Source organism: Mytilus trossulus, chromosome 2 (genome assembly GCF_036588685.1).
Source record: "Mytilus trossulus isolate FHL-02 chromosome 2, PNRI_Mtr1.1.1.hap1, whole genome shotgun sequence".
Classification (NCBI taxonomy): Eukaryota; Metazoa; Mollusca; class Bivalvia; order Mytilida; family Mytilidae; genus Mytilus; species Mytilus trossulus.
In genome coordinates, this window is record NC_086374.1 from 79,565,636 (window position 1) to 79,637,724 (window position 72,089).

The following is a 72,089-nucleotide window of genomic DNA, read 5'->3' on the forward strand; positions in this document are numbered from 1 at the left end:
AATTTCATTAACACCTGTTATCATATTTTGGTTCATCCAGTCAGCCAAAAAGGTCATGACCCTTAAAATCATCCAATGATCTTCTAAGATCACCAGCAACCACACGTTGATTAAATTTTTTTATACAATGGGTTCGAAAAGGGATAAATTTCCATAGAATTAGAGAAAAAGATTTATATTCAATGGTAGATAGATTTACCGAGGTTATTGACAAACCAGATATCAAAACCGAATATGTTGCATGCGTCTACCGTAAAGCCTATATAATAGCCAAAAGCAGTACGTTTTGTTTTAATGAAATACGATCTAAAAACGTCTCATGGAAAATATTATGCTGAGTTCACACGTAATTCGAATTCGATTCGCATTTATAACTAATTCGAATTAGTTTTATTCGGCTTTCGAAACGTTTTCCGTCCTAACGTCAATTGTAATTCGAATTGCAATGCGCGTCATATTCGCTTTACTGTCCAAACGACGTTAACTTTTAATTCATATTAACAAATACGCATTTCTAATGCGATTTAGATAATGCGAATTAGCCAATTCGAATCAATTCGAATTAAAAAAAGAAGAGTGGACGCGATAAGAGAATTCGAATTCGAATTAAACGTACGTGTGAACGAGGCATAACACTCACCATTGTCGTAACAAGAAAATCCTGATTGCCATTATACATTTTATAGTCAATACTATATCTTACAAATCCTTAATGACATATATGAACACAATAAAGGGGTTTATTTTATAAGATCATTACTTTTATTAGAGACATTAAAGACATGAACTTTGTATACTTTTTTGTATATAATACTCGATCACACGGACATTTAATTCGAATCGAATGCGAATAAAATTCGCTTATCGCGTTCACACACTCTTCTTTTTTTTTTAATTGATTCGAATTAACTAATTCGAATTAGTCAACTCGCATTAGAAATACGTTTTTGTTAAAACTAATTAAATTTACGTCGTTTGGACAGTAAAGCGAATTTGACACGCATTGCAATTCGAATTGACGTTAGGACGTTATACGTTTCGAATGCGAATTATGCTGAGTTCACACGTAATTCGAATTCGATTCGCATTGACTAATTTGAATTTATTTAGTTCGCATTCGAAACGTTTAACGTCCTAGCGTCAATTTGAATTAGAATGCGCGTCAAATTCGCTATACTGTCCTAACGACGTTAACTTTTAATTCGGATTAACAAAAACGTATTTCTAATGTGAATTGGTTAATTCGAACTAGCCAATTCGAATCAAATCGAATTAAAAAAAACCAGAATGTGTAAACGCGATTAGCGAATTCGATTCGCATTCGATTCGAATTCATCTCGAATTAAAGGTACGTGTGAACCAGACATTAAACTAATCTAATTCGAATTAGTTAATGCGAATCGAATTCGAATTAAGTGTGAACTCAGCATAATGACCTTTCCTGCAGAAATGACTTAAAAGTGAAGTGAAAACTGGTGATCAAATCACTACAGACAACTTGACGAATTATGAAGTAATTTACTAAAGACCAGAAGAGATAGAGCATTATGTTTTAAATAATTTTGAGTTTTGAGCAATACTACTTAATAACATTGACACAACTAAGTGTTGGTAATATTCAAATGAGACAGAGCAACTCCTCAAAGAAAAATTTAAAAGGCACCCTGAGGGCAACATGATAAAAATATGTTTAATTGCTTTGATACTTTTTTTCCTTCCGAATAAGTGTTTTCCCTTTAGCCATGCACTTACTCCTTCGTTTACAGCTGACGCAATGTTTATAGTTATAAGTACTTTTTACATGAATATTTTTAAAATCCAATTTGTATTCTTTACTTCTGAAAAAATACATACTAGTTATATACTCCAATATAACACAAGACACAAATGAGATAACCATTGTCATTTGGTTGTGAGAAGACCAAATAAATTACAGTTTCCCACTTAGAAGGCATGCTACGAATAATTCCGACAATAGACTATTTTGTAGATAATTTAATATAGATTTGCGACACAAAATGATTAATTTGGATAGACAACGGTGAATTGAAGAATCAAAATATAAGGTAAGTCCTCGATAGGGGTAATTTCTCAAAAATACATTTTTTGTACCTTTTAAAGTATTAAAGTACAATTTGTTAGAGACAAGTGCCTGTGCTTTACTTTCAAGTTATCAACCAAAAAAGAATAAAAGTAAAAGAAGTACATTGCAAGAAAATACCGTGAACTGTATATAAATGATTGATTCCACCATGAGGGCAATTTGATTAGCATAAGTATAACCTATGATGATTGTTTATGTATTCCCCCCTCGTTTTAAACAATTCAATTTTACACAATTTATCATACAAAATCGTATCGTCAATTAATCGTACTAGATCCTACAAGTACTTCAGCAATCGCATATTCTTCAGTTGAAGGAAAACCAATACTTCGGTTTATGTTCTCGATATCATTCAACAAAATACTGTTCATTAGTGGTAAAACAATGAAAGTAAAAAACAACGTAAGCATACAATTCATCACTGTTACATTCGATCATCTTTGTATTTAGTGATTTTATTTTTGATAAATTTGTACTTTTCTAAAGAGGAAGTATTTACTCATAACAAAAATCAATGTCATTGGTAAATTTCCAGTTCAATAGTTTTGAAACAAGGAAGTGCGACGAAATTTGGAATTTAAAAAGCATTTCATACAATTTTATAATAATATTCTTACGTTGTATTCATTTTTAAAATAATTATTGTAAGTAAAGTTTAGAAATGAAATTGTATGGTTAGTTTATTTAGTTACGTCATTCAATTGTAATATTTTATACGTTTAGTACCAACAAATACTGTGAGCAGTGCCTTTTCATACACTCAAAGTAATTAATTGTCAATTAAAAAGAGAATAATAAGAAAAGATATATTTCGAGTGTAAGCGATTGCTGTTAATGTACTATATGATTTAAATTTTTCAATATTGTAGACCTAATATTCCTATACTTAAAATATAATATGAAAGGCTGCACGATAGGGTACACCAGAACACAATTGTTACATTTCGGGAAGGAATTTTTGAGGTATTCTGTATTTTCTTTTTTTTGGGGTATAAAATGGAACTGAAATAAATCCTTTTATCAAACTCTTTAAAGTATTCTAAAACCGCCTAGAAAAGAGACAGAAATGTTTTATAGAAATTGAAGAAAAAAGGCAGCATTCACATTGGATATAACTATTCTGGTCAGTTTGCCATATCATTTTGATTCCTTATTTACTGTCTGTAAATAATCGTATTCCTGTTATAAAATTTTCTTTAAAAAACAGAACTATATAGTGCTTGAATTTTAAATTGTATTTTGAAACCTTGACAAAATGTACAGGACCATCTCATTGATATGACATACTGAGCAAAGGTCATCTATTCCTGAGGTAGAACAGCCTTTGTATTTCATAAATTAAAAGTTTTGTAAACAATTTATTTATAATTATGACCATATCAATGATAATTCCTGTCAACACAAGTGCACAATGAAGTTTAGTATGGAGTAGTCGATGTTTTTATGTAAATTAAGGCGAAAGTAGTTTACTGATGTTCTCATCTCGTTAATCGATGTGGTAGCGACAAATCAAAGTAACAAACAAAAACTAATGGAAATGACATCCAACTATGAAAAATCTTGATATAAACTATGCGACAATTCATGCCATAAGTTTGAATTTTGCTATTATATCAGAAACCATCGTTCCTGTTCTACTTCTTATTTTTGCCTTTGTATGCTTTCCACGTCTTAGATTGAGGTTAACCATTTTCGTCGCCTTGTCTTTAAAGTACTGAACGTGACTTATTTCTCAGTATGGCTGTTTGCTGCATGAGCGTAAATTCGCATAGCTTTAAACCGTGTCTTTGTATTTGTTTATCCAGCAGTCATGTATTTAGTTACAAAGTTTTATTGTAATTCTGATCGATTATTGTTTTGAATCTCATCGTTTGTAATTGTGATTCGTCATAGACGACTTTTGATTAAAGTGGAATGGAAATAAATAAAATGTTTCATTAAAAAATTTTCAAAAATTTTACAAATTTCTGAATAGTTGATACCTTTAAAATTTTCAACAGGTCAATTTTTTGAAACAAATTTAAAATTGTCAATTACTTTCTTCAATAAGGTTTCTTGGACACAATAAGATATTTCAACGTTGAACTGTTTGAAGCTTGCCATTTGTTTTATACATTTTTTTTCGTGTTATGATAATGTAGTATCTTAATATTATGGGATATTTAAAAAATTAAATTGAAAGATAGTCTGAGAGACTATTTTTCCTTTATAAGAACTACTTCAGAATTTTGGAATTTGATTTGAAATAACTACAAGAAGACAACGAAGATTTAATTGAGTCTGTACACCCTGCTTGCTGCTGTCAGAATTGTATCTCGGCTTCGAAACATCTAGACAGAAGGTATACTAAAACAAATTAAATATTTTAGCATCTTATGCTAATATGTTTATTAATATTTGATCATCTATAGATGTTTATGTTAACATAATCATGAAAATAACGGAGTATTTTTACGACGACTTTGTACTTGTATTACAAAAAAGGGGTAATAATTCTTATATTATAAATGTTCGACCTGCTAGTTAAATGCTTTTTTTTAATATATATTTTTACCTTTTTGGTCGTTTGGGAAATGTTGTTTGTGCTGTGTTTATAGACCCCTCCACCTTCTTTTGCATGCACACGATTTTTTGTATCTAACGCAATCATAGGTTTTAAATACGTTGATTTGAATTTAGACTTGTATATACATTTAAGACGAATTAAATAATAAGTTTAGACGAATTATATCTACAGAATGTGTGTTTCAGCCTTGTACCACCTTGCCTTGTGATCCAATGGATAACATCTGTCGTAGGGTTGTCACTCGTTCAAACTCATTTATAAGACGAATTATTTATATACATGTTATATTATAAGAAAAACTTTGTCTTTGGTGAGATTAGTTTGTGAATTTGGATAATATGACCTATCTGTGTTCATTTATTTATTTACTTTTAATTTTTAAGTAATTTGAAAGTTGACATTCTATTGAAAGTAGTGGTCACTGATAATCATATTTTTATTTTGTAAATTTGGCTGAACTATTATGAACATAAATTCTTTTTTGTTATGCATCCGAATAAGAATAAAAATTCTGTATTTTTTTTCAATTGCATTTTGTCAGACAATAAAATCGGAAGAGCGTTTGCAAATAGTTTCCGACGTGGTATCTATGACGAGTTTATTTATAAACATGAGGATTTACTTAAAAGGTATATTGTAACATCCATTAATATGTACTCCGAGTCTGCGCTAAGTATAGATATATCGAGAATTTTATCACGGTGTTATTAACAAGGCGACAAAAGCACGTCATATTAGAATCATTGTTATTCTGTGGTTAAAATATCGAAATGTACTATTATATAGTTTATTGATGTATTTCTCTGTCTTTGGTGTTGTTGCATTTAAATGTACTGTATTCCCGTCATGAAATGTTGTCATTTTAGCAGTATATTCAACATAATATGTTTAACAATCCATTATTTTTCAAAATCTTCATATAATAATTGGAGTGGTACTTGATTATATTAGATTCTTTATGTTCTTTTAACCTAGTGTATTCAAAATAAAATCTGTATACTATAAAAAGACATAAGTTTTGTAGGTACAATTATATCTATTTGTAGCGTATTAGTAATGGGACTTCCAACATTACAAGGAATTGATTTTGAATTCAGCAGAAGTCTATCATCAATATGTTGACACAAGTTAAATGAATATTTTGAGTTCAGTCAAATGAACAAATACTTCCTTGTATTTTGACGATGTGATCGGTAGCATTTAAACACACAAAGGGTACAGGGACCAAAAGTTGCTAACTCAACGTCATTTGGTTTAATGTTGGAGAGTTGTATCATTAGCAATCATATTTGATCGTCTTATATTTTTTTTTATAAAGGTAAGTTATCTATAAAATATTTCGCGTGTAACTTGCATCTTTAGAATAAAGAAAAAGTCACGGGAAAAAAATAAACATATGTATAATGATTATTTGGAGAGTACAAAAATAATATATATATAAAATGTCTGTTTAATTTTGTTTTCTTTAAATTGTTGTAGACGACCTTTGATAAAAGTGAAATAGAAATTAATAAATTGCTCCAATACAAGTTTTCAAAAGTTTTAAAAGTTTCAGACTAATTGATAACTTTTAAATTTTCAACAGGTATATTTTTTGAAACATATTTAAAAATATCAGTTACTTACTTCAATAAAAGAGGGACGAAAGATACCAAAGGGACAGTCAATGGCTAAAAATGAAAAAGACAAACAGACAAACAATAGTACTTACTTCAATAAAGTTTCTTGGACATAATTAGAGTTTCTAACGTTGAACTGTTTTAGGCTTTTTATTTGTTTTGTACATTTTTTTCCTTTTACTATAATGTAGATGTCTTTATTTTATGATAAACTTAAAAAATAAAATTGATAGATAGTCTTTAAAGAGTCTATATTGCCTTTATTAGTCTTTAGTTTTCTATGTTTTTTTTGTGTTATCATTTGTCTGTTTGTCTCTTTCATATTTAGCCATGTCGTTGTCTGTTGAGTTTATTTTCGATTTATGAGTTTGATTGTTTCTCTGGTATTTTTCGCCCCTCTTATAGAACTACTTTTGAATATGGAAATATATACAATTTAAAACATTTACAAAAATAGGCGAAGAAGATTTAGTTCAGTCTGTACAACTAGCTACTGTCAGAATTGTATCTGGGCTTCGAAACACCTACATAGAAATGGTACGGGAAAAAAAAATTCCAAATGATTTTAGCATCTTATGCATATATGTTTATCAATATCTGATCTTATCTATAGATATTTATGTTATTAAAAATCATGATATTAACGGATTTTGTAATACGTTGGTAAACTGTTTGACTTTGTACTTTTATTACAAAATAAGGGCCAATAATTCTTATATAATCATGTTCGACCTGCTAGTCAAATGCGTTTTGCTAAAATATACTTTTCACATTTTTGGTCTTTTGGGAATAAACTCATCATAGATACCAGAATTATAATTTTATGTTTACGCCATTTGCGCGTTTCGTCTACAAAAGACTCATCAGTGACGCTCGAATCAAAAAATGTTTTAAAAGGCCAAATTAAGTACGAAGTCGAGGAGCATTGAGGGTCAAAATTCCTAAACGTTTTGCCAAATACAGCTAAGGTAATCAATCTATTCCTGAGGTAGAAATGCCTGAGTTTTCCAAAATTCAAAGTGTTGTTACCAGTTAATTTATAATTATGAACATATCAATGATCACTCAAGTCAACATATAGTTTGTGCTGTATTTAGACTTTTAAGGACTTTGTTGTGCAAACACACGTTTTAAATTGCGGTTTTTATCCAACGAAATCATAGGTTCATACGACGTTATCAATTAAGACTTGTATATGTATAAGACGAATGATATATTATATACTATAATAACAACTTTGTCTTTGTTGCAGTAAGTTTGTGAATTTGGGATATCAATTTTATGTGATTTGAAAGCTGACATTCTTATTAAAAGTAGTGCTCACTGAGAACCATTTATCATATCTGCCTATTACACCAACAACAAAAAATAACTGGGTTCCTAACTCACTGTAATAAGAATGATCTATGAACAATCAGAAATATATTATTTACTATTAAATTCTTAAATCCATTTTGCATGGAAAATGATATTTATAGGCTTTTGAGTGCTTTTTGGTCGGATGGTTGTTTCTTTGACATATTCTCCTTCCCTATTCTCCATTTTATGTCTATTTGCATTTGTAAACGGAATTAACATAACGTGAACGCGAACTACGATGGGGACCCCATGTTGAATTTTGACGTACACAGTAATTTGAATAGAACTATTCGCTCACAGTAGAAGCAGAATACAAGGAGTATATAAACGTAAACAACACGTTTATAATACGTTCTTTCTATATAGCCATGATAGTAGAAAGGTCAATTACAGGTTAAAATATAAACAAAAACGGTACTATACTTTTAATAATAGTTTAAATCAATAACATAGTGATTATTCTTTGTTTATATAATTTTATTCTGGTACCACCTAAGATGAACAAAGGTAAACAGAACAAAACATATTAAATAACATTACATTCCATTGTGAATTTGTTGAGGAAGCATACAATTAATAGAGAAATACTGAACACTACTAAATTTTCAACACTTTAATTGTTTTCTCATTTTTTTGTAGGCATGATCTTTAGTTTAGAAAAAAAATGCTGTACTCAATTACTTTATTAGTCTTGGTCATATTGTCGTATACAAAAGGAGATCTTTTAAAAGATGCTGTAAGTATTTTTGCCATATAAAAGTAAAACTTGATGATTTTGAGCACGTCACGGGTTTTCGGAATAAAGCATTAACACATGAAAAGATCGTAACACAATTGAAAGGATTCAAACAGGGAATCCAAGGAATATGATGAATAATGAACCAAAAGTTTATCTTTATCAAAAATACAATATTACCGTTGTCTTTAAGTAGCTGGAATAAAAACCTTCATAAAGCTGTCAGGCCTATAATTTTATACACCAGAGTGAGACACTTTTTGTTTATAAAAGAGTCATCAGTTGGAAAGTATTGTTTACGTAAATTTATGAAATGTTTAACCAAATACGATACACCTAAAATAATCTATCCCTGTGGTGGAACATCTTTAGTTTTTCTAACCATTAATTTTTTTAATTTATTTATTTATGAATATGAAGATATTACTGATCCGTCATATAAAAATACCAAACTCAGGTTAAATTACATTAAGGGGGAGTACATACAAACTGACAAAACTTATCAACTTTGTCACGAGTGAACTGATATATTCAAGACATGGTTCAATGTACATGTATTTCACACAGAAAATGGTGGATTAAACATGGTTTCATACAAGTGAAAGGTTTAGCTAGCTATAAACCAGTTTAATTTACCATTTCCTACATTAGGATATGCCATTACTAACTCAGGAATATGACAGTTATTTGAGTTTTTGATTCAGGTATTTCATTAAGGACTTTCCGTTTTGAATTTCCCTTGTAGTTCTGTATTTTTGTTATTTTATTTTCCAATGCTAGCGTAACCTCTCATTTGTCAGCGAGCAGTAGCATCAACCCAATGGTTGAAAAACTCTCATTCAATATACCAGGTCTATAATTTACACTACAAATAACTCGCAGTATTGCCTTTCAGTATCTCGACTAATATGAGTATGACCAGTCACCACTGTCGTGATTTAAAATTGTCTTTTTGAATCTTGACTTAAACAATGAGGTATCGTTTTCCTTTCATAAATCAACTGATGATCACAGTTTTCCTTCTGTATCGTGTTAACTGTTGTCTTGTGTGGAGACAAAGTGTTTTCTTAGTTTTCGGATCTGCTTGAAATAAGCTTTTTCGTGGTTTAATATAAAAACATACAGCACTACCAAAAATGTTTAGGGGATTATATATAATATATACGAATGTATTTCCTGAATACCTTTTTTGCATCAGAATAACAACATTTTAAAAATGTATGCTGATGTATTTATTTTACATTATTTCATATCTAATTTATGGGAGATTATATTGCCAAACTGCAACTAGAAATACAGGCAACAGTAGTATACTGGTGTTCACGATTCACCAATAGAACTCTTCCTGCTGTTTTTATCTACCAAATATAGTAAGAAAGTGATATTTGTACAATGTCGATTCCATGACCGTCACATTTCTTTACAATCTGGGCTTTATTTACGATAAAATGATATTTATTTCTCATCAAATTTTCATGAATATAATTGTATCACTTTTTAGCTGCAGCAGTATTTGAACAATACGAATTTCTGGCTTGATGATAGATATATAGGCTTGACGCAAAAATTTGAAAAAAAAATAAAACCTTTTATATTTACCAATGTTCAAAGATAACAGTATGCTTTGTTTTATCCATAAAAGATTATATTGTTTTTTTACTTGAAATAACACTCATTCAATATCTTTATAGGTAAATAAGATTAGTAAAAAAGCTAATGAAGAATGTAAAATACAAATTGAAGATCGACAGCTCGTTGGATGTGATATTGATTCAGTTAATGATACTGTTCCATCTGGAGCTTTGTGTACCTACATAAGTGATGGTAGGATCCAATCTGATAATCCTGTAGAAACATTTGTATGTGAACAGGGATATTTCATCTACTTACATCACAAAAGTACAGGCTAGTATTTACCATGCTGGTGAAGTGTATGATATATGAGTTTTTCTAACATCAATATTGTCTGATATATTGTATCCTGCTAATTGTGGGCTTATCTAATAAAAAACACATCCCCTTCGTTTACCACAGCAAGGGGCGCCCTCCATCGGACACATTTTAACATTTAAGTGTATCCTTTAAACAGTATTGTATTAGATAATACTATGTTGAGTATAACGCATTTACATTTACGAAAATGACTGTTTTTTATCCAAGACATTCTGTGTAGAAAAAAGTAAAAACACAATAATACTGAACTGCGAGGAAAATTCAAAAAGGAAAGTCCAAAATCAAAAGGCAAAATCAAAAAACTAAACGCATCAAACGAATGGATAACAACTGTCATATTCCTGACTTGGTACAGGCATTTTCTAATGTAGAAAATGGTGGATTGAACCCGGTTTTATAGCTAGCTAAACCTCTCACTTGTAAGACAGTCGCATCAAATTCCATTACATTGTCAACGATGCATGAACAAAACAAACATACTCAAAGAGTTGACATGTCAAAAATAGGGGCACATCAGTCAATATTGTGTTATCATTTACCTATCTTCACAGGTACAGCAAATGGACACGTGATATCGAAACGATGGTTTGGGGTTGCTGCTGCTGCATTTGTTGGAGGGGCTATACTGTGTGCTGTATTTTGTAGTGGAGGTGGAGGTGGAGGCATACGTAAGGGATATTATCAAATATAATTGGTCTTTTGACTATTGTTCATGTAAACTCAAATTATAAAGACGCCCGTCTATTTACTAGAAGTTGATATTAACATGTTCATTTTTTTATTGTCAACGTCATAGAACAATCTTTTATTTCTTTTTGTTGGATTTCAAAACGATAAATTATTGAGTTAATTTATTGTTAATAAGTTAAATCAGAAAAATGCATGAAAGGAATAACAAAACTGTACTATATAAGATCCACTACTGATCTGATTGAAGGATCTGTGTTTGCTATTAAACATTTATATAAATAGCATTCAACATATATTTACAAATAATATATATCATGTGCAAGTACTTGTTTGTGAATTTTCAATTTTTCATTTGTGTCAATTATCGAGTTGAAAAAAACATGAGCGCAGAATATATATGCATATCATTCCAAGATAACATTGCATTGTTTTTGTTATTTGCATTGTACGCATGTATTATTTTCTATCCACTATATTTGATGATATTTTGAACGAATTTTGAACATTTCCATTTAGTTTATATCATGAGACCTTTGATTTATCCACTTACAGAGTATGTTGTTAATAAACCACCTACAATTACATGTCCATCTGTAGATGGTCCGTTCTATCCGGACAAAGGAATGGATACTGTGGTTGTGACATGGGACGTGCCTATTGCAACTGACCCCGAAGGAAAACTCGATAGGTTTGTAAAATATTTACTTCATAGGTCAACATTCAAATTAGCATTTTATTGTAAGTTGTTGTTGGTGACTTGATATTACTGAGCGAATATTAGTGATCATAGTTCTCTAGAAAATACACCTACACGTTTGAATACATATTGCAATTCTACATTGGGAGAACAATTACATATATATATATTTTTAAAAACAAGTGATCACGTAGCTCATATAGAGGTTAAACAGACAGACTTGTACGGATATGTGTACGTGTGACTGGGAAATCCCCGTTTTATAAATATAGATTATAACATGAAATTGTTCATTTCTGACCCCTTATCAGGCCGACAGCTGAGAAAATTGGCCCATAAGGGTTCTGATGTAAAAAATGACTTGTTATGTACTTTTTTCATTTATTTCAGCGGAAGCTATACAGTCAAGACAACTATTTAAAACTTTATAGTTGTCGAACAAGATGTAGAACTTTAAACTTAATTGCTTAATCTCTCTATAAACAAAGTCAACAAAATGAGAACACAGCACATCGTTTATGCTTAAAACAATTATGAAAGTTAATGTTGGAAAGCTATTAAACTAAGAGTTCCAAATGGTTAAGTTGAACTCATCCCTTCGTAAATTTTACGGACGCCATCACGAGTTAGTTTACCGTTATAAAATAACCGTTTCACAAATGATATCAGATATGTTCCTTACGTCGTAACTAGAACCCCTTCCCTTTCATGAATGTGATCTACCGAATTAGACTATTTACCGGATTTGTTATCACATAAGCAACACGACGGGTGCCACATTGTTTATTCTTTAGTTTTCTATGATGTGTCATGTTAACTATTGTGTCTTTGTCATTTTTAGCCATGGCGTTGTCAATTTGTTTTAGATTTTCGAGTTTGACTGTCCCTGACTGTTGTTCAATGAAATAATCCCAAGAGCAAAAGTGCAAGCTTAAATGCACAACCGCCTTTTGAGAATAATCCAGTGATTCACAACAATAAATGATGCAAATTATATGTATATCATAAATTATTAATTTCATCACGTTTGACTTGAATGCGATCTGAAACATGATTTTTATATAAACTGTATTATAAATACATGATATATCATGCATTAGACCAAATTATAAGAAAATAAAGTGAGCAAAATAAATTACCCTTGATATAACTTGTTGGCTATATTGTTTAAGTTATATTATCCTTTTTAAGAACTGATTTGGATGGAGCTCCACCCAATTCAAAGTTTGCAGATGGTAGTCATACGATTCTTTATACTGCTAGAGATGATATTGGAAACACTGCTACTTGTACCATTAGATTTCAGGTCAAAGGTGAGTTTTACTTGTGATGTCAAGATCAGGTTTGTTATAATGCATTAGGTTTTACTGTCCGTCTGATAAATATAAAGATAAAGTTTTGTAATTAGCAAGCGCTAAAAGATAAGAAACAAAAAGAACCATCAAAAACTTAAAACATACACATCAGTAGAATTGAAAACAAATATCTTATTCCTTACTTGAGTGAAAGAAGAGTCTCATATCTGGTAGACTGGTCTTGAAACGTCGGACTCCAAAATTATAATTAAAATTTGTGTCAGAATGTTTTTATATAGTTATTTGGTCAATAGAATTTCCGTAATTTCATCTTAAATGGAAATTTGAAAAATGGCGTTTAACCATCAAATAATTCTAAATACTTATGGAGGTCAACGAAATAAGATACGCAAGTAATTAAATGGAACAAAAATATAAGAGTGTATTGAGAACAACACAACATGTGTATGCTACAACAAATGGAAGTGTTTAACGACCTTGACTGGCTATACAGCCCTTGTACGGTCGGCCCTGGCTTGCGCCTTTTTGGGCATTAAATAATTTATATTTTACCAAGTGGTAATTGACATAATTTAGAATGATAAGAAAGTTAATAAAACAAAGATTTAAAAAGCAAAAGTTTAAATAAATAAATGAATAAAATAAAATAAAAAAAAATTAAGATTAAGTAAATAAGAAAATAAAATAAAAAATAAAAGAGTATAAAAATAAATTTAAGAAAATAATATAAAAATAATTTTGTATAAAAATGAAAATAAAATAAAATAAATAAATAATTTGTATGCTTTCAGGTAAAGGCATTTATTATACCTTTACCTTACCAAATAACCCTGTATTATGATACTTGAAACCCCTCAAACAGTATAACCAAATTGTTTTGAAGGAGTGTTTGATATTTTCTCCGTTATGCTAGCAGCCGCGATACGCAAATATAGTGTTGGTTGACATGTCTTACAGACCACTAACTACATTTCACGTTAAGAAATGACGAGTATATTCATTGTGAAATATTAATGTTAAAGTTATCCTTAAATCCAGTAAATATAAAGTTTGAAAGAGTGATTAGTATATACCCCTTTCTCAAGGTTATTGATTTCATAAGGAATAAGTAATTCAGAAAGTTTATGTCATATATCAATAGTCACACTAATATTTTTAACTAACTCTTTTCAGTTATATATTGTTATTTCGGTGGTAGTTTGTATGCAGAGCATGGAAGAGCTATATGTCATACACCTGCTTTGTATGGAAACACATGTGAATTTGCTTGTAATACGGGGTACCAGCTTGCAGTATCTAGTCTAACAACAAAAACATGTGAAAAAAGTGGGTCAATTGGAGAATGGCAACCTTTAAATAATTTTGTGTGCGAAAGTAAGTATGTACAAAAATCAAAAAAATAACTAAAACGTTAAAACCAAAGAAAGGGATGCTATAGTTTTTTGGTAATCTACGAAAATTCGTTCAAATTGAATGAATTGACTTTGTGTCAGATTATAAAGAAACAAATATCATTTTGGCTTATCATTTTATTATCAGATTGTTGACGAGGAATTATAACAAAACGGAAAAAGAAAATGAGATTTTGAGATTTGAGTCACCGAAATTTTGGCGGGAAATGGTTCTCTCTCTACTTTTTATACATTGACCATTGACATCTTTGTTTATCCATAACTATGGCGTCTATAAGTTCCACAAATGGCTTTTCAAACTATATGTAATAAAATGATGAAATGACAAGTAGAGGTAAGAGAACAAAATTTATAATGACACTTCATGAATAAAACTAGTGCATTGTGAATATTAAACAAAAAGATAAAAAACAAAAGAAGCTAAAATCTTTCAATTTAGATTTCCTTTAAATTTTGAGATATTCTAAGATGAGTCTTATGAAGACGAAACGCGCGTCTGGCGTATAAAATTATAATCCTGGTAATTTTGATAACTAAGAGAACGTTTCAAGAGAATTAAACACCTTTTCTTTCAGAAAAGAAGTGCAGCGATCCACCTGAGTATTGTAACGGACAGTTGCTATGTTCTGATGGAAACAATTTCGATTCTGTTTGTTACCCAACATGCGCTGACGGATATTCCACAGATATGACAAAGAATTTAAGATGTGATGGCGATGAATGGATAGGTGTTGACATTATACAACCATGTCTGGGTAAGTAAAATATGTGCCACTGTCAATTGGTGATCAGTTATCATTATTTTATAACACCAAAATAGATTTGCCGTTTTTTGTTTGTTTTTTTGTTGTTGGTAAAATAACGTCTAACTGAGCGTGATAAAGTTCAGTTGGTTCTTGGTATTATCATATCTTTTTTTACAAGCTTATACCTTTCACAAAAATTCATTCATATAGAAAGATTCAGATTTTCTAGTGTGACGGGTTCTTTTTATTTGTAGGCTTTCTGAAAATGCTTTTACCATCCCCAAGAATCAAACAAAAAAATCATCTAAGCAAGGATTATAAAAAAAGTTTTGATCATGATGCAATTTAATTGAACACTTATTAGAACTGACACACTATTTCACTGTTTAATGAGAACACCAATATAAAGCGAAAATGTTGTTGATGTAGCTTGTAAATACTATAGACCGTACCTATGTTTATAATTTTGTTAACTCAAATACATAAAGGAGAAATGTTATATGTAACTATTAAGAATATTGCCTATTGCTATTTTATATAATCTGTTTTGTTACTTCTTTATTTAACATTTGCTTTGGCAATTTTAACTCGTTTTATTATAAACTAAACATAATATTTTTTTCTGTTAAGAACAAATAAGAACTCATTTTAGTCTACTTGCAATTCGTTTTCGCAATCTGTGTGTCATGCACAACGATTTTTATGTGTGACGTCACAGTTTTAAATATTGACCGTCAATATACGTATAAATTAGTGTTGTCAAATCGTACACTTTTGCCTAACCGGTTACTCGGATAATCGTTCGACCGATTAACCGGTTAACCGGTAGTTTTAAGTTGTCGTTTGAAAGCCTTTTCAATAGTACCATACATGTACACATAGTTATTAGATGTGGTATGAGTGTCAATTTGACAACCTTTCATCCAAGTCATAATACTATGATTAAAGAATTGAACTTTGTTCTTTGGCATTATAAGGCTTGTCTGTGAGGATTCCTGGAGAAGTTTGGTTTTTAATAAACAAATACACCGTATCAACAATAGCATTTGTACCAACTTCAGATTGAAAAATATAAAAAAAAAAAAACGTCTTGATCTCGTAGAATTGAATTTGTCTGAAACCGATCATTGTTTAATTTTCTCTTGTTGTCTTCGAAAATAATGTAGAGTGTTTCAATTTGAAGTGATTAATTATAAAAAAAGAAAGAAGATATGGTATGATTGCCACAACTCTCCACAAGACTACTTTGTTTGCTTGTTTCTTTAAGCATGTTACTCGTACTATCACGTATACCTTGAGTTCATTCACATAAGTTTGCATTTCACAATTTTTAAGGTACCATTTCGTTTAAAGAAAGACTAAACCTTGCACTACGGAGGATACACATTTAGATGTTGGTTTACACAATATAAGAACAAAAACGAAATAATGAACTAATTGGTAAAATTTAATCGCATCTCTGATTTAAAGTTATTGTTAAAAAAACATGTTTACCAATCATGTTTCTCTAAGGTGCTGCCCCGAGCTGTAATTAATCTATGTATTTACGATCAACAATAGCAATCAATATACTGGACAATTGATCTGTCAAATTAATAACCACGACGACAGTTTTTAAATAAAACATAACTATTTAATGATTTCCATGCAAATTTATATCAAAAGTATCAAAATTGAAAAAAAGTCCGGTTAACCGGTTAGCGTTTTTGGTATTCGGTATTCGGTCGTTCGACCGGTTAACCGGTTAACCGGTTAACCGTTGACAACACTAGTATAAATAGAAACATAGCGTCAATATACTTAAAAATAGAAACGAGGCTTCAGATACATAAAATATCATTTGAAACACGTGATCGTAATATCTATGAAAACACCACACTTACAGGATCTACAACGTACGTCACGAGTCACGTGATATTTGTAAGTTTCCAGCCGCCATTTCTGGAATTTCGACCCGAAAAAAGGTAAGAAATCTATGATTAACTTACCATGAAAGCATGTATAGGTAAAACTATATAGACAAGCACATAACAGGGGTCAATACTGACATGGTTTAGCATAACCGTTTCATGTAAAACGTCCTAACTTTACAAACACTCTCAAAAAACCGTGAGGGGATCATATATCTCAGTTTGCACAGTGTAAACACAGTGTGGAACATTCTTTCATTTCCTCTGAGACAGAATGATAAATGATAGTATAGACCATATATACCATTTAGACCAACAGGTGTCACGGAATAGAAGTTCCTTCATAATATTAGTACCAAAAGGAAAATATATTCTGGAATATTGTTTCCAGAGGAATTAATATTACAGTATATGTTCCTAACGGAATAAATGGTATAGAAAATTTGTTCCATTAGGAATAGATATTATGACAATGTTTATAACAAAGTTTCCATTGGAACTTCTGCATGTTCTGTTAGGCAGAACACATATACGTTGACACTTTAACAATAGGCGGATCCAGGGAGGGAGCGCCCCTCCCTTTCGTAGGAAATATTTGCTAGATTATATATTATATGGCATCACCATAGCATGACTGGAGCCCCCTCTCTTATGTCAGTCAGCCCCCCCCCCCCACCTTTATGAAAGGTCTTGATCCGCCATTGCAGTGGCGAAGCCAGGGGCAGAGTTTCGGGAGTTGGAACTTCCATTTTTTTGGACGATAAATGCATTTGAATGGGGACATATAGTTGGATCCCCTCCTTTTTTTCCGGGGTTTTGAACACCATTTTTAAAATGGCTGGATCCGCCTCTGCACTGATAACGTTGTATCATTCACATCTTATCTTGGTCGGGTCGAAATTCCAGAAATGGCGGTTGGAAACTTACAAATATCACGTGACTCGTGACGTACGTTGTAGATTCTGACTTAACATTAGTAAATATCAAATATTTCTTATTTGTATAATAACAATTATTACAATGTGATAAATGTTTATTCACTTATGTCGCATATCAATATTTGTATGCACCAAAACATTAATAATAATTTTTTTTTTATTATTGTTAATGAAATAAAACAAACAAACCCATTGAATTGGTGGCCTTCATGTGTTTTCTGCTCTTTAGTCCGGTTGTTGTTTCTTTGACATTTTTCAAATTTCCATTGCCATTTTTATGTTTAAAATTGTTCATTGTACATATGAACATTGGTCGTCTTTGTAAGATTAACGCTTGATGAATCATCCAATAATATTCATTAATGTCGTAACAGATAATAAATTCATATATTGTTTTTTTGGCGACAGATGTTCAGCCTCCCGAGTTTACGTTGTGTCCAGAGTCAGTTCATGCATTTTCTGATGAAAATGGTTTTGCAATTGTTGATTGGCCAATACCAGAAGCATTTGACAATTCGAAAAATGCAGACGATTGCGGAGGTAGCACTGGAATAACTGTATCCCAATTACTTGGAAAAGCTCCAAGATCAAACTTTGAAATAGGTTACCATGACATAACTTACACTGCAACAGACAATAACAATAATGGTGGATTGTGTAAATTTACAGTAATAGTTGAAGGTACGATGGATATATTTCCCCCCTGTTTAGATATAAAAACAAGCTGGTTCAGAACTTCAACGCAAAGGTGTTTTCAGTTTTTTTTCTGAATTATATTTCAACATTTTGAAAAACTAATAGATATATTTTAATTATCTTAATGTTTTAACCATCCGTTAAACATGTTAGATTCTGTTTTTTTCATTATACCATAAAATGCAGGCATACATATAAACGGTAGCAATTGTATAAATGTATTATATAATTATTATTAATTTTTACAGAGCTTTCTTGTAATCCGCTTGTTGTTAAAGATCAGTTTTTACTAGTTCAGTGTCCAAATGGTTATTCCCTAGGATCAACATGTGAATTTGCCTGTTTTTTAAGCTACGAGCTAAGTGGCAGCATGAATGTAACATGTCGAAAACATCCAAATTTTGAAAACAAAGCATTTTGGGATTGGCAAAATGGGAACGAATCTTACTGTGAAAAGTTGAGTAAGTGTTATTATGTGTTTTTTTGGCTTCTATAGTACGTATATATATATATTTCTCTAATTCTATGGAAATTTATCCCTTTTCGAACCCATTGTATAAAAAAATTTAATCAACGTGTGGTTGCTGGTGATCTCAGAAGATCATTGGATGGTTTTAAGGGTCATGACCTTTTTGGCTGACTGGATGAACCAAAATATGATAACAGGTGTTAATGAAATTGACAACTTCGTGCAATGTGAAAGGCACTCGAAGGGGATTTTCGGTAAACAAAAAAAGAAAGTCTTTTTAATCATAAGAGAAACAGATTCTTACATAGTTACTCGTGGATTATCGGATTTATCCAATCTCGATAGTTAAAGGCGAGGCGGCTCGAACTTTAAAATTGATAATTTAACTATCTCGATTGGATAAATCCGATAATCCACTGGTATCAATGTAAGAATCTGTATATATATATACAACTCGTCTAAACATCAACCCAACAATGTTAGATCTGTAAATTTGCTTTCGCAAATGTTTGGCTCTTCCCTCGCCGGGATTCGAACCCATGCTATTGTGATATCGTGACACCAAATCGCATGCACTGCAGCCGTCCCGCTAGACCACACCACCACCTGGGCTCTAAAAAAAAAAGAGCTTTCGCTGGCCATGTGTTACCTTTCCACGTTAGTGTTAATCTAGCGGCGTACTACAGTACATGATATATAAGGCATGAAGATGTTATTGTTACAGATCAGCTAAATTATCTATAGTAATGGATCCTACAAATTAATGTAAGAAACAGTCACAGAAAATAATTATATTCATAAGTACGTCTGAGTCAGTGACAACCCTACAACAGATGTATCCATCGGATCGCCATCAATGATGGTGATACATGGCTGTGTACATAATGTATATACAACTCGTCTAAACATCAACAAAACAATGTTAGATCTGTCGAAAGCAAATTTTTGGTTCTTCCCTCGCCGGGATTCGAACCCATACTACTGTGATATCGTGACACCAAATCGCCTGCACTGCAGCCGTCCCGCTAGACCACACGACCACCTGGGCTCTCAAAAAAAGAGCTTTCGCTGGCCATGTGTTACCTTTCCACGTCAGTGTTAATCTAGCGGCGTACTACAGTACATGATATATAAGGCATGAAGATGTTATTGTTACAGATCAGCTAAATTATCTATAGTAAAGGATCCTACAAATTAATGTAAGATACAGTCACAGAAAATAATTATATTCATAAGTACGTCTGAGTCAGTGAAAACCCTACAACAGATGTATCCATCGGATCGCCATCAATGATGGTGATACATGGCTGTGTACATAATGTATATACAACTTGTCTAAACATCAACCCAACAATGTTAGATCTGTAAATTTGCTTTCGCAAATTTTTGGTTCTTCCCTCGCCGGGATTCGAACCCATGCTACTGTGATATCGTGACACCAAGTCGCCTGCACTGCAGCCATCCCGCTAGACCACACAACCACATGGGCTCTCAAAAAAGAGCTTTCGCTGGCCATGTGTTACCTTTCCACGTCAGTGTTAATCTAGCGGCGTACTACAGTACATGATATATAAGGCATGAAGATGTTATTGTTACAGATCAGCTAAATTATCTATAGTAAAGGATCCTACAAATTAATGTAAGATACAGTCACAGAAAATAATTATATTCATAAGTACGTCTGAGTCAGTGACAACCCTACAACAGATGTATCCATCGGATCGCCATCAATGATGGTGATACATGGCTGTGTACATAATGTATATACAACTCGTCTAAACATCAACCCAACAATGTTAGATCTGTAAATTTGCTTTCGCAAATTTTTGGTTCTTCCCTCGCCGGGATTCGAACCCATGCTACTGTGATATCGTGACACCAAATCGCCTGCACTGCAGCCATCCCGCTAGACCACACAACCACATGGGCTCTCAAAAAAGAGATTTCGCTGGCCATGTGTTACCTTTCCACGTCAGTGTTAATCTAGCGGCGTACTACAGTACATGATATATAAGGCATGAAGATGTTATTGTTACAGATCAGCTAAATTATCTATAGTAATTATAAAGGATCCTACAAATTAATGTAAAATACAGTCACAGAAAATAATTATATTCATAAGTACGTCTGAGTCAGTGACAACCCTACAACAGATGTATCCATCGGATCGCCATCAATGATGGTGATACATGGCTGTGTACATAATGTATATACAACTCGTCTAAACATCAACAAAACAATGTTAGATCTGTCGAAAGCAAATTTTTGGTTCTTCCCTCGCCGGGATTCGAACCCATGCTACTGTGATATCGTGACACCAAATCGCCTGCACTGCAGCCGTCCCGCTAGACCACACGACCACCTGGGCTCTCAAAAAAAGAGCTTTCGCTGGCCATGTGTTACCTTTCCGCGTCAGTGTTAATCTAGCGGCGTACTACAGTACATGATATATAAGGCATGAAGATGTTATTGTTACAGATCAGCTAAATTATCTATAGTAAAGGATCCTACAAATTAATGTAAGATACAGTCACAGAAAATAATTATATTCATAAGTACGTCTGAGTCAGTGACAACCCTACAACAGATGTATCCATCGGATCGCCATCAATGATGGTGATACATGGCTGTGTACATAATGTATATACAACTCGTCTAAACATCAACCCAACAATGTTAGATCTGTAAATTTGCTTTCGCAAATTTTTGGTTCTTCCCTCGCCGGGATTCGAACCCATGCTACTGTGATATCGTGACACCAAATCGCATGCACAGAAGCCGTCCCGCTAGACCACACGACCACCTGGGCTCTCAAAAAAAGAGCTTTCGCTGGCCATGTGTTACCTTTCCACGTCAGTGTTAATCTAGCGGCGTACTACAGTACATGATATATAAGGCATGAAGATGTTATTGTTACAGATCAGCTAAATTATCTATAGTAATGGATCATACAAATTAATGTAAGATACAGTCACAGAAAATAATTATATTCATAAGTACGTCTGAGTCAGTGACAACCCTACAACAGATGTATCCATCGGATCGCCATCAATGATGGTGATACATGGCTGTGTACATAATGTATATACAACTCGTCTAAACATCAACCCAACAATGTTAGATCTGTAAATTTGCTTTCGCAAATTTTTGGTTCTTCCATCGCCGGGATTCGAACCCATGCTACTGTGATATCGTGACACCAAATCGCCTGCACTGCAGCCGCCCCGCTAGACCACACAACCACCTGGGCTCTCAAAAAAGAGCTTTCGCTGGCCATGTGTTACCTTTCCACGTCAGTGTTAATCTAGCGGCGTACTACAGTACATGATATATAAGGCATGAAGATGTTATTGTTACAGATCAGCTAAATTATATATATATACAAAGTAAACTATCATTACCGGTCAACACTCCCCCCTATATACAGAGGGAAACAAACTTAAATGCAAAACATCGCTGTATACGCACTGATCACCAGTTTTTCGATAAGGTAAATCAAGAAAAACGGTTCGAAAGCACAAATCTAATAAAGTGTTATTCGTTATCAATTAAACTCTTAATAAAGAAAAGCGGTTCTAATTTTTGCTGACGGACTGCTAGTCTATAAAGATAAAACAAGCTCTTCAGTAAATGTTTCGGTTCGTTAATGATTTGCAACTTGTTTCCATCTTTGTTACTTTTCTGTTGATAAATCAGGGAATTATTTATTAGTTAGTGTCCAAACACCCTCAGACAAAGTTGTCTGTCTTGACTTTATATTCATTTTGGAATTCTGTCGATGTCCTTCGGTTTCGTATCGCTCATTATGTATTGACGTTCTAATACTTACATTGCTTTCGAATTTGGGAGTGTTGATGAGGTATGTCAATCCATTGAAGAGCTGTGAACGTACTATATTCTACAGTTCTTACTCAATTTGTACCAAAAAAAAAACATACTTTAAGCTGGAATTCTATTTAAACAATTACTTATAATTGAATAAAAAAAAAACTAAATTGCATCTTAATTAAGTTATCATCGGTAAACATCGAAAAATCTTATTGTCCACCTTTTCAGAACTATTTCCTCTGTTCATATACATTGTGACCGTTTGTGTATACTTTAATATGCGTAGCTATGTTGAAAGACGTGAATAATGTCAAACTATAAAAATACAAATTGTATAGTCTCGATGAAAACCTTGTAAGATTTTAGCTTCTTGTGTTTCAAACTGAGTTCGATTTGGGTACTCGATGAAGACTGTAAACTCTGACATCACGCACAAAAGTTTTACCATCGATCGGAACAGTTCGTTTCATTTCTATCATAATTTTGAATAATAATCCAATATTTGAATTGTCTTTGATTCGAAACAAATCGGACAAAATAACAAATGAAGATCTCATCAGATGTCAAGTTGACAACATCATAATAAAAGAAAATTAAATTAGTCGAAAGCTAAATAAAAAAATGTATAAAGTAATGGATTCCAAGTTAAAAAAGAAATTGCTGTATATCAACATTTGATTCTTTTTCCAAAAAGAAATGTACATTTATCGGAATTCATGACAGATAAGGGTGTTTCATCCATTTGAGAAATTTGAAATAGAAGAATTTTGGTCTAGATACAATGTTATTTACTAAAACATAATTAGATGATTAACAAACAACCGAACCCTTAGGTAAATTCAAAACGGCGAACGACCATATAACATGACAAAAAAATAACATAAAAGTAAATGATTTCCATGAAGAAGTTTTCATGTATGCTTTTGGAATATATTAAAAAATATAGGCTTGCAATTCAAAACATTCTAATGCATTGTGTAAGGACAACACTGACATGAAGAAAGACAAATTTGAATTTCAAGTAGAAAAACCTTTTTTTTTTAATGTTTTTACAGCATGTCCTGATTTACCACCACCCGCTGGAGGTGCTTTGGCATGTTCCACGGCTCTGGGTAACGAAATCTGTACAATGTCATGTTCTGATAAATACCAAGTAGCTAAAGGAACATCTATATTATATGTTTGTAGTGATGAGCAATTCTGGCTGCAAGGAATTCCTCCGAATTGTACAGGTATGTCTATCATTTTGGAGAACTTTAATATTTGAAGGAAAAGATACCATTTATTGTAATCATATTAAGATAATCTTTACATATACAAACGAAAATTTGATTCGGCGGCATGGTAATAAACATTATCATCCTGACGACTGACAAAATATCTGAATTGAAAAAAAATGTTTGAAAGGTATACCATATAGTTGCCACTATACATCATGTTCTGTATATATGTGACAATCATAGATAAAGTCATCGAGGAAAGATATTACATCGACCACTGGGAGCTTACAATGAATGTTGTACCAGGTGTATGTATAAAATAGCTTTGAATCAAGATATTATTTAATCTTGCAATTTCCCCAAACATCTGCCTTTTTATGAGCTCGAAACCCGAATGAAAAAAAGAAATGTTGCACCTGGCAACTGAAAATTTTATGTATGAGTGTATAAACCAGGAAAATACAAGCCGAATAAGGTTTAATTTATACTTACTTATTACCAATGTTATTTCAACTGATCGGGCGGAGCTTACGTTTTAATTTGCAGAAGGACAGTCTATGTGAAGATGTGTGTGATAAGGATGATTGCCGTTATAACTATAACTGATTTCTAATCACCTAACAGTGTCATCAAAGGAATTTACAAAAGAATGACTGGACACTTCATTTTATTCTAAAATACCTATCTATAGATGGACTGGTTTATTATGAGCGAACCGGTTAAACTCCGCCCAGTCAAGTGAAATAAATTGAGTAATACCTTGTTTACTATAAATGTAGTGTTCTACATGTAGGATTCTTCCGAACACTCTAGGAGAATCATTAACTATAGTACGTATTAGCAAAACAGCATGCACTTTGAATTTATGTATAAATGCATTAGTGACATGATGTGATGACTGCTGTACCCATATATTATGACTTTTCTACCTATCATGTCTGCTTAGTTTACGCATCGTTTTAAATATAATGGAATTTGATACGACTGTCATACAAGTGAGAGGTGTAGCGCTATAAAATCGGGATCAATCCACCATTTTCTACATTTGAAAATTCCTGTAACAAGTCAGGAATATGACAGTTGTTGTCCATTCGTTTGATGTGTTTTATCATATGATTTTGCCATTAGATTAGGGACTTTCCGTTTTGAATTTCCTCGGTTTTCAGTATGTTTGTGATTTTTTTGATACACGAAATACATCGTTTTATGTTTTTTTTAATCAGACAGAGTTCATCCAGCGAATGTAATATTGCCCGGTGAATTATTTTACTACTACTCAGGGGATTGTTCTGACTCTACCGTTCAAGACAGTATAAAGAATAATTTTGTAGACGTGATGAAAAATCTTGAGGGTACTGATGGATGGGATAATATTTGTCCAGATTACTGCACTGTGGAAGGGGTGACTGTTACATGCGGTCCTTTGAATGGTCGACGCCGACGGAGCATTTTCACACGGTCAACAGATAAAGAAATTGTAGTTGATTTTAAAGTTTCATCACAATGGGAGACCACCAAAACCCTATGGCAAAATGAAGACACACTAAACGCCTTGGGAAACTTAATAAAACTTGAAGTGTCAAATGGAGCAGTTGGCGTCAATGGAACTACTACTGGAAGTATGACATTTGGTTGGATAGAATTCCCATGTGAAATTGGTCAAGAACCAGTTTATGAAACTGATGCTAGATGTGGTGATTTAACCAATTGCAATCTGATGACTCAATCAACATATATACACAAACAAAATGTCAATTGTTTGCCCAAAATTTATCTATTTGATGTTAATTGTATATTGGTCTACCTAAAGTTCAATTTGAAGTTAATTGTATATTGGTCTGCTTATAGCTCAATTTGATGTTAATTGCATATTGGTCTACATATAGCTCAATTTGATGTTAATTGTATATTGGTCTACCTAAAGGTCTATTTGATGTTAATTGCATATTGGTCTACATATAGCTCAATTTGATGTTAATTGCATATTAGTCTAACATATAGCTCAATTTGATGTTAATTGCATATTGGTCTACATATAGTTCAATTTGATGTTAATTGTATATTGGTCTACCTAAAGTTCTATTTGATGTTAATTGTATATTGGTCTACCTATGCAGTTTGTATCTGTGGTTATGTTATAAACAAATTTAATATTATTTGGTATATACACGTGAGTAATGTCCAGATGAAAGCTTAATGGTAGTCTAATATTTTTAGCTGGTCAATATCAATATGTCATGACGATTTTTATCATTTTTGCATCATATTATCATTGAAATCTGTGATATTTCATCTACTTAATTTGGATATCATCAATTTTGAGATGAAGATGTTGATATAACGAATTAATTGACAATTTATTAACATAGGCACGCTGTGAATTCTGCAAAGTTAACTAGTATTCAAAGCTAAATTTGCACTCCTATTCAAAAGTATGAGTGGCTCTGGTTGTGCAGAAAGACTACTGTGAGACTTAAAATGGTCATAGTTCTAGCCCCCAGTCGATTATTTGTATAATTTTCTAACTAATGTGTAAATATAGAAAAAATACTGGATTTTTATGTGTTTCGTTTATCACATTACATGGCGTTAATAATATGTCAATTTCTTAGGAAAATGCCGGAATTAGTTCACGAATATGACAGTTGTTGTTTGTTTTTTAGTAGGACACTGCGTACACCGCTTTATTTTCTTTTGGTGTAAAAAAAAAGATAAACCTTTTTGAGTAATATCACGAATATGTATTCATGGTTTTCAATTATGTATCATCTGGTCCTAGCTTATTATCCCCAGACTGCTAATTTAGTGTTTTTTTCCGTATAAATAGGATATTTTCAAGAGAATTGTCACCTTGGAAAAACATTGTTGTCTTGAAGGTAATTAAATGACAAGCAACAACCCTAATACACATTGACTTATCAATGCTTTCAGTCGGTTGTCCCCCTGGCAAATATTTGCAAGACGGCAACTGTATTGATTGTGACAAAGGCTACTTTCAAGAGAAAGAATATCAAATAAACTGCACAAAATGCCCAACCGGAAAATCTACAGCAGATAATGGGTCAAAAAGTGAAAAGAATTGTAAAGGTAAATGATTAACTCTCATATTTCACTTTAATATAGATGTAACAATTCAGCATGTAACATATTGTTTATTTGTTTTGTTTAAGGATGTTTGCTACTCTATTTAAAAATAACAAGCTTTTTAAAAGACTGTTATGAATTAATAGTATATAAATAAAGAAATTAAAAAAGTAGAAAAAATGGGGGGTTCGTGTGCTCGTTTTCGAGATATAAGCCATTGAAAATTTGGCGGGAAATAATTCTCTCTAGATTTTTCATATATTTAACATTGGCACCTTATCTGCTTCAAAAACTATAAAAAAAAATAACAAGAATAACAAAATGCAAGCAATCGATTTAAAAGAAGAAGACAAGACAAACATAATTATATATCACATGGCTACGTGATACTGATTAAAAAAAGTAAAACATGAAAACTACAAATTAAGAGTAAAGATAGAATGAATTATCATTACTTCAGAATGTTATACTATGCAAATAAATATAATTTTTGTAGACATAATAGTGAATCTTTTTCTGCAAACGTTTTTTTGCTTTGGGAAGAAGGAAACAAGATAGTACATTTCATACAAAGGAATTGATGCACAAATGCTTACATGGGAACACATTTAATTTTTCTAAAAATTTATACAGCTACGTTCATTTTGATACATTTCAGATATGTGTCCTCCTGGAACTTATTCTAGCACAGGTGTTGAACCATGTTCACCTTGCGCTCTTGGACAATACCAGTCTATGTATGAATCTACATCATGTTTGTTGTGTGATTCATTAGAGTTTACTAATTCAACAGGATCTAAAAGTAAAGAGGATTGTCAAGGTATGTGTAAATGATGTTCTAACCTATATCATCAATATGAATTAAATTTAGAACATGCACTATGTACAAGTTTGCTGCTAAACTATTATTCATATTCTACATGCTTATACATTTATCTAATAGTAATCTTAATCGAATACATACTCTTTTTTTAAGAGCCAGTCTTGGATAAAACCATGCAAAATGGTCCAAATCCAAAATATTCCAATCAGGCTGATATTTTGTATTTTAGATACCTTATATGTAATAACTATTTGTGCAAAATATTTTGAAAAAATATTCAGCCATTATTTGTGTATGCCGAACATTCGAAAATTGTCTATTTTTGTACTGACAAATGGCCATTTTAAGCCCATTTTAGGGTATTTTGACCTAATTTACAGAAATTTGTTTAGCTTAACGATAACAATTATCTTAAATAACAACTTGAAATGAAAGGAAATTATGATAATTCAAAAAGTTGTGAGATTTCTCAATACCCCTACTGACAGGTTGAAATTGCATGGTTTTGAAGAAGGGCAGATTCAGCAAAATTTGTATATTTTTAAAGGCTTGAATCTTGTAAGATCATGTTTTATTTTCAATAAAATGTAATATTTCATGAAGCTTATATATTCATCTACAAAATGCTAGAAAATGGTGCTCGGCAAATGATACCTTATTACGATAAAATAATAATTAAAGATAGGCGTGATGACCATTTTGCCGATTTTTTGATTTTTTTATCTGTTTCAATAGAAACTTTTCAAAAGTATGTGATAGTCTAAATATTAGAAAAATAATGACTGAACTAATGTTAACTGGTTATATTAATTGAATAAACCAAGTTCAACTATTTTTATATAAGAAAATATCCTAAAGGAGTAAACCCGGGGAGACCGCTTTTTTGCATTTTGTTCCCCTAATCTGAGCATTTTTACAATATGTTTAAAATATTAACCTATTCAAAAGAAAAAAAACTTTAGTAACTTAAAAATGGGCTGTTTAATTTACAATACTATGCACACTCATCAGGTAATATCACCATGAGTTCTTCACAAATTTAGCATTTTATAATAATCTAGTTTTTAGACGCTTTTTGTCTAAATCAAAGTGGCCTCAATTGAGTTCAGTCCTAAATTTTTAAAACATGTTGTATTTGATAATGATTCATAAATTTGAAAGCCTTGTACATTCATGTAATCTATTCCCAGAAAAGAGAAAGATTTAATAGTTTTGTGAATTTTATAGAATTGTGCCTCTTACCTAGAAAGTGCTATATTTTCTATATTATGATACAGCTTTATGCCAAATATAAAGAGACTACTCCTTGAAGTTCCTGATAAAACTGCAACTGAAATTTTGAGACGCTGACATGAACCAGTTAGTTATTATCAATTTTGGGAGAACAGTGGACATAACAGTAATGTTAAGTTTCCTCCTAGAATGTAATCTCTAGCAATTTGAGGCTTGGGAATAAGACATGCAAAATATAGTTGGCCTATTACTAACAGCTGAGACAAACACAAATATTTAAAATTGCAATAAAATTTATTTCATAACCACATGTAATAACCAGATACTCCACAGGGCGCAGCTTTATACGACAGCAGAAATTGAACCCTGAACATTTGGGGCAAGTATGGACAGAACATTTAAGCTTGATATAGCTCTGAATTTGGATTGGGATTAAATATTTGACACAACACAATGAGTGTGGTCTAAGAACTAAAACTTAAAAACTTTAAAAAAATTAATTTAACATTTACCTATTATGGTCCAATATCCAAAATCTAAATGCATGGTTATATTCAGCATATCATAGAACCCCAAGAATTCAATTGTTTGATGCATATGAAATCAAATAATTTTCAATTTTAGACCCTTAAGACCTCAATTTGGACCAATTTGATAACCGGTCCCAAATATTTAAAAACTAAATACATGGTTAGATTCATCATATTGAAGAACCCTATATATTCAATTTTGTTGAAATCAAACAAAATTTAATTTTGGACCCCGATTTGGACAAACTTGAAAACTGGGCCCATAATAAAAAATCTTAGTACATTTTTAGATTCAGCATATCAAAGAACCCAAGAATTACATTTTTGTTAAAATCAAACTAAGTTTAATTTTGGACCCTTTGGACCCAATTTGAAAACAGGACCAAAAAATAAGAATCTAAATTCACTGTTAGATTTGGCATATCAAAGAACCCCAATAATTTATTTTTTTATGAAAGCAAACAGTTTAATTTTGGACCCTTTTTGGCCCCTTATTCCTAAACTGTTGGGACCAAAACTCCCAAAATCAATCCCAACCTTTCTTTTATGGTCATAAACCTTGTATTGAAATTTCATAGATTTCTTATTTCTTATTTATTTCTTATTCCAGACATAGATTACCTTAGCCGTATTTGGCACAATTTTTTGGAATTTTGGATCCTCAATGCTCTTCTCAACTTTTTACTGGTTTGGCTTTATAAGTATTTTGATATGAGCGTCACTGATGAGTCTTATATAGACGAAACGCGCGTCTGGCGTACTGAATTATAATCCTGGTACCTTTGATAACTATTTACACCACTGGGTCGATGCCACTGCTGGTGGACGTTTCGTCCCCGAGGGTATCACCAGCCCAGTAGTCAACACGTCGGTGTTGACATGAATATCAATAATGTGGTCAATTTTATAAATTTCCTGTTTACTAAACTTTGAATTTTTCGAAAAACTAAGGATTTTCTTAATCCAGGCATAGATTACCTTAGCCGTATTTGGCACAATTTTTTGGAATTTTGGATCCTCAATGCTCTTCTCAACTTTTTACTGGTTTGGCTTTATAAATATTTTGATATGAGCGTCACTGATGAGTCTTATATAGACGAAACGCGCGTCTGGCGTACTAAATTATAGTCCTGGTACCTTTGATAACTATCTATTTACTTATACTAAAGTTATAGTGCGAAAACCAAATGTATTTGGATGACGACGACGATGACAACGACAACGTCATACTAATATAGGACCATTTTTTTTCAATTTTGCGGTTGTATAAAAACAAATATACACAGATAAATGGTTAAACTGTTGAGCAGACATACAATTACCCTACCACGTCCACTTGTATTTTTGTCCATCGGATGAGCTAAGCCATTTTCAACTGATTTGTATAGTTCGTTCTTATGATTTACTGTTATACCACTGTCCCTGGTTAGGGGAATGGTTTGGATCTCGCTTACATGTTTAACCCCGCCACATTATTTATGTATGTGCTTGTCCCAAGTCAGGATCCTGTTATTCAGTGGAAGTCGTTTTTTTATGTGTAACATATTTGTTTTTCGTTAATTTTTTATAAACTAAAGGCCTTTAGTTTTCTCATTTGAATGTTTTACATTTTCCTATCTGGGCCTTTTATAGCCGACTATGCGGTATGGGCTTTCCTCATTGTTGAAGGCCGTACAGTAACCTATAGTTGTTAATGTCTGTGTCATTTTGGTCTCTTAATTGTAGACAGTTGTCTCATTGGCAATCATACAACATCATCTTTTTTATATTGTCATTTAAATGGTAAGATTTTACTGTTCATATACATGTAATATTATTGTGGTCTACATTAAAGAAAAACGTGCAAAATGGTCTAAATACAAGTTTTTAGTCATGAATGAACATGATGAAGGTATTAGCAAAATAGAGTAATAGTATGATAGATCTAAAAAAACGTTTCACATAATAAAGTCATCAATATCTATTTTAACTAAATATTAAACAATTTTGCAGCATCAGAGTTGAACATTGTTTGATAAAAACATGCATTCTGCGAGTAATACATGGCAATACAAAGTCCCCAACCCGTTACAAATCATGGTAATGGAATTTGATCTATAATTTGTCATAATGTAAACTACATAAAAATATCGAGACAAAATCTTCCAGAAAAACGTAAAAACTTGTTGAATTCTGATTATCTCAGTGAATTTTCTATGTCCAAAGACAACAACTCTGCACACAGTTATCAGACTGGAACAAAATTGAATCACTAAATACCAAAGAAAAGAAAAAACATTCAAAATGTCATTTTGTCTTTAAAAAAATGAGTTATTTTCGTTTAAACAAAAGTCTTCTAATGAATAAGTATTTCATCAAAAAATTAATTCTAGAGAAAGCGCTTTAACTGAACAAAGAGAAAAGCTTAAAGCGTGAATAATGAATTTGACCTGTAACTTATCATAATAAATCATATCAAAATCTACAAGCACAAAAAAGTCTGATTTGCCAAACTGACAGATATACAGACTGACAGACACGCAGTGCAAACCTAAGTCCACTTAGACGTTAGCCGTTAGGGGACTAAAAATCAAAATCTTAAAGTATCAACAAACACGAAAGAGATGCTCTTTGGAGAGGGAACATTCAAGATAATTTTGGGAAAGCTTTCGAATTTTGAAGAAGTACTAGGTTTACCTCAAATGTCTTTCTTTTATCGTGAATTAATCTGAGATATAAATCAAAAACTTTTATATGGCACATTATATATGCAAACATAATCTTTTTTCGTAGATAAAAAAAAATGTGGCTTTTTTACATACGCTCTAATAGACACAACTTTCTTATCAAGACACTCAATGAGTGATTGGCCTATAATTGGTTGCATTCCAATCAAAAGCTTCAAAGAGGAGGATTTTTTGAAGTACAAGTATGTTCACTTCTCTGTTTCATATAACAAGTTTTTTAAAAGACTTTCATCAATTGAATGAACGTGAAAACCAGCAGGGCGCAGATTTATACAACCGCAGTGGTTGGACTCTGAACACTTGGGGCAAATTAAATATGGTCACAATGTTCAAGTGTGATGCTGTCTGAATTTGGATTGTAATTGAATGTTTGACAACAAAAAAAAGGTTTTTGTTACAAAATACTGTGCAATTCAAAATTTGAAAAATCTGAAATTTGAAAAATTAAAAAAAAATAATTAAAAAATCCCTTAATTTTTTTTACCCCCCCCCAAAAAAAAACCTTATTGAAACCCCCCTTTCAGCAATAACCTTTAAAAACAATACCATCCCTTTCTTTTTAGTATAGAACCTTGTAGTACAATTACAGAGAGATCCATATACATGTACTTAAACCCAAGTTATTGTTTGGAAACTAGAAATGTGCTTCTTTTCGGCCCTTTTTTGGCCCCTTATTCCTTCATATTTAGGGCAATTAATCCAAAACTAAATCTCAGCCTCCCCTTTGTTATATGGAGCATTGTGGTACAGTTTGAAAGAGATCCTTACAATAACACACAGGTTATCGTCTTGAAATACGAAAAATGCTTGTTTTGGGCTCCTTTTTGGCCCTTTATTCCGAACTTTGATTCCATGACCCATTTAAAGGAATCCAAACCTTCTACTTGTGGTTTTAAACATTATGATACAATATCAGTGCAATTGAAATACTTATACACAAGTTATTATCCTTAAACTATAAAATGCTTGTTTTGGGCCCCTTTGGGGCCCTTAATTCCTAAACGGTAGGGACCATCATCCCCAAAATCGTTCAAAAGCTTCCTTTTGTGGTATTGAAATCATAAAGATCTATACACTTAAACTAAAGTTATTGTCCAAAATATAAGTCTACTTTGCTCAGCTTTAGTTAAAATGTTAAGGGCCAAACATATTACAATAGTGCATTTTATAGATATTTGGGGGCATTTTTCATTATATGCCAGGCTGAAAATTTTTACTTGTCTTAGAACTGATATGCACCTTTGAAAAAATCCTGAAAGTTTAAAAAAATAAATATTATCTTGAGAGAAAACACCTACTGAGTACATGTACTACATGCAAGTTTTCTAATACATCTGTTGCACGAATCTCTCTGGCAACCTGCCAAAAGGTAAAAAGTATGTCAAAATGTATTTTTTCTTTTCTTTTATAATGTTCTTTGCAAAATATAACAAGATAATGCCATATTTAAAAGATATATCAATTATTCAGACCTTTAAAAAGTACCTAAATTTTGGTGATTTTTTTGCATTATTTTTTAATAATTCACAAATATGCAAATAAGGCTGTTGGAAAAATGGAAAATAGTGTGAATTAACCAAAAAAAAAAATGTTTATCTTAACTCCTAAATACCCAAAGATTTTAAAAATATATATAAAGTTGCAAAGTTATTACTACCAATTTGGACGAAATTTAAGATTTTGCATGGTTTTATGGCAGGCTGGCTCTTAATTCTATTGGAACTTGGTTGAGGACGGCTTATCGCAATTGTCACTATGTGGTATGCTTGCAAATAAGACAACTCCCATCACGAGACAAAATGCAACAGAAATAAACAACTAAAGGTTATGTTGCGGCCTTTAACAATAAGAAAAGACCATACTGAATAGTTAGCTATAAAAGAGCCCAAAATAACAAATGTTAAACAATTAAAACAAGAAAACTATCGGCCGAATTTATGAACAAAATAATAAACGAAAAAAAATGTCATTAAAAAACAAACATAATAGGAATCAACCCCTTTTATACGTGATGTCGATTTCAACATTAAAAGCGGGTGCATTATGAATATTTACTAACAGTTACTTGTGACAGACACGTTTTGTAAAACAAAAGACAACATAAACGAATTTGATAAATCCTATGTTTACATCTAGAAATTGACAATGAAGTCGGTTGGAAACAAAACTTTACGACAAAAGAGATGATTTCAGCTTTCCAATTGTGAACTTTCCATTTTTAAGTAGCAACATTCCAGCAGCACCTGCATACGGGGTATATATCTCCCAATTGATACGATATTCCTGTGCATGCATTTCCTATCATGATTTTTTTGATAGAGGGTTGCTGCTCACAAGGAAGCTATTAAACCAAGAGTTCCAAATGGTGAAGTTGAAATCATCCCTTCGTAAATTTTACTGCCGCCATCACGAGTTGGTTGACCGTTATGAAATAACCGTTTCACAAATGGTATCAGATATGTTCCTAAAGTCATAAGTACAATCCCCTTCCCTTTCATGAATGTGACCTACCGAATTATACTAATTACCAGTTTGTTATCACATAAGCAACACGACGGGTGCCACATGTGAAGCAGGATCTGCGTACCCTTCCGGAGCACATGAGATCACTCCTAGTTTTTGGAAGGGTTCGTGTTGCGTATTCTTTAGTTTTCTATGTAGTGTCGTGTGTACTATTGTTTGTCTGTTTGTCTTGTTCATTTTAAGCCATGGCGTTGTCAGTTTATTTTCGATTTGTGGTATATTTCGTCCCTCTTTATAAATACATACAGTTTTTAGACAAATCTTATCCGGAGTTTAAACGAACCAAACCTTAAAAGTACGTACGAAGACGTGTCTATCCGGATATACATCACATGACTCTTTAGTCTGACTTTTTTCTTTGACCTTAATTCACAGTACATAGCGAAAGGCAGCTTATACAAATGTTACGGTCCCTTGTTTAAAATAGTAGCGGATCGAGCCCAATAATTCTCCAATTCGTTGCAAACCTGCTTCCATGTGACCATCAATGATGTATATCTCACATGTAAATGTCTAAATGAAAGGAAACAGATGTTAAACAATGTTCATGACTTTTAAATAAATTTCGAATAAAATAATCACGTGAAAAACCTTAAGGTAATTGTATAAAATCAAACAAAGCTTGATCCAAGTTAACGTCTCTTGCTACGAATAGGTCGCCCGTCATTTGAATTCCAACTCTATATAAAAGAATTCACATTACATATGATACAATCTATAAATTTTAGATCAGATGAACGTTTTGTATCGATGTCGATTTATTGCGGTCCTTGTTTAGAAATTTGTTTAATTTTTGTTATATTTCTGTTGTTGTTTCTTTTTAAAAGTTTTACAACGTTTCATTACAGGGGTAGATTTAACTTTCATGGATGATGAAGCTTCAGTAAAGCTTGGATCATTACTTAGTAGTTTAGACAGCTTTAGTATTGGACTATTCATGAAATGTCCAAATACAACCAACTCGACACTTCTGTTTTCGATGGCGAATTTTAAGTTTTCAGTTGGAACTGTAGCAGTCTTTACTGTAGCAGAGTAAGTACTTTCTGAACGAAATATTCAAACAAAGTGTAAAATAAATTCAATATTTTATTTAGATTTTTAACACCCTACACACTGATCAGCACAAAGTTTTTGACTCTTTCCTTCAAAACTGCACCCAGATAATTTATTTAATAAGTTTCATTGTGCTGTTTAATCATTGGGAGAAAGTCCTTAAATATTAAAGCATGTTAATGATGATGAAGATAATGAAAAACAACACCAACAACAACGGTTATATAAATCAAATATTAATAAATATATTTCTGAATATTTCTAGACACTCTTTTCACCATGATGCGTCTAATGAGGTAAATTTAAGAAAATGGTCACATATAACTTTAACATGGGACAAAAACTTAAAGGAAGTTAAGATGTATGGGAATAGTGCTAAATTGACTTCTTTCGTGTTAGATGCTGTAACACTCCAGGAAGCTGCTATCCCAATTGGAAGTTTTCTTGAAATAATGTCAACTAAGCCTGGTGAGTATTTTCTTTTTCGTTCTATGTCAGTATGAGTATTTGATGACCAAAAAGTTTTCATTGAAGATTTGACGCCATTTAATAAATATCGTCTTTTTATTTATTCAATAATATTGGAAGCGCTCATTTTATATGTGATTTCATATGCACTAGTTTGAGAATGTACTGCTTTCTGAACAGTTGTGTACATTGGTAAAACTGAAATGGACCAGGTACTTAATATGAAATATAAGATACATACGTTTGACCAACTGATTTAACAATCCATATGATCGTCTGTGTACTTGTTTTATGATCGAAATGTTTTATCATGCAGCGAATGGTAAAATATATGCCGCAATATCCATACAATGTATGTATGAATTAGTCTTTTGGTGCGTCCTGAACAAATATAAACATTTATTGATAAATATCACTGAACGACCATTTTCTCTATCATTTTTGTATTGATTATTTGTTTGTACCTACATGTTTTACCATACCCTCATTTTGAGTAGACAGTCTTAATTAATATGTATGAAAACAGGTTACAAATAGATATATGGGATGCGTTAGTATAGTTATCTAAGTTTAATTGATCATGTCATATGAATTCATAAAAAAAGACATATGTTCCTACAGCATGACACTTTTAAACATACATAAATGAATAAAATACGAGAACTGACAATAAATAAACTCGTCATAGATACCAGGATTAAATTTTGTATTTTTGCCAAGACGTGCGTGTCGCATTGGAATTAAAACTCCAATAGCAGTGGCATCGACTAAGTGGTTGTAAATAATCTCATCATAGATACCAGGATTGAAATTTTATATTCACGCTGGACTCGCGTTTCGTCTACAAAAGACTCATCAGTGACGCTCGAATTAAAAATTGTTAAAAGGCCAAATAAAGTATGAAGTTGAAGAGCATTGAGGACCAAAATTCCGCAATTTTTGCCAAATACATGCAAGGTTATCTATTCCTGAGGTAGAAAAGCCGTAGTATTTCAAAAATTCAAAAATTTTAAGACAGCCTAGTCTTACTTTAAATAACACACCAACATGCGTTTTGACATTATTCAAATGTTATGCAAAATGTGTTTTTGTTTTGTTTACTCTTTTACACAATAGTATAAATAATTTAGTTAGAAAGACAATGTATAAACCTTGTTTGCTAAAACAATGTGATAACCAACATAAATTTATTTGGCTTACAAAACAAGTTATCATGACGGTGACTGCGCTCATGAAAAAAACAAAAGCCATTATTCAATATATCATTAATGAAGCAATTGTTATCAACATAAACTGTGATGCATTCACCTCGTCTTGAGTTAGGCAACGTCGTTATATCTTTTAGAGTAATTAAATCAAGTCAATATCATTTCTAAACTTCTATGTAATATATAAACACTTTCTCTCATTTAATACGTAATATATGAACCTGTCATGAACTGTATCTATGATCAATATTATCTGAAAAGGTTCATGTCCACGTCAAAGCCCTTAATTCATAAATATTCCATTTGAGTCTTAAAATAATTGTTTTCAGGGTGTGCGATCAGTGGTCTATTTCTAGTAGCAAGGGTGCTACCAGAAAACGAAATTAGTGCGCTCAAAGATTCATGTGTAGCATCAGTATCAAATTCTGTTTATTCCATGAATGATGTATTTACCTCAGATAGGACCGGAACTGAATTATCACCCTCAGGATGTGATGGTATTATATAATATTAGTTGAATTTCATCTTTCATCTTATGTTTCTTTGAATAAAAAAGTCATAACGATATGAATGTGTGTCTATTTGTAAAGATATTTGCTGAACACCATACTTTCGTTATGTTGAAAGGATTAAATCAATCCAATTGAGATCTGCTCAAGCGAAAAAAAAAATTGTGCGAGTTAAGATTGGCAATCTTTTGCTCAGGCAAAATCAGACCGAAAATACCAAAGGGATAACAAAAATTATAGTCGAAAAGAAATCGAAAAAACAATGGCAAAATATGAACATTATTTCATGAATTTGTGGTGCATTGCAATGGAAATCATACGTTCATACATGTATTCTTTAAAAAAATTCTTATATGCACCCATTCGATGACAGCTCAAGCAAAACATCGGAAATGTAAAAACAAAATGTCAGAATAACACGTAAATAAACTAACCTCTGCATAAATCTGTCTATATAAGTATTTCAAAATTAGAGTTTACTCTTTTTGTTTTTTTGTAGTTCATATATCTAATAATGAGTGTATATAAATTGTAGCAATAGACGAATGCGAAAGCAGTCCATGCGGCAATGGCAACGTGAGTATAAATAAGAAAAGTGGTTACGAGTGTCAATGTTATGGTGGCTACACAGGAATAATTTGTCAAATTCCACCAGATTTTTGTGCTTCAAATGACTGCACTAATGGTGCATCATGTCAATCTCATTTTACAAACTACTCTTGCCTATGTCCAGCGGATTTCACGGGATTGTTGTGTGAAACAAAAATAGGTAATTACAATATAACTGGTCTACAACACTGTTAACCAACTTATTTTCGCTGATACCTTTTTCCTTTCTAAATGAATATGCGGCGATTTTTTTTTGCAAGCTTCTTATATCCGTGGTGTATTTATTTAAAGGAAGATATAAGTTTTACATATTAGCGTAATATTTTTATAGTAAAAACACTTTCACTTATATCTAATGTTTTTTTCATTTTTTTTTCCATTCTTAAAATGTATGATACTATGTATGTGCGGTTACAATATGATATCGCAAACCAATAATATTGCATTGTTTTTATTTTTTTTAACTTTAACATTTGAATCACTTCACCGTAATTGTTATGCTTAAATATCATATCATTGTTGTAATTCAAAAGACATTTAAGTAACTACGGCTTTGAATAATCACGGAAGAATAATTTGATACTTGATTGTTAGTTAAAAAATGTCTTTGAAACTATACAGAAATAATCATGAACGGATAAATCCAAGTTAACTTTCATTTTGTAGCAGTCAAATCGGTTAACATACTTTTTGGAATTGCTTCTATTCCGCCATGGTTATACGCCATTCGCTGATCACTCATGATAAAAAAGACTGCTCCTAACCAGACCTTTGAACATTTTGCTTTGAAATCAGGTCATTGGATGGGTCCAACTCGGACAAGACTTCCGAATTCGTTTTAAATTTGCCGGTATTTTATGCTGGTCCTCTAGATCTCGTAAATGGGTCTTAGATTAAATCTGCTTTATAACTTGTAATATTCTTCATAATATTATTTCTTTGTATTCATGCCAATTTATGTTATTTTTTAAAGTTTAAAGTTTAAAAAGTGATCTGAATTAAGATGATTAGATAAAAGTAAATAAAAAAAATGAAAACAACAAGTTAATAATATTCCTTCGTCCGACGCATTTTTCTGGATTTAACTTCACCAAGAACGCTCAAAGCCAAATATTTGAAAAGCAAGGATGTTTTAGATCCGACAATATCGTGAAGCTTTATAACCGAAAAGAATATGAAATAGCCAAATCCATCTAAATAAATTGAAAGTCCTACATGTTAATCCCATTTTTATAAGAAACAATTAGTAAATATTTCTTTTAAATCTGTAGTGCATGGAAACTGGGGTTCTTGGATTAATTCATCTGATTGCTCGGTTTCTTGCGGCGGAGGATCACGTACAATGACTCGTTACTGTAATGACCCTAGCCCTGGTGTGTATGGTTTGGACTGTGTAGGAAGCAACACGTCACAGAGTATATGCAATACTGATGACTGTCCAGGTAATATGAATTAATTTTTTTTTAAACAATATACTTTTTCACATTTAACTGATAGCGACCTGTTACTTTTAGATCGGCGTATCAAATAATCAGTAATTTATTTAATCGTTTGATCTGTTTGAGCTTTTGATTTTGCCATTTGATTAGGAACTAGGGTTAGAGGAGGGAAAAAGGTATCCAGGTTCCCGGTACTACGTTCCAGGTAATAGCAAATTGCCATACTCTCTCATGTAACATACTGAATATTGCGATCGGGAACCAGTCTAGGAAATAAAGCGTCTGCGCAATGCTAGACGATGTCATAGAAGTATGAAATATCCAGCCCCGCTCGGGTAGGAGGTAAAGAATCAGATCTACTGTTACATTGTTAGGTGGATTTTTATGCACATTATAGATATATATAACAAATAATTTTGAAAAGTAAGATGAATTTTGCATCTCGGTTCAAAACCGATATTCGTGTCTGCAGCGACATTTAAAAAAATAAAGGATTTGGAAGTTTGTGAAACCCAAAACAACATTAGAGAAATTCATTGATTGAAATACATTGTGTATACCTCAAACCAATAGATAGGACATGTTATTCATTCAAGTAAGCATGCATAATAATATATAAATATATAAACTGTTCGTGAAAAATATATTCCACTATGTTTCAGTATGTCCACCGTATTACACAGTCATGGAGTACAAAAATAGTTTCAACTGCTCTACAGATGCTGATCTAATATCATGTGTTGTTAACTGTAAGGATGGCTATACCTTTGTAAAAGATTATTATCCACTTGATAAATATGAATGTGGGCCTCAGACAGGTCACAATTGGACAGCAAGACCTCCGCCGTGTGCTTGTATGTATTATTTTGCAAGGAATATATTATTTGGAAAACACTGCTTAAAAACGCTGCCCAATATTGAACTTTTGATGCTGACAAACATCACACATCAGAAGTTTAGAAGCTAACACTAGTATAATAAATTACAATTATCGCAAAGTTTAATCACATATGGGATAAATACTTCTCCCCAATCTTCAGTTATATAATGTTCCTTAAAGACGAGCATATCCTGCTTCTCAAGTGGCATCTGTCAAATGATAAAAAAATGAAATTTGGTCAGCATCAAAATTCAAAAAATAAAAATACGAGAAAGGACAATAGAAATATGTATTTGTTCATTACGAAACACTTACTTTTACAACGATTAACCAATACATAGTTGCATTGATGGTATTTGCAAAGATGACAGCATTTTTAGGCTGACAATCAACAAACTGTTGATGGGACAATTTTAGTGCTTCAAAAACATTAACGTATAAAAGCACGAAGAAAAAAAGCAACTTCGATATGCAAAAGCTGTTAGAAGTTGATGTGTGTTTATTGCTTTTCAAGGAAATTTGATAAAAACTAGTTCCCGGCAACATTTAAAGAACTTATTTATTCTTTTATAATTATTCACATGAAAATTATAGAACTAACGATTTGGTAAAATTTCAATTTAGTCCCTTTAATTCGATGACGTTTTTGTATATCTATCCAAAACATCCAAAAAATCCTATCGAACAAATCTCTTCTTAAATAATTTGAAAGCTTTTTAAAAATCTGATCCCAAATGTATTTACTGCAACTCATAAAGGCCTTATTCCAAAATGTAAAAGGTTACTTTGCTAGATTAACAAATGTGACGAGAAGATTAAATCACTTGTTTTCTTCTTGCCAACAAAGGAGTCTTTGCCTCATTGACTATGCTCCCATGACATACCGGGCATCTCCTTAGTCTATAAATTGGTCACAATCAATTTTAGGGCATTTAGTTTAAAATTGGTGTCAGCAATGTTTTCTATGCAAAAAACATGGCCAATGTGACTGCAAATAAAACATAAGTGTAAAGTTATATTTGGTGTTTACCCCAAAAATTATTACACACAGAGAAATACTCGTAACTACAAATTATACGCCCCTTATATTCCTTCATTCTTTTTTGCTTTATTTAAAAATTTCAGTTGACAACAAAAACGGCCTAATTACTATAAAGGAATATTCTATCCTGTTTTTGCATTTTGCAATCGTCTTGCAAGCTTAAAAGAAATGGTTAAAAGAAAATAATATCACCAGTATATCTATAAATAAGTCAACATACATAAAATGTCGAACGACTTCTAACAATAAGTATCATTGTTTTGTCACTTGGAGATTATTTTGTAATCAATTGCAGATTTATAAAACCTGTAGACATGAACTAGATCAGCAAGTCACGTCTTGTTTTTTTTTAACAACATAATAATATTTATTCATCTAATCTTGCTTGTTACAAGTTTCACCAAGAGTCCAAGCTTCTCTTGATTTACCCTGTTACACTCCACTGATTATCCAGGGAAATAAACAGCTGACCCAACTTATTAACTTATAAAAAATAATATAATGGTTGTATAAGTTGTCTTATGTAGAGATTTATCAATGCTAAAAATTCTTTCTAATTGACAATAACATTGGACATCTTGATTTATATGCATCTATTCTTTTATTAAATCCCTTTTCAAAAATACTAAAGACATCAACAGTTTTTGTTCTCTGCTCGGATACATAGTATGACTTATATATAGAAAAACTTAATACTGTTAGTATATAATTAAAAAAATAATAATTACTATCTGTGATTTTATATCCAAATACCAGATGTTGCAATTTAATATCAAAATCTAATTTACTTCTTTTAAAGAGTTCATAGATTTTTTGCCAAAATTTATTCAAATATCTACACTTCAGAAAATAGTGAGCATAATCTTCTTCTTGCTTTCAAAAATTACACCTATCTGTCTCAGTCACTTTCCACTGCAATAACAGTTTTTTAGTTGGAACAATATAATGTAATAATTTCCATCTAAATATTTTTAATTTATTTCAGTCATATATTCAAAAACAAATTTGTACAATTAATTCATATTAAGAGTTTCTTGTATTGGTAGGATTATAAGCCATCTGTTTATCCCTATTGACGACTCTAGATTTATATTTATCAAAGAGTTGTATAACATTTTATTTGTTGATAATGTAGTCTCAATTAAATTAGTTTTCCATATGATTTTATTTCTCTGAATATTAATTGTAGTTTTGACAGAATTCTCTTTTTGAACCACTTGAATCCATTCTGCTGGTATAGATTTTTTTAATTTTTGAAATTCGGCGATCCAGTTTATTTTGAACTTAATCTCTGGGACATAATTTCAACAGCCAAAACAAATAAAAGAGCCGATAAAGGACAGCCTTGCCTTATTCCATGTGAATTTTTGAAAGTTTCTGATACCCACCCATTGTTAATAACACATGTTTGTATATCTGTGTACATTGCTTTAACCCAGTTAATAAATTAATCGTTAAAACCAAAATGTTTCAATGTTCCAAACATAAAATCCCATTCCAATGAATCAAACGCTTTTGTAAAATCAACAAAAACTAATGTCCCCTCAATATTGTATGAGTCTGCGTAGTCTATATATATAGCTATTTCATTTGAATTTGTCTCAAATTAAACCCAATAAATCTATATTTAACATAACCGGTTTGATCTTCATTTATAATTTTTGGAAGTACCTTTTTTAATCTTTGAGCTAGAACACATGACAAAAGTTTAAAATCTACATTTAGAAGGGAAATTAGACGGTAGTTTTCCAAAAGTAAAGGATCTCCTTTTTTAAATATCAAAGTTAATAAACTGGTACGTTGTGAGTATGATAAACTTTGTTTATCGTAGCCGGTATTTAGAACATCCACAACTAAAAATTTAAGTTTATCCCAAAATTGTCTATAAAATTCAACAGTTAGACCATCAAGCCCTGGTGATTTATTTAGTTTCATTATATAAATGCCTTGTGTGCACTCCTCTACTGTAACTTTTCCATCGCATATTAATTTATCCTTTTCGTCTACTTGGTTTTCTAGTTTTGTGTCATTGATATATTTTTCAGTTAAATTTTTATTTTGCAGATTTTACATTATACAAGTTTTCATAGAATTTTTTTATTTTATGGAGTAAATTTTCTTGATTAGTAATTAATTCCCCATCCTCTCCTTTTAGTTTGCTTATTGATTTTTTCACTTGCCTCTTCTTTTAAATTTCTAGACCGAGGAAGCAGGAATTGTTTTTTTCCCCAAACTCAACCCATTTTTCTCTAGATCTAATTTGTGCCCCTCTTGCCTTTTCATCATAAATGTTACTTAATTCTTTTTCTATATCTTTAATTTCTTTTTCCAAATTTTGATTTTCATCATTGTTTCTCTCATCTACAAGTTCCATCTTTTGTTCCAGATCTTGTTCTAAACTACGCATTCGCTCTCTTGTTAACTTCGCTTTATTTCTACAGTAGGTTGTAGTTACCTCCCTTACCTCGATTTTAAATCCATCCCATAAAAGCCTACAATCTATTGAGTCTTTTTTAAATGTATATTTATCAATTAAACTTTGTATACGTTCTTGATAATCTTTATTTTGTAATACTGAGATATTTATTTTCCAATACCCATTTCCTCTTTCTGATAACCCTGGCTTAAATTTTAAAAATACACGTTGGTGATCAGTAGACTGTATAATAGCCGGTTTACTTTTACACCATTCTATAAGAGGTAAAATTCTGACCCAATAAAAATCATGTCTAGTCTACTAGCTTGTGATTTGTCCTTTCTTCTCCATGTAAATTGCTGTTTATTTGTGTTTAAATTTCTCCAAACATCCGTTAATTAAGCCCTGTCTTGTTAGTTTTTTAATATTGCATATTTTTGCAAGAAGATATAAACCTTCTTTTGTAGTTTCCAATGAAGGTGCATTCTTTATATTTGGGAAGCTAACATCTGTCTATGTTTTATAAAAACTCTTCGATGAATATTGATCATGAGTTGTGACAAATTCTACACAATTTGTGTGCTAATGTGCCGTAAAGCAACCAACAATCAATCAATCAATCTTCAACTTTATACTTATTTGGTTTTATAACTATTTTGATCATAGCGTCACCAATGAGTCTTATGTAGACGAAACGCACGTCTGGAGTATGAAATTATAATCCTGGTACCTTTGATAACTGTTGTATGTGTGTGTAAAAGTAATGTTAAAAAAGAGACACGAAGTAAAAAAGGATCTTTCAAACTATAAGATAAAAATAAATTGACTACACCGTGATGACGTCGGGAGATTAAACCGAAAGGCAAACACCTTCAATCATTATATTAAATTATTCGGCCAAAGTTTTATAATTGATAGCATAATAAAACCAAGATATAAACCAGTTTATGCTTAGAATTGTATAGTAAAAGGGATAAGTTTTAGATACTGTAAATAAATCTCAGAAATAGCAAAGGTACATTAAAAATTACCAAAATAACTCCAATCATATGTTAAAATTCTTTGCATCCCTTTCAATACCCACTGTTGTTTGGAACCAAGCCACAAAAAGGTAAATTCGCCTGACATTGAATTTTATTGTCTTGACATTAAAGTCGTCATATATTATTTTTTTGTAGCTGGATACCGTCCAACAGGTATAACTAGTACAACTGTTGCAACTTACAGTGTTAATTGTGATGACCAGACACAGATGATGTCCACGCTTTCTACAAAGCTAGATGAACTTCAGTGTATTCAAAATCAAACATGCTCTTTCAAAACAGAGGTATCAGGATGTCAAAATATTGGTAGAAAGAAACGATCTTCATCATTTGAAGTGATCATTCAGTTATACACAGATTTTACACAAATCGGGGACTTGAATTTGCAGGAATTCTTTGCTAATAATATAGGTAAATCAATTGACACAACATAACTAAAATTGGTTGTACATAAAATATAAAAAAAAACAATAAAAGATTTGTTTAGCCTTTGCTTGTATCACTGTAATAGTTTTTTGGTCTTCTTTTACTTCAAAGTTCTGTTCTGTAAAATGTGCACATAAAAAAGGAGAAATAAATTCTTAATTCTTATGTATTTTTATTGCAAATATATATTATCATGATTATAGGTACCAAAAGATTTTTATACACGTTTATATAAAAGAATCAAACTCTAGCTATTTGCACTAAAACAAACTAAAGATCACATTGGTCTTATGTTGCTAGCCTAAGTCATATGTTGTCAATGTATCTGTGGTACATGTTGAATCGATCTAACCCTTGAATAGATTACAAAAAAGTAAAATCTATCTGTCCTGAAATTTTCAGATGAATCAGACAACCCATTGTTGGGTTGCTGCCCCTAAATTGGTAATTTTAAGGAAATTTTACTGTTTTTGGTTAATATCTTGAATACTATTATAGATGGAGATAAACTGTAAACAGCAATAATGTTCAGCAAAGTAAGATTTACAAATAAGTCAAATGACCAAAATGGTCAGTTGACCCCTTTAGGAGTTATTGCCCTTTATAGTCAATTTTTAACCATTTTTCGTAAATATTCATGATCTTTTACAAAAATCTTCTCCTCTGAAACTACCGGGCCAAATTATTCCAAACCTGGCCACAATCATCATTGATGTATATAGTTTAAAAATTATGTTTTTTTACCCGGCCAACCAATCAAGATGGCCGCCACGGCTAAAAATAGAACATGGAGGTTAAATGCAGTTTTGGTTATTACTCAAAAACCAAAGCATTTAGAGCAAATCTGACAAAGGGTAAAATTGTTTATCTGGTCAAGATCTATCTGCCCTGAAATTTTAAGATGAATGAGACAACTCGTTGTTAGGGTGCTGCCCCTAAATTGGTAATTTTAAGGAAATTTTGCTGTTTTGGGTTATTATCTTGAATATTATTATAAATAAAGATAAACTGTAAACAGCAATAATGTGCGCAATTTAAGACTCAAAAATAAGTCAAAATGACCAAAATTTCAACTAACATTTTCCACTGAAACTACACGGACAAGTTCATTATAGATAGAGATAATTGTAAGCAGCAAGAATGTTCAGTAAAGTAAGATGTACAAACACATCAAAATCACCTAAACACAATTTTGTCATGAACTGTCTGCTTCCTTTGTTTAATTCACATATACCAAGGTGAGCGACACAGGCTCTTTAGAGCCTATAGTTATATTTCCTCGGAGTTCAGTATTTTTGTGTTTTTACTTTTTATGGCTCTCCCTTGATACCATTATATGGTCTTAAGGAAACGATGATAGTCCATCGAAAGCGTTCGATAAATAGCTGACTCGTGTAATGAGACAGCCATATCTTTTTTAAGGTAAAAGGCACCTTTGTAAATTTCGAAAAAGAGCATGCTAATGCCGCTACAAGGCAGCACTCGCACCCGCGAAGTGGAAAGGAATTAATATAAGTTGCAATAATTTGTTTCACAATCCACTATAAAAAATATGTTTAAACTAACGAACAAATTTGATCACAGAGCGCTTTTGTTAACTTTAATGTCGCCGTTAACACCTTTTAATTGGCAGTTGTACGTCCGAGTTATTGTAAAAGATAGAAAAAAAATCATAAATTATGTTTTAAAGCTTTTTGGACGAAATTGAACCAAACTATGAATGATAATTCAAAATGTCTTGTTTGTATTTTTATTTAACAAAAAGGAATATTAGGCAATTCTTCCCCCTCCTCCATCCCAGAATGTTTTCACAATAGCTTTACATTTAAAAAAAGTCTCTTTGATTTCCTCTACTATTCACATAGTCATTCCATTGTGAGTACACTTTAGGGTTCTGGCAACATTGTATCGTATTCCTTAATATGTCACAAATCGCAATTACTAGAAAAGATTATCCAAAACTACAACTTTTGAAGAATTTGAAATAAATTGAGATGTTAAGCTAAAACATATAGATTCTGACAAGTAAAAAAGCAATGTTAATCACTGATAAAACATTATGGTTCTATTAATTTATATATGTTGCTTAACAAATTTAATCATAAATATTCTTTAATTTATAGACTTGGGTGGTCAAATAAATCACAAAAAAATGTAATAACTTTTCAAAATATTAAAGGAGGTTTCTATTTTGCAGTTGAATGTCCATTTGGAACTTACTGGAGTGGTGGTTTTTGTGTAATGTGTCCAAAGGGATATTTTCAAGACACAAATAGACAGTTATCATGTAAAACATGTCCAGTCGGCTATTCAACTCAATTTATTGCTTCTAGAAATGAAAGTGAATGTTCCGGTAAGTCCAAGTTATAGTTATATCTATAGTGTATGAGGAGTAAATAGACTCATCAAAGATACCAAGATTTCAATTTTATATTTACGCCAGACGCGCGTTCGTCTACAAAAGATTCACCAATGACGCTCGAATAAACAAATGTTAAAGGCTAAATGAAGTACAAATTTAAATAGGATTGAGGATCAAATTTTCCAAAACGTTTTGCCAAATACAGCTAAGGTAATCTATTCCTGAGGTAGAAAAGCCTTATAATGGGTAACCGAACAAGCATATATGTCACAGCAAAATTATGTAACAAGTGTAAAACCACCAAACTGCTTTCATTAAGCAGAGGTCATCAGAAGAAAGTTACTTATACAACCAACTCGTCCATCTTTTAAATAAAGTCAATCTTCAGGATATGATTTTAACGTCGTATTACAATCTTTGAGGATTGTTTTTGCAGATGCAGATACTAAAATAAATTTGTTTGCATAACTCAAAACAGATTCTCTGAACATGTATGGAAATACATTATGAAAACTCATCGATATAATGTAACTCTATTTGAAGAGCTCAAGATCATCCTTTTTCTAGACTGTATATGAAGTATTCAAATTAAGTCCATTGGATGTGTACGAATTGATATTCCATTGTTACTTTTTGTTCTTTTAACTTCGTCACGTTCATGACATTATTTGTGTACATGTCATTCAGAGGCTGTCATTGGTTGCTGTCTGTTATGTTGTTTTTTGTTGATAGTTTTTTTATAATTCAGGCCATTTGATTCTTCGCTCGCCAACAGCTTTTTGTTTTTGCCATGCGAGTGTGTTCATTTTGACTAGACCCGCTTGAAATTTGAAAGTATCCACTCGTCAAATGATTGAAACGTTGAACCATTTCTATTTTTGAAAAAGTGGAAGTGGCGCTTCTGTAAATGTTCAATTTAAATCTTGTTAATTTTTTGTCGTATTATCTTCAGATTTGAATAAAGGGAACCGTTTTTTTCTCAATAAAACCTAAAATGAGTTTGATATTCATTTTCATCTTCTTTCCATTTCGAGAGGAAGAGCCACCAAAGCTTCCAAAACTTATTGGTAATGAGCTCTTTCTCTATTAAAAGTTTTTTGTCATGATGACAGGGAATACTATGCACGCATGTGTACGTTGACATGATTGGTCTTAATTCAAGAAGGTGGTGTGAATTGTTTTCTTGATTCGAGTATTATTTATAGTCAGTATAATGATGGGCTTACGAACAATACTCTAATTGACTTCAAATATATTTACTTAACTTTATTAAATTTAATATCAATGAAAGCTTTTGGTGTCTGCTTTACTTAAAAAACTTATTACAAAATTAACTGCTTGGGACTTTTTTTTTATCAAATTTTTCTAAAAATATGCTTTAGATATATTTTCTTTATTACAAAACATTTGTTTCAATTTGAATTGATGTAAACAATAAATTAGATGTATGACATATTTAATCACATTAACAATATCTGCCATTCGAGTATTACTTATAGTCAGTATATTGATGGGCCTACGAACAATACTCAAATTGACTTAAGCATCTATTAAAATGTAATATAAAGTACAATAGAAATATGTAGTTGTATACAAAGTGAATGTTTAAGTTTTATTTTTTCAGAGCCATATACCATTACAACCGACCAATTTACGCATCCAGCTGACGAAAAGAGTGAAGGTATTTTATATTTCTTTGTATTTTAAATGAACGTGTTCTATACCTTACGCATAATTATTCCTTTTTCTTGAGAGTTACTAAGTATATATTTAAAGAGGACTGCTTTGAACGATACGTTTCTTTTATCAAGTTTTAAGAAAACCTTTGTAACATCTTTGAAAATATTATGTAAATTTCAATTATATGTGATCTTTCTTCAATTTTAAAAGTTAATTCTCAACTCTGGTAAAGCATTGTCTTTTGATTACTTGTAACTGTCAGTATTACTTATAATTCACATAGCATTCATTTGATAGTGTCTGTTTTAGTAACTTACGGAACCTAAAGTTTCATCATTAAGGATGATATTGCATTTGCCATTTAAAACATTATAAAAATAATGTGCATTCAAATATCAATGTATTAACTTAACCTTATTAAATTTAATATAAATGAAAGCTTTTAGTGTCTGCTTTTACTTAAAAAACTTATTACAAAATTAACTGCTTGGGACTTTTTTTTATCAATTTTTTCTAAAAATATGCTATAGATATATTTTCTTTATTACAAAACATTTATTTCAATTTGAATTGATGTAAACAATAAATTAGATGTATGGCATATTTAATCACAGTTAACAATATCTGCCATTCGAGTATTACTTATAGTCAGTATATTGATGGGCCTACGAACAATACTCAAATTGACTTAAGCATCTATTAAAATGTAATATAAAGTACAATAGAAATATGTAGTTGTATACAAAGTGAATGTTTAAGTTTTAATTTTTCAGAGCCATATACCATTACAATTGACCAATTTACGCATCCAGCTGACAAAAAGAGTGAAGGTATTTTATATTTCTTTGTATTATAAATGAACGTGTTCTATACCTTACGCATAATTATTCCTGTTTCTTGAGAGTAACTAAGTATATATTAAAAAAGAACTGCATAGGACGATACGATTCTTTTAAGAAGTTCTAAGAAAGCCTTTGTAACATCTTTGAAAATATTATGTTAATTTTAATTATATGTGAACTTTCTTCAACTTTAAAAGTTAATTCACAACTCTGGTAAAGCATTGTCTTGTGTTTACTTGTAACTGTCTGTATTACTTATAATTCACATAGCATTCATTTAGGAGATAACTGTATTGTATTTTAAGCTCCGACGGCATCAATTGGGGATTTGATGGTCGCAAATTAAGTTTACTGGCGACGCGTTAGCGGAGACAGTAAACGGGTATTTGCGACCATCAAATCCCCAATTGATGCCGTCGGAGCTTAAAATACAATACTGTTATCTCCATTCTAAAGAAGTTCATTTTCTCCTAACACTTATTGTGTGCCTAATAGTACACACTTGTCAGTACACATCGATTACCTGAGGGCCAATATCAGCTTTCATACGCAAGAAATAGTTCGAACTTGTGTCTACCTCATTTTAATAAATTTGGCTTTACAAATATAATAATAATGAAAGATGATTGTTTAAAGTTCTTTTTAAAAAGTTTTTTTTTTTAAAAACAACAGTTGCAGTTCTAGAATTATTATTTTTTTCAAAGTTCAATCAACTGCATCCTGGGAAAGATGGCGCCGAAAATTGTGGAAAGAAGATGTCATCACAAAGTTGTCAAAATTACTGGTTTCCTGGATGAGACATGTGGTAATTGTAGACATGTACAGTGGAATTATTCACCTCAAACTGTTTTTGATACATTGGAGCTCGTGGTAAGTTATTAATCTGTTGCATTACATTATGACTCGTATTGTTTATCTGTGTCAAAGGCATTCTCGTGTCGTTAGCAATGCCAATGGCGAAATTTTGCTGTAGGCTAGAAATAGAACCTGATGATACGACTGGGACAATAGCGTTTGGGGTTTCACCAGTGTTGGATTCTCCCTGGAGTATGGCAGAGTAATCCCTTTTTTGCTTATCACTGGAATCTGAATGATAAGAGTTTAAGCTTCTTTCACATTTGTGGCCAGTTATCTTCATAATTTCCCTGTCAGAGACACCTGAGTGTGCCAAAACGTTGATTGTTGTAGCTCTGACACAGTGGTTGGTGTACACTTTGGTTAAACCAGCATCTTTTGAGATGGCCTTCATCATTTCATTCAACATCCTTTCTCCATAGGGCCTACTGGTGTACCATGTTGTGTCGGATTCTAAAAACTTGATTCTCGGAAGCTGAAAGAAGCATTCAGACTTAGGGTTACGTTTGTCCATATACAATTCAAAAGATTCCACTGGACAGCCTTGCTTATATGTTGCGTAAATTCTTGGTGACTTCTCAAAATTATCATCCCCAAGTCCCCCTCTGTGATTTTTTGTTGTTTCACTTACAACCATTTCAATATACTTGAAACCTCTGTCATCTTGGTTAATAGCAAACGTTTTGTCAGTAAAAGTTCTTTGGTTCTCACGACCGCGTCTTCCAAAACCAAGTAAAATGTCGAACCAAACCTTACGTAGTAGTGCTTTAGGATTTTTGGTGGAGAGAACACCTGACAACCTTAGCTTTTCAAGGTCTCCATCTGAGATTGACAAGTGATGCTTTGTTACATCAAGGCCTTCCCTTTGCAATTTTTTTATCATAGCTGTAAACATTTGGTTAGATTTGTGAAAATCCTGTTTATCTTCAAGTAGAGAGAATGATTTGTTGTGTGGTGGTGCTCGTAAATATCTATTTATAGACGCTCTTATGCCTACAAAAGTGCTCTTTGCATAAAGTTGACCATCTGTGTTTCGAACCTCTGCATAAAAATTTCTAAGAATATGATCAAGCTGTTCTGTTGAAAATTGCTCAAAGTTTGAGTCTTGTTTTGTTTCAGTCAACCATTCTGTAAGAAGAAAAAAAAAGAATTTTAATGATAAATATATCATTCTATTTTTAATTTAATAGTTATTTACATGTATACTAGTGCAACATTGTCGTTTGTTAATTCCATTTTAATTATAATGCAACAACATTTGTAAAATTCATTTTGATTGGATAACAACACTTATTTACACAATTGATGCTATGGAACGCAAGCACAGACAGCATATGACAAGTTTTAAATACATGTTTTAACATTGTTTTTGTCAGTTTTAGAGTGGAGATGACAATATAAGCTGCGACGGCATCAATTGGGGATTTGATGGTCGCAAATATCTGCTAACTCTCTGATAATGCATCGCTAGTTAACTTAATTTGCGACCATCAAATCCCCAATTGATGCTGTGGGAGCTTAAAATACAATACAGTTATCTCCTAATTGATGCCATCAAAATTTGTGATGTTATCCAATCAAAATGATCTTTGTATATCAAAATGATCTTTGTATTTCAAGCTGCGATGGCATCAATTTGTGATTTGATGGTCGCAAATACCGGTTTACTGTCTCTGTCAAGGCATCGCCAGTACACCTAATTTGCGACCATCAAATTACCAATTAATGCCGTCAAGAGCTTAATATTCAGAACAGTATTTTTAAATTTTAAGTGCTTGATTTGACTTTGTTTTGTGTCTGCAAGTTTTATTAGAATAAACATAACATTTTTTTAGAAAATCTGACAGCATGAATTGGTGATTAAAATACAGTTTCACAAATGATATCGGATATGTTCCTTACGTCGTAACTATAATTCCCTTCCCTTTCATGAATGTTACCTACCGAGTAAGACTATTTATCAATTTTTGATATCACACAGGCATCACAACGGGTGCCACATATGGAGCAGTTCTGCTTACCCTTATTGAGCACCTGAGATTACCCCTAGCTTTTGGTTGGGTTCGTGTTTATTCTTTGTTTTTCTATGTTGTGCCATGTGTACTATTGTTTGTCTTTTTAATTTTTAACCATGGCATTGTCAGTTTGTTTTAGATTCATGAGTTTGACTGTCCATTTGATATCTTTCGTCCCTCTTTCTTATCTCCTAAGCACTGTTTATATAATATCTGTGTCTAGTTTTTTACAATGTATTTTTGCAAATTGATGGCCACTTTTAATATAAAAATAAGAAGACGAGTATGATTGCTTATGATTATGAGACAATTATCAACCGATAATTAATTAATTGTATTTTAAGCTCAGGCGTCATCAATTGGGGATTTGATGGTCGCAACCATCAAATCCCCAATGGATGCCGTCAGAGCTTAAAATACAATACAGTTATCTCCAAAATTTAAAGCTCCGACGGCATGAATTTGGTATTTGGTGGTCGCAAATACCTGTTTACTGTCTGCGCTAACGCTTCGCCAGTAAACATAATTTGCGACCATCAAATCCCCAATTGATGCCGTCAGATCTTGAAAATACAATGCAGTTGTCTTCTAAATTTAAGACTGTGTAAGTGGCAATTGAACAGCAGTAATTTTCAAAGTACAATCCTGTTATTTCTTATAACTCTAAGGCAATATTGGAATAAAGTAAATTCAGAAATTATTGCGTTTATTTAAAATTGCGATTTTATCATTTAAGACTAAAATGCATTTCTTATTTTTGCGATATTGAAAAAAAACCTGTTGAGATCATATAAAGAATTTCAAAATCCAATTTTAAATTATTATGATTATAACCCTGTCGCACTTGTCGCAATAATTTTTGAATTAACAGTATTGTAAAGAACTGATTTTATGTTCCTTGAAGACTGAAAGATATAAAAGATATGCAGAAAAAAGGTTGTGTACCGGGGTTCGATTCCCCGCCTAAGCGTTATATTGTATGGTTTTGCTGGTGCAAAATGGGCAGATTGCTTAGTGGCCCTGCACAACCATTTTTCTGTCGAGATTTGGATATACATAAATTTTTTGTTTTAATTTGAATTTTTGCATGTAAAAACTTTCCTTCTTGATACAAAAATCTATTGAAGGTACATGTACTAGTACTTAGAACTCAAGATGTGTATTTATGTCAGTCTTTAAAAAAAATTATTCAGAAACTGCTCTGTCCAACAAAATTATTATTCTTTATATAATTATTTGCCTTGTTATGAAATAAATGTTTTAGGTTTGTATATTTATATGTGTGTTATTTTGGAGAGACTGAAAAGAAAGGTGTTTGCTATATAAAAAGAAAAAGATATAGGATATGGAATTTGGGATAAAGCTGTGCAGATCATACACTGTACGATTCTGCTTTTTTAGAATTGACACCTACGCTTGAATATTTTGACGCCATATTTTGTCTGTCTTTTTGTTGAAGTACTCTCTGTTTCACAAATGATTTTTTCCAACGCATCATCGTCAAGTTTTGCGAATCTGCTTGTTACTTCTTGTTGTATTTCCATGGCTGGTACAGATACATGTACGTCGTCTGCTGACAGTGCTGTTGTTTCGGGAGATTCATGACTTTCGGTCTCCTCAATGGCATGAATTGCCTCGGCGAGTTCCTCATCGCTTTGGGATGCTTCAATTTCCATTTCTTCAAACACATCTGACTTCAGCTCAAAGTCTGGCATAATCAACTGCCCTAAAAGTTCAATTTCCTCGCTATCGTACAAATACTCAGATTGGTCTTCCATTTTGTTTGTAAATAAACGCGTAGGAATATATGTGATACGGCTTCAAATACCCGATGACATTTCAACCGTGGAATTGATGCTATGCAAATTATGGGATTAACCAATGAGAATTAAGAAAAACGTTGAGACTGCATTAGAATTGATATTGTCTGTTTTAGTAACGTACGGAACCTAAAGTTTCATCACAAAGGATGATATTGCTTTGCCATTTAAAACATTATAAAAAAAAAGGTGCATTCAAATATCAATGTATTAACTTAACCTTATTAAATTTAATATAAATGAAAGCTTTTGGTGTCTGATTTTACTTAAAAAACTTATTACAACTGCTTGGGACTTTTTTTTCAATTTTTTTTCTAAAAATATGCTATAGATATATTTTCTTTATTAAAAAACATTTATTTCAATTTGAATTGATGTAAACAATAAATTAGATGTATGACATGTTTAATCACAGTTAACAATATCTGCCATTTTGTTTTCTAGTTTTCATACACTGATTTCAGTTTTTCGTTATTACTTTAATTTCTCAATACGAATATTGTTCTGAAGTTTGTCATATATTAATGTGTTCAGAATACCCTTAAATAAAAAAAGACACTCTAACGCGATAAGTCTACATTGGTTTTACATATTCAGATGATAAAATCAATATAAAGCATAAATTTTATAGCAGAATTGTCAATTCATTTTAAAATCCTATTCCAACAATAAAGTTTGGTTTCTGTGTTTTATTTCGTGTTTATTGATTCTTTTATACAGACACAGTAATTGCTACGCCTATTGTTGCCTCTGTAGTTACCATTGTGTGCATTGCGATGGTGCTCGTTAGCATACTGATATATAGAGCATTCTTCAGGTACAATATTATAGTTCTACTTCCATTTTAGTAAATCATATATCAAATGGGTATCAAGAGAGAGTTTATTGAAGAAAATTATGAATTGAATATCATATATATGAAATTGTTTAAAAAAAGAATATACAGATTCCAAGTATATTTAATTCATATAAATATAATATTTATGAAATTAATTAAGAAATTTGCCGAATTCAGTACGATGTGGAATTGGATTGAATAATGTTCCTTACTAATTGGCACAAACAATAAATAATGGTGAAATAGAACAAATCAACACCACTCATACATCTATCATAACGTTCACTTATTCTTGATAATTATTCGATTCCGAAATTTCAAATCGATGAAAATTCTTCATTATCTATTTGATTTGTATTCTTTTGTTCTAGGAAAGCACTACGCAGTGAACGTAGCATGTCAATTAAAAGTATAGCTAGTCTACATAAAGTCCGTCCTAGCTTCAATAACGCTGATAATTCAGACAACTGTATACTAAATGATTTGCCGGATGATATGAGGTACACACATCCGCCTACAAAGTGCAGTTGGACAGTTAAATAACACTGAAGGTTTAAGGCTATCATTGTTTTAATGTATTGTGATATTCTTATTTTTTATATTTATTTATATTACCTTAATGTTTAACAAGCGTGATTATATTGATGTTGTTATATAAAGAGTTATTGTAAATCATACTTTTAATAGAACTCTCTTATTGTAAATTGTACTATGTGTGTGTGTGTGTGTATGAGAGAGAGAGAGAGAGAGAGAGAGAGAGAGAGAAAAAAAAATGGCAACAAAATATGATATTAAGTATTATTTATTATAGATGCAACTGACAGTAGTCTCTTATTGTACTGACAGTAGTCTCTTATTGTAAATTGTAAAAAAAAAGAGATTGAGAAAAAATGGCAACTAAATAAGATATTTATATGATTTGTTATAGATGCAACTGTCAGAATTAAAAATAATTACATACATGATTTTAAGTATTTTTTTCTTTTAAATGTCTATACTCGTCATCGCTACAAATATTTCAGATTTTATTATCCAATCATGACCCCTCAAGGGGCACGTTCACAAAATACAACGGTTTTATAGTGATGATGATAGCATAACAGAGGACCGTTATAATAACAAATCAAAACGCATGTTCATACATGTCTTCTATATAATTAGATTTACTTATGATGAGAAGTTGGTATAAAAAATTCTTATTTCTTAGCATTCAAAGTAGTTTGGCTTGAATTTCCTCGGAGTTCAGTATTTAATGATTTTATTTTTTGCAAAGTAGATCCATGTATTGAGAAAACAGTGCAGAAAAACATCCAGAATATAGTTTGAGTTACATTATATGGTTTGGAAAGTTTCATTTGTTTTTTAGTATAACTTGTTAGATGAAAAGTATGCAATTATTTAGTTTATGGTCCGCTGAAGGCAAAAAAAAAACCCACTAACACAAGTTATAATGATGCAGGTCGCAAATGTTACAGTAACTATTTATTTTTCATATGAAAAGATACTTGATAAATTTAGCATACACTACAACTATAACTACCAATTGGAGATTTTAATGTGTTGTGCATTTATTTGATGTCTTTGAGCTTTTGATTTTCCGCTTGGAATTTTCCTTGGAAGTCAGTAGTTTTGTTATTTTACTTTTAATTAAAATTTCAACTCATAAAAGCATATTTTAAAAGAGAAAAAGACAAATTTCATCAATCAATTATTAAAACTAAAATTTTGAAACGTCAAATAATTTAGATATATATTCCATTCTAACATGACGTACTTAAAACGCTGTTCCGATCGTACTCCCACGTCATATGCTTTTTTATGAATGAGCTTCCCGACGTCATCGAACGATGACGTGAAAATATAGGTATTGTACGGAAAAAATACATGCTTTTGAAACCGTAAATCATCATTACAAGGACACTTACATAAAAGGTGCTAAAATGTGTTGTAAGCCATATTGTTTTGTATGCATATAAGACATGTAAGAAAATTATCATTCGAATTAATTTAAAACGATCAAAATACGGTTATTGTTAATAGTTTAAGTATGTCATTTATTCAGTTTCCTCCGTTATTTTATGCCAAATTGGTAGTGCGTTTATTTACGGGAACGGCAAATATCTGATTCCACCTAGAGCGCTTCGATCGTACTTATCCTATTAGAATCAAAATAATTCATGGGGGCTTGAATATATTGTGATTTTACATCGAGTTGTCCTTAACGGCGATATTTTACCCCTCGATATCACTCAGGGTAAAATATTTATCATAAAGGGCCAACCCGTCGTAAAATCACGGTATATTCAAGCTTCCATGAATTATTTCTTAATTAACTGTAAATTGTTGGAAGCATATACCGTAATAACGTAAAAAATCTCTCTAGGCTGCTAAAAACAACATCTGCATTAATCGTCATTTAAACAAAGCATTGTTTAAGGTGCATATATTGAAATGAGTCAAAACCTTCTACACATTATTATCTATAACTTAGATACTAAACACTTCAATTTAGACAATATGTTGCTGATAATTATACAACAGAGCTCAAAGGTGTTGAACGCAATAGTTATTATATATTGACAATTTCACTGAAATTATTGAAATAAAACTATGTACAATTGAGCGCATGCAATAGTACTTGCGAAATAAATTTTGTGACCATTAAAAAAAATAATTAAACAAAAGAAAACAAACATGTATCTCATAATATTATCTACCGAAAAATATAACTAATCGATACCTATAAAGATTACTGTATGCCTCATCAAAAAACTAATTCGATACAATTTACCAACTTTGAATCTTGATAACGTTTATTGCTTGACATTAAAATAACCTTCTATGATGACACAATTACAAACATAGTATTCGACCGATGTATTTAAATGATACGTCAAAAATATATACTAGATACACAATTTACAAACATAGGGTCTAACCAATGTATCTGATTGATACACGCAACATGTTCACTAAAAGGATACAAGATGTAGACATTGTGTCCCACAAATGTATCTTATTGATACCAACAAAATAATACTAAGAGGAAACTTGTGTCATTCCAACATATTTATCAAATTCACAACAAAACATTATATACTAAAACGGAGTCAATTTACATACATTGTGTTAACAGATGTATAAAATTGGTACGAACCAACCTATGAAACCTCATACCTTTATTTTTTTAGTCGATTCGAAGTGCAAATATAAACCGTCGGTTCAGAATAAAGATTAGCTCCTATGATGTTTTTCTATAGCGAAATTTCTAAGAAAAAATATTCAAAAAGGTGTATCTTGCAGCTTTGTGTGGAATCAAGACAACTCGGACCAAATGCGAATCTAAATAAGACAACGTTGGCTTATTTATACATTGAAGAAATGAAAGAGGAAGCTATAATATACATTGTTCAAATGCAATGTTGATTGACAAGCGTTTGCATTGTCAAAGTTAACGGATGACGACGACGAATGCAGACTAATTTCGTCAATTGAGGAAAAAAACACAAGGGGCCTGTTTATCAAAGCTCTCTTAGGATAAGGACATGTCCTAAGAACAAATTATGACACATCAATCCTAGGATTTTCCTATCTTTAGGATACCAATTTCGGTGTCTTAAGATGGTCTTAGGATGGTCCTAACTTTAGAATATATTTAGAATATTTTTTTTTATAAACAAATATGGCATGTATAAATTCCATTCATTTTATGGCCAGGTGGGGTAAACATATTGCCATGCTTTCTTTTGGTTGTAATATCTGTCCTTCCATTTAATTTTTCACCTAATCGGACCTGCCTTTTTTATTAGTTTATCCTGACTATCTTTACATAAATTGTCATCCGCCTATCTTTTTTTTTTTGCAGAGTTGCTCAACCTTTTCTGTCCTGCCTTTTTTTCAAATTTCATCCTAGCCTTTGAACTTGAAGTATGAAACTCTGACACGACATTTCGAATTCAGCTCACTCAATGCATATTGTGATTTTACCTATTACATATTTAGTTTTAACTATTGACAATTAGTTTGTTCAATTCCTTTATAAAACGTAATTACATTTTTTGTCGTATGTTTTGTTTCATACGGTCTCTGTATTAAATATGGAATATTTAACATTTCTGACTTTTCTGTACTTTTCAGTATATAACTTGTTGTACGTCTAATGATCTCTAATTATAAATCTATGTTTTACATAAAGTAAAACTCTGACAAAATATTTCCTTACCTTTTAAAGGTGCGAGACTCAAATTGTAAGTTACAGTGAAGAAAGGATTTGTTATTAGGCTTGTGATTGTAAGCAACCTTTTGCAACGGTAGTCCGATCACGACTAACGCGCTCAATGGCAGTGCAATATATATGCAACATAAAGACTTTAAAAAGACTTCATATTGACGTCAAAAGCGAATCAAAAGACTCTATTTCAACGTAACATTGCCGTTTACGATAGTGCACTTTGACGGTTTACGGTAAAGCGACTCCAATAAACATGGCGGACGTTACAAGGAAAAAGAGACTGAGTCTCTAGAAACTTGATCAGGTTAACTAATTCACTCAATATAATTATATACAGAGATTAAAACAAATAGTACAATCATCAACAAATATATAAAGGTAGGTCCAGTACATGGAAATTCTGTATTTACACTGTACAATAATAAATAGAAAGGAGACTCAGTTCCAGGTGGGACTTGACGTTATTCTTATTTGCTCAAGTTACTGTTAATAACACAATGTGATTAAGTATTAAATATCTTAGATAACTTATTCCAAGGATTTGTATAGTTAGACTAACTATACAAATCCTTGCTTATTCTAATAAAAAGAAAAATATTCAAAAAATTATAAGTATTCAATACGGTTTAAACAAGGATTTGTATAGTTAGAAGGATTGGAATCTCGTGGGCTTTTGCGTAGACTTCTGTCCTAGATAATTCTTAGAACTGATCTTAGGACAGTTTCAATAAACAGGCCTTTGGTCGTTTACTTATTTTCGAATATCATTTAAATAGGAGAAGAACGAGTTCCAACAGGGTCAGGGTCTCAAGCTGAGCATAGATCACCCGCCATTTCATCCCATAAAGTAAACTTGTCACAATATGAAATAGGACACAATCGGTTAAGTTGTAAATCAGACGACTTGTATTGTATGTGAAGATCCACAGACACATCTTATCGGTCAACCAATTCGTGATGGTGGCCGTAAAACGGATTTAGAATTAACGTCGTTATTCCTCAGAACTGATTAGAGCAGTGTTTGTGAAAGAAATACATCAATGGTAACGACGTCCATATAAAATGGACATTGACGAGGAATCATTCTAGTTTGAATAGTTATCAAAGGTACCAGGATTATAATTTAATACGCCAGACGCGCTTTTAGTCTACATAAATCTTATCAGTGACGCTCAGATCAAAATAGTTACAAGCCAAACAAGTACAAAGTTGAAGAGCATTGAGGACCCAAAAATTCAAAAAAGTTATGCAAAATACGGTTAAGGTATTCATTTGTGTCATTCCAATATCGTAAACAAATCAAGATACGAAGCATGCCTTCTAGTTTCTATAGTTTTCTTAATCTAAAGTTCACTGGGGTATATCAGATGTAATGCTGCGTCATAAGAGTACAAAACGAATACTGCAAGTAGGGAGTACACCAAGTAATCGTGGTCATTAAACGATCAATGGTACATGCAATACATGTAGACCAACTCATTTCATATTAATTTGATTAAAATTACTCATATACCATTTTTCGAAGGAAAATAAAAAAAAAAACCCACGCAAATGAGCCATCAACTGTCAACACAGTCACTCTGTGTTGCTTTGTTAAATGATCATGTAATGCTTTACAAGTATTTCCACGAATTCATTTTCATGTCATCCAAGGTGCAACTGATTTCCGACAATTAGTTAATCGTTACTGCGATTGAATGCACTATCCTTTCCATTAACGGATTTTATAATTCTATCAAAAATAAAATTATTGAATTTAGGGTTATAAATAATTAAGTTAAACATAATTTCTAGGTGTAAATTAAAAGAAACATCGACAACAATGTTTTAATATATTGTATATCATGCTTTAATCATTAGACGAGTAACCAAACTGTTTTACAGAAAAGTTAAATGAAGTGATCATATCGTGTATAAGGATAGATTTCAATTAATAAATTATAATGTATTATTTAGTTTACATAACTACACGTAGTATTCCCAAATGAGAAAATAGGCTAGACAACACAATGTCAAAATGATATTGCAAGGCGTGTAAGATTTATAAATTTGAGTTTTGGCACAGTGAGTATACAGATCTGTAGTTGCAAAGCTGAAAAAGAGTCTAACATGAAAGTTGTTTTAGTGGTTCTGATTTTTTCGTTTATCATACAAGGTAAGTACAAATTGTGTATTTATAGCGACTCTTTCTTATTTTTTAAAATTTGAAATAGGGTAAGAAGTATTGACGGTTAAATATTTTGATTAATCAAACGTTCATCACTCTTTAGAACAAGTTTTGTTTTTGTAATAGACATTATTGTTCAGTTGCTTATTTTTCTTACATCGAAGGTTGTTTTACTGTTAATAGTAGGTTCATGCAAGTTTTGCTACCGTTAATTGTTCACGGTAAGTGCTTAACTACCTGCAAAATAAAAAAAAAAGATCAACCGTTTTAGTTATTTTTATCAGTAATAATATTAGACGCTTGTTCTGCGAAAATCTCAGTATTTTTAGTATTTACGGTATTCAGAAATTCTGTTTTGATTTTACGTCGCCTTCATTTCATATTTGAGAATATAGTTGAAAAGACTGAGGATTGACTTGAAATCTCATACATTTACTTCTGAAACAATGTAGGGGTACTTTGTACTTCATCTTTCGGAAACGGTAAAGGAACAGTTGTATCATTGGCAATCATGTCTCAGCTCATCTCATCTTTATATGATAAAATGAAAACTCATACGGACAGAAAGGAAACAATTTACAAATCAACGGTTAAGAGCCACATTGAACTATGAAAAATGTTTCAATTTCTTGAATTTAGGGAATAAATATTGAATTTATTAACTTGAAAAAAAAAGGTCACTTTTTGAATGTTTTCTATTGATATGTAATACACTTTAACAATGAAGAAAAGTTCGATAAAAGCACAAAAATAGAATAGCGTTAGTCAGGTTCAATTTTTACATGTCATACAAAAAGTTGATTTGTGATACATGATAATTAACCCACCCGCGGACGGCTTTCATGTGGTTCATTGATTGAGACAAAATTATTATTTCTGATGAAATCTGGTATATTTTCTTTATCAAGTCACAATAGACAAAGCAACGGCAATAAGAATAAATGTAAATGAACCTATTCTATTTAAAATGGTTTTAAAATTGTTAAGTCATGGATTTCCTAACCACAAACTATTTGAAATCCAAATCTTAATTCTTGCAAAGATACACTGACTTTTTTCGGAAGTATAGCTGCACCTTTAGAAGATGTATTTCAAGCGGGATAGCAAATCAATTTTAACGCAGATGATGTTTACCGAGCTCGGAAATCTAGATACGTCCCGATAAACTTATCGATCCTTTAACTTTCTTATTCTAAAAAGTAACCAATTCAACACTGTCATTAGATATTTGAATATTATTTTTATTGGTATAAATATTGATTGTGTTATCAAAACAAGTTAAAACAAAACAAAATATTATTGATTAATATTATAGGGTTACATATGCACATTTACGGTTCTAAAATCTGTCAAAACCTGAATCCAAGCACAAGGTTATATTTTTCTTGGACTGATAATGATGTCCTTACACTAAATCCATTGGATGTTGGATGTGTACTGACTTATATTTTTGTGTTAGATACATGAATTGTTTTTTTTTTTTTTTTTTAGATGTTATTGGTTTTGCATCAACTGCGAGACATATTATATCTAAACTTAGTATCTTTTTTGTTGGGTGGATATATAACTACCCTGCTATAGCCAGTCTGTGTTTTTGTAAGTTGTTTTTTTCTGCTTTGTATCGAACTGATGAGTTTGTCCCTATTCAAATGATTTTTATAGTTTGTTCTTATGTTGTACTGCTACACCACTGTCTCATGTAAAAGGGGAGGTGGAGGGGTTAGTCGCCATGAAACTAGATTAACCCTGCCCTATTCTGTATGTGCCTGTCCACTAAGTCAAGAGCCTGTAAAACAGTAGTTGTCGTTTGTGATGTAAACCATATTTGTTTTTCGTTCATTGTTTTGTACATGAATCAGGCTGTTAGATATCTCGTTTGAATTGTTTAAAACTTTGTCATTTTGGGACCTTTTATAGCCAGCGGAGGACATTTTTGTGTATTGATAGGACATTTTAGCGAAACATTCGGACGTTTTAGCTCCAAAGTAGAACTAATTTAAGCGCCTGATCTTTAACCCATTTTTAGCCAAAATTGAAAATTGTCAATGCCCATTTTAGCGAAATATTTTTAACCATTATAATAAATGATATATAAAAAATAAAGAAACTTTTAATTGACTCAAGACAGCATAATATAAAACACATCATGTCCATTCAAATCCAGCACTAAAAGTCTTAAAGGTTAAATTAAATGTTAAAATCCGTTTAAGCCTAGAACTTATATCCTTGAGAACGTAATGGGATCTTGATATACCCCATGTACAACATTGTTCATAGGATTGCCTTCTTATCTTGTCTAGATTGTGGTGCACATTCGTCTATACTTCGTATTTTCATGTATATTGTTTTTTTTTGCAATTTGATAATAGTATCAAGAAAAATTTAAATAGCTGAGTGAAAATTAGTAAATTGCTCATTATAATGGATATGGTTATACATGTAACAAGAGGGTGTTATTCAACCAAGTAAGTTTCCCTAAAATGGACTATAGAAAATGCAGGTGAACAGATTAATCCGGCGCTAAAATGGGATCTAATGTCGGCGCTAAAATGTCCTTTAGTAGTTTAAGATTTTTCGTTCAAATGTTCTGCGCCCGTTATAGCTGACTACGCGGTATGGATTTTACACGTTTTTGAAGGCCGTACACTGACATATATATAGCTATAATTATTAACTTCTTTGTCATTTGGTGGAGAATGGTCTCATTCGCAATCGTATCACATCTTTTTTTATATATTTACTTTTACATGGTGGTAAAGTCATCGTTTGATTGTCAAAGGTAACGAATGGACATTTTAACTCACGAACCATATGCAACTTAATCCTGCATACGTTTGTAAATTTATAGCTACAAAACATAAAAACAAATGAATTAAAATAACATGTTTTTACAGGTATGTCTATGTATCCGTTTGGTGGGGAATGGCTAACAGACGAAACAAAACAAAACATTTGTATTAAAACAGAAGATATTTTCCCGAAGTCTAGTTGTCCGGAAAAGATAACATTGTATCTATTCATATGCAAAGAATGTGAATCTGCATATAACATTGAAGATTGTAACTATAGATACAAATGTTAGCTTGGAGCTGCATATCCACGAAAGACTTTTGTTTGGACCCTTTGCTGTACATTATTTTAAGGGATGATCAGTGACTGTGATGATGATTGAATATTGTTGAATCTATGCAAACTATTTTCATACATGTATAATTTCAATTAATAAATGTAAATACCTTTTACATGACAATAAATATATCTTCTGATAAATGATTCATTTTCTGAAGCCTATGTATAAGTAGATTGAATTCCATACATTCCATACTTTCCGGACTTTTTTTTATTGCCTTTTGAGTTTTGACATTAATTTCGTGTCAGCAGCAAACAATTAGAATAAACGTTATAAACTATGTCTGCTTGAAATGGCATAGCCTTAGGGACAAAAGATGAATTATTTAAATATAAAACTCAAAGTGACATAAATATGTTATGTAATGTTTATCGAAGCACTTCAAGTTTTCGACTTATGAGTTTGAGTGACGGCCTTTGGTATCTGTCGACTCTTTTGTTTTTCCTTTTGCCGATTAAAGCTTGGATAAGTGTCTTTCAAATGCACAGCTGCATGTTTAACTAAATTAATGGTACAAATTGCTCTGCACCAGAAACACATTACGACAAGTTATATTTATTTTATATTATTACTAACCGTTAAAGTGAATTTTACAGTTTGCCGAAAATGAGAATTTAATTGAGATAATGAATGATATCATTCATCAACTAAGACATCCAGTCGCAAATGAAGCTACAATCGCTGCTGTCACGCTTCTTACGCCAAGGTTTCGTGGAAAACCGTTATGTGCAAAAGGAAATGGAAATATGCAAATATTAGTATTTGCTCATGTTCTTTTTTTCATATCTATAAGTTGGAATGTCCTCCTTTGTATCGATCTGATGAGCTGAGCCCTTTTTAACTGTTTTTATAGTCTGTTTTTCGTGTGTTGTGATGTTGTACCAAACTTTCTCAGGTGATGGGAGGGTTCGTTAACTCTACGTCATTTTTGTATCTGGGGGACAGTTGTCTCATTGGCAATCGTACTATTTTTGTATATTCAAAAGCTTGTCATCTTTTAAGAATCGAATGCTTCTTTTTGTAACTTCACTGGGGTGTAAAAGCGTTGACCGAAGTACATTTTGTATGAAGCGCGGAAGCGGCTCATTAAAAAAAAGTGCACACGATCAAGGCTTTTACAACCCATTGAAGTTACAAAAAGAAGCATTCAATACTTATAATTACATTTTCAGCTTAGGATCATGGAAACACGAATTTTATTAAGATTTTATTCAATTTACCTGTGCACTTTATTGTGGAACCTCGTGTCATCATGAATGATAAATTTTATTGTGTAATGTAGTTGATTAAGGAATAACGCGAGATTGTAGTGTAGCCAATCAGAATAACGTATTATAATGAAACATACATCTAATGTAAATAATTATTTATTAGTAAGATTTATTAACTGCAACACATTATAAATACAAATTAATCGCTATCAAAACAATTCCCAATTGTCCCACATTTAAGCTTCCCAATTGTCCCACATTTAAGCTTCCCAATTGTCCTACATTTAAGCTTCCCAATTGTCCCACAAAGATATTCCCGATTGTCCAACAAAGTTTCAATACATTTTTACCTGTAATTTAAAAAAGTGGGACAATTGGGAAGACACCGTAGGAACAGCTAAAATAGTACAACACAAAATGTAGGAATAGCCAACCTTTTGAAAATACAAAAATAGTATGATTGCCAATGAGACAACTGTCCCCCAGATACAAAAATGACATAGAAGTTTACAAACCCTCACCTAATCTGAGAAAGTGGTGTACAACTTCACAACACCAGAAAAAACCCTATAAAAAACAGTTAAAAAGGGCTCAACTCATCAGATCGATCCAAAGTAGAAAAATTCAACTTAAACACAGACCGGACGTGGATGAATGTTTTAAAGCACATAGCCAAAAAAAGCTATACAGCTGCACTGTCAAGCAAAATTGTACTATCAGTCATGGTATATAGCATGCTTACTTTATCCAAAGGTCTTCAAGAGATAATATTAGACATTGACAACCAGGACACTGTACACTGAATTATTTTTTGTATGTTTTTTTAAAGGCACTTAATTGCTTTATACTAGTAAGGATCATTTGCAGTCTATATGAAAAATTATATGATCTTGCAATTTAAAAAAGAAATTTCCTGCTCATTTATATCTTGTTTTACCTCTTTACATTTATATTTCTGTTCAGCTTAGTTTAGTTTTTCTCTATTGTCATTAGAATGGTTTGCATTATAAACATTCAAATTGTATTGTCTATAAAAATTCTGACACTTTCTATCCTCATTCATCATGGCTTTATATATTCGGCTTTGAACGTTCCTGATAAAGGTAAATCAAGAAAAGTGCTTTATTTAACTTCAGTTTCATTTTTGATGTTTTGTTCACAAAGCATTACATGTACGCTAAATTATATGGTCCGTTGTCTGACATCAGTGAAATGACTTCGCTCGAAAACAACGTTGTTATTAAATATCAAAATTTGAACAAAACACTTACAACTTAGTTAAAAATAAAAAGAGTGCTTTCTTAGGGTCTAAAAACAAATACATGTTTTTAAGTAGAACGTACATTAAAGTGTTATAGAATTGCTGCTTTGGTGTTGTGATATTCAATCTTGTAAACACATTATACGAAACCAACTGTAGTTGTTGTGTATTGACTGATTGGTACAGTGAATTTCAGACAACAGAGTTGGGAGAGCGCAATTAACTTTGAACCTAAAAGAACAACTCATCTCATGGGTTAACGAAAGAGGGGCGAAAGATACCAGAGGGACAGTCAAACTCATAAATCGAAAATACTGGGTGACGTCCAAGCTAGTATCCTACTAGATCTTCGTAAATTCATTCAATTTTGCTACTTGGCGGATGATGTCTTCGGGGACACAACGAGTGAGTGTAATTACTATGATGGAAAATATAGGTGAAGATACTGAACCAAATTACTTTTTTTATTATATTTTTTTTATCAGATTTATCTCGATTAATGATATTATAGATATAGGAAGATGTGGTGTGAGTGCCAATGAGACAACTCTCCATCCAAATAACAATTTAAAAAGTAAACATGGTTGTATAGAAAAAAAGTAGTCAAGTGATGGACATTCCAACGGAAACTAAAAGTGCCCTAATGTCGATGATTTGTTTTAATCACTAGTACTAGGAATACCACCGATGGGTCTTCAACACAGCAAGTAAAATCCGGATCCGGTCTTCTTAACAAACATGTTTGCACCTGTCCTAAATCAGGAATCTGATGTACAGTAGTTGTCGTTTGTTTATGTAATATATACGTGTTTCTCGTTTCTCGTTTTTTTTTTATATATAGATTAGACCGCTGGTTTTCCCGTTTGAATGGTTTTACACCAGTTATTTTGGGGCCTTTTATAGATTGTTGTTCAGTGTGAGCCAAGGCTCCGTGTTGAAGGCCGTACATTGACCTATAATGGTTGACTTTTTTTTTTAAATTGTTATTTGGATATAGAGTTGTCTCATTGGCACTCACACCACATCTTCCTATATCTATATGTAATAGTTCAGTGATAATGAACGTCATGCTAAAATCAAAAAATCATACAAGACTATCAATGATTAGAGGCTCTTGATCCGGGGCAGTCCCAAATATGCAAACATATTTCTGATATTAGCGTCTTGTGATTTAAATCTTGTTTGTATCAATTTTTTAGAACATAATATAGCTCTCGCCGCGATTTGGCCTTTTTGTGCTTATGCGACGTAAAGCAACCAACAACCAATCAATCAATCATTTTTTTTAGAACATAGAATCATATTCAAAACAGTGTGGTCCTGGCCATTGATTGACGACCTAAATTATCCCATTGACTGGGACAGATTAGGTGAACGTTTGTCGGTATCAATCACTGCTCACTATGTACTTGTTAAAGACACAGAATCTGTGGGGTCACCAAAGGTTCTCAACACCTAAATAAAGCAATTCAAAAAAATGAATCCAGAATAATACGATGTGTTGATTTACATCAATAATATAAATCAAAACATAAAGGTTATTCCTGAATAATTTTTCGAAATATTTTATTATTAAAGGCGTTAAGAACCTTTGGTGACCCCACAGTTTAAATTCTATAATAAGTAAGAAGTGAGCAATGCTCGTTACAGACAAACGTTCACCTAATCTGTCCCAGTCAATGGGATAATTTAGGTCGTCAATCAATGGCCAGGACCACACTGTTTTGAAAATGATTCTAATTTTGTGATAGCACTGAAAATCATTTTAAAATTCCAATAGTTTGGACCAACTCTGAGTGAAACAAAATACATTTAAAATTGTTCGTAACTTTTTATACATACCAAATTAAAATTACTATTATTAACGTGAATTGCAATAATTATCTTTTATTTGTTGCGATCCAGAAAATAGTAAATTTATTAGTTAGAATGTTATGTGCCCTTCATGTGGTTATGTTCCGGACCATATGAGTATTTGTACCATACGCGTATGGTCATGACCATATGGGTATATACTCATATGGTCCGACCATACGCGTATGGTCCGACCGTACGCGTATGGTCGGGGTTATTAACAGGTTTACTTCTAGTTGTCACGTCATTATTAAAAAGACACTACCAAAGGTATTTTTATTATAGATCTATAAAAAATTTATTAATAACAAGATTAACAAAATGAAATAAGCAGTTTCACACAGTAAATTTCATCACTACTCAAAACTACAGTAAAAACATTGTTTTTTCATTTTCCGATGTGTTATTATGAGTGAACGGCAAAATGTCGACCTGAGAAGATAACTTCCAAACATATCTTAATGAACTGTTACACAAGAAATCAATTGTTTTACTAATAACTGACGTAAAAGTTGACAGAATAAAGAGTCTAATAATTTGCTTACTTTTGAAACTTTATATAATTAGCATTTATTTAGCTGGGCAATATTCAGAATTTGTATACTAATACGTGTTTTTGTTGTTAAAAAATGAATGACGTAACCGGCAAGGACCCTAGTTTAATTTTCTAAGTTGTCTGGTGATATGATACACTTCAGTCGTGTTACGATATTGGAGATCTAGAGCTTTTTAAAAACATCGTAGACACATCGGAATGACCCAGTACCCAAGAAAAGCTATGGTACCGTATGGAAGTAAATGTCACTCTACGCATACAAGCAAGAATACCATTAGCGATGAAAAGTAGCTTTGGCATAATTATTTAGTGCTTTTTGAATTGTAAAGAATATTATTGGATGTAGAAATAATTGTTTTTTATAAAGTTTTCTAATAGATATAGGAAGATGTGGTGTGAGTGCCAATGAGACAACTCTCCATCCAAATAACAATTTAAAAAGTAAACCATTATAGGTTAAAGTACGGCATATTATTGAAAAACAAATACCTATATGGTCCAAATACTCATATGGTCTGGCCCGTTAGTAACCAAACGAGTATCATACTCATATGGTCCGACCATACGCGTACGGTCGGACCATACGCGTATGGTCGGACTGTATGAGTATACGCATATGGTCATGACCATACGCGTATGGTCCAAATACTCATATGGTCCGGATCAGTTATATGGTTTATCTAATAACATTCATCAGGAACGCCTGAGACCAATTAGTTTTGATTGAAGCCACACAATTTTAGAGAGCAATAATCGAACCTATAGGTTGTAATATATAACAGGCAAAATCTTTTTTTAAATGTTAAACTTACTTGAGAAACTTTAATCCTCCATTTTCTACATTTGAAAATGCCTGTACCAAGTCAGGAATATGACAGTTTGATGTGTTTTATCCTTTGATTTTGCCATTCGATTAGGGCTTTCCGTTTTGAATTTTCCTCGGAGTTCAGTATTTTTGTGATTTTACTTTTAAGATAAAGTATTTTCAATATAAAT

General features: G+C 31.8%; 1 protein-coding gene and 1 long non-coding RNA gene across 2 annotated transcripts; both read left to right on the top strand.

Moving 5' to 3' along the window:
- Positions 1-5,871: 5,871 nt before the first annotated feature.
- On the top strand, positions 5,872-46,279 carry LOC134706019 (uncharacterized). The gene is made up of 21 exons (XM_063564729.1): positions 5,872-5,988; positions 8,288-8,384; positions 10,076-10,289; positions 10,889-11,005; positions 11,580-11,715; positions 12,916-13,037; positions 14,214-14,414; positions 15,028-15,207; positions 18,455-18,727; positions 18,991-19,203; positions 24,095-24,271; positions 25,483-25,953; positions 27,191-27,346; positions 28,002-28,163; positions 36,027-36,210; positions 36,497-36,699; positions 38,237-38,404; positions 38,952-39,185; positions 40,297-40,467; positions 41,127-41,318; positions 45,981-46,279. Exons 2-21 carry the CDS (start codon positions 8,313-8,315, stop codon positions 46,277-46,279), a joined length of 3,945 nt encoding a protein of 1,314 aa, XP_063420799.1. The 5' UTR covers positions 5,872-5,988; positions 8,288-8,312.
- Positions 46,280-50,153: 3,874 nt separating this feature from the next.
- On the top strand, positions 50,154-57,516 carry LOC134708081 (uncharacterized). The gene is made up of 3 exons (XR_010105801.1): positions 50,154-50,314; positions 56,566-56,662; positions 57,055-57,516. It is a non-coding gene; the product is annotated as an uncharacterized LOC134708081 (long non-coding RNA).
- The last annotated feature ends 14,573 nt before the right edge of the window (positions 57,517-72,089 follow it).

Coding starts and splice junctions, on each gene's coding strand:
- LOC134706019 (XM_063564729.1), top strand. CDS start 8,313: ATGCTGTACTCAATTACTTTATTAGTCTTGGTCATATTGTCGTATACA. Junction 19,204..24,094: donor ATCTTACTGTGAAAAGTTGA/GTAAGTGTTATT, acceptor ATGTTTTTACAG/CATGTCCTGATTTACCACCA. Junction 25,954..27,190: donor TGAAACTGATGCTAGATGTG/GTGATTTAACCA, acceptor CAATGCTTTCAG/TCGGTTGTCCCCCTGGCAAA.